This window comes from Tachyglossus aculeatus (genome assembly GCF_015852505.1).
Source record: "Tachyglossus aculeatus isolate mTacAcu1 chromosome 12 unlocalized genomic scaffold, mTacAcu1.pri SUPER_6_unloc_4, whole genome shotgun sequence".
NCBI classification, from domain to species: domain Eukaryota; kingdom Metazoa; phylum Chordata; class Mammalia; order Monotremata; family Tachyglossidae; genus Tachyglossus; species Tachyglossus aculeatus.
The window spans coordinates 7,597,105-7,669,193 of NW_024044831.1; the positions used below are offsets into that span (position 1 = coordinate 7,597,105).

Below are 72,089 nucleotides of genomic sequence, written 5' to 3' on the forward strand. Positions count from 1 at the left end.
AGCTGAGTGAAGCAGTTGGAAAACGAAATGGTTCTGTCTCCGGTGACGATGGTGACCAGGAAACTGGGAATGCAGGCGGATGTGAAGGCGATCTCCAGCAAGGAGAAGCTGCACAGGAAAAAGTACATGGGGGTGCGCAGGCGGGAGTCCAGGAAGGTGAGGGTGACGATGGTCAGGTTGCCAGTGATGCTTAATGCGTAGGTGAGGAAGAGGAGGAGGAAGATCAGAGCCTGCAGGTGGGGGTCATCTGTGAGCCCCAGGAGGATGAATTCGGTCACCCTCGTGCCATTTCCCATGGTTGATTGGTGGCATCAGCCGAACCTGTAGGAGCAAAGGGAGAGATGGGGGAGCAGAGGGCAGGTGCAGGAACAGTCTAAGACGGGGAGAAGAGCCCATGGACCAAACAACAAGCGATTCCCCCTCCCCTCGACGGTCAGTGGTTCAGGCTCCGGCTGCTGCACAACCAAACTATGTATACGTTGGCCAGAGAGGACATGGGGAAATCCCATGGATTCTGATCCAGGAGATCCATCTACCTTTCCTAGGTGCCGGTCTTTTTGCCCACGGTACGGGTGAGGCCAGCCTTCCCTGAAAGTTCACGGTTCCTCTGGCAGCGAGGATCTCTCTGGATCCCACCTCTTTCTTTATTCCTTGCTCCTTCGACTGTCTGCTTCTTCTCTTCTGTCTGCTACTGCCTGGTTGAGATAATCATATCCAGTTGCCCTGATCCATGCAGCCTAGAGGGGCCTCTTGGAAACAGGGCAAGAAATGCGGTCCACTATCTGCCTTTAACTCCCTCCAGTCTCCCCTTTCTCTGACTCCTCCTTCTCCTCAAAAATCTACATCTCCAGCCCATCTCTCTCTCTCTCTCTCTCTCTCTCTCTCTCTCTCTCTCTCTCTCTCTCTCTCTCTCTCTCTCTCTCTGCCGTCTCGTATTTTCTCCTGCCTTAAAGACATCTCTTCTTGGATGTTCTACCATCACCTCAAACCTGACATATATAAAACAGAACTCCTTATCTTCCCACCCAAACTCTGTCCTTCGCCTGACTTTCACATCACTGTAGACGGCACCACCATCCTTCCCGTCTCATTAGCCTGTAACCTTGGCGTTAGCCTTGACTCCTGTCTTTCACTCAATCCACACATTCAACACATTACTAAATCCTTTCAGTTCGACCTTCACAACATCGATAAAATCCGCCCTTTCCTCTCCATCCAAACTGCTGCCACATTAGTCCAAGCACTTATTCTATCCCGTCTTGACTACTGTATCAGCCTCCTTGATGACCTCCCTGCTTCCTCTTCCCACTCCGGTCCACACTTCACTCTGCCACCCGGATCATTTTTCTACAAAAACGTCCAGTCCGTGTTTCCCCACTCCTAAAGAACTATCAGTGGTTGCCCATCCACCGCTACATCAAACAGAATCTCCTTACCGTCAGCTTTAAAGCACTCAATCATCTTGCCCTCTCCTATCTCCCCTCATTACTTTCCTTCTACAACGAAGCCCGCTCCCTTTGCTTCTCTAATGCTGTCCTTCTCACAGTACCTTCTCATCGTCAATCTCTCGCCCACGTCTTGTCTCTGACCTAGAATGCCCTCCCTCTTCATATCTGACAAGCCATTATTCACCCCACTTTTAAAGCATTATTGAAGGTATATCTCCTCTAAGAGGCCCTCCTTTCCCCTTCTTCCACTCCCTTCTGCATTACCGACTTACTCCCTTTATTCATTTTCCCTCCCAGTCCCACAGTATTTATGTACGAATCTGTAATTTTATTCATTTATATTGTCTGTTTCCTCCTCTAGACTGTAAGCTCGTTGTGGGCAGGAAATGTATCTCATATTGTTATATTGTACTTTCCCAAATGCTTAGTACGGTGATCCACACACAGTAAGTGCTTAATAAATACGATCGACCGACTGTCTCTTCCTAATCTCATTACGACTTTTTTCTTTACCTCCTCTACCCCTTTCTTTCTCCTTCTACAGCTCTTACTCTTCTTTCTTCTCCTTTTACTTCTCGTTCTTCTCTTCCCCTTCACCTTCTTCCTCTTCCTCCCTTCTTCTGTATTCCTTATCCCCCCTCCCTCTTCTCTTTCCTCCTCCTATTCCTGGTTATACAACATCTTCTTCTTCACTTCTCTGGTGTCCTTTCCCATCGGGCGGTGGTTATACCCAATCCATGAATTATCTTGGGTAATGGATGAATCAATTACAGCATTACCAAAGCGTGCCCTGTGTGCTAAGCACCACCTGAAGTGCTGAGTTAGATTCAAGATGGTCACATCAGACCCAATGTATATCCCTCAGGGGGACTTAAAGTCTATCTTATCCTCATTTATAGAGGAGGAAGCTGAGGCTCAGGGTGGTGAAGTGTTTGCCCAAGGTTAGCCAATAAACCAGAGGGAGAGTAGGGACTAGAAGCCAGGCGGGACTCCCAGTTCCGTGCTCTTTTCATTAGGCTGTTCTGTCTCCTTCTGAAGAGTGAAGACAGTTCATCACAGACGAGAAATGAAGGCTGACCTGACTGGGCAACTCCTCTAACAGGGGGCCCGGTTCTCCAGGGTGGGGGTAAGGTCTACCCAGAAGCCACCCCTAACGCCCGTTCGGGGAGATGCCAGTGGCTTACGTTCACCTGGCTTACCCAGACCAGTGGCCTCCTTTGCTAGACTGAAAGACATAAAAGAGGCTGGGTAGTTTAGGGGTCAGAACATAGGACTGGCTTCTCATTCTAGATCTGTCCTTTGCCTGCTTTGTGACCTTAGAGAAATCCCTTCGCCTCTCTGGGCCTCTGTTTTCTCCTCTGTAAAGTGCGGATGAGATTTGAGTCCATTGTGGGACAGGGAATGTATCTGCTGTGAATGCCATTCATCTACCCACGTGCTCAGTAAGTGCCATAACAACAACACCAACAACTACAACTAGCGCAACAACAATGATAGTAATGATAATAATAAATAATATTCATAATTCATGTCCAGTGTCGCCCCTAATAACAAGAAAAATGCCTGTGAGGGTTCCAGAGCCGACGAAGTCACAAGAGTCAGCTCAAACGAGCTCCATATATGCTTTGGAGATGAAGAGAATGAAATCAGGAAGAACGGAGATGAGAGAAGGCACAGACTCACTTTCCCGTGAACAGGTTCGTGGTGGCCACCCTCAGAAGGTGAACTCGGGAGGCCTCATTCTGTCCCCCTTGAAGCAGGCCTGCTGGTACTGCACCAAAGGACAGGAGAGGAGGGACCAGGGAGCACTTTCCAACCTCGCCACATCCAGGCCTTCTCCCTCTGACCCCCGGCTCCGTCCCTGTTGCTCGACATTAAATAGACCCTCTCTTGAGGGGTCTGCCCCAGGCCAGCTGAAGGTCAGCTCCCCGCTCTTTGTCCCCACGGCGCTTCCGAGACCAGATCCGATTCAGAACCCAGAGTGACAGGGCTCATCCCAGATGAACGTACCACGCTCCTGACCATCGGGGAGTGGGAAAGACTCTTAGAGATCACAGAGAGGAGGTCCCGTCCCTCCTCCAGCACCGGAGCAAGGAGGAGCAATAGCGCCTAGCACTGCACTAAGCATTGGGAAAATAACCCAAGGAAGAATTAAACCCGGTCCCTGGAAACTTTCCTATCTAATCATTATTAAGCAGAAGGATGGCGATGTAACCATAAAGGCAATCATAAATAAAACAAGAGCAACAGGGGACGGTGGTCAGAAGAGAAGTTTCAAAGCTACTCGTGGCCCGGATTCCAACAGCCACGGCAACAGACCCGGTTCTCCGTGCGGGGAGATGGGTGACTCTGAAGGCTGTCATGGCAGGAGCCAGCCAGGTTTTTATCCGCTCTGTTTGTGATCAGCTCCCGGGACCGGGTCCCGGAGTTACAGCAGGGCCGCGGGGAGCAGCGCTTAGGAGCACTCATGGGTCTACACCGTTATCCTCGGTGGTGACCAGCGGAGACTGGAGCCCGTGTAGAACGGGGCCGGGAGGGGCTCGGAGGGCAGGTTAGGGGGCTCAGCACTTAGAGGTGATACAGGGACTGCAGGGACCCAGTATGGAGACTTTGGCTGAGTTTTTCTCCAGGAAGGGGCAGCGACTCCATCTTTAACCTTGGGGAGGGGAGAGGTTCATCCATCAGCCCGGTGCTGCCCCACCCTACATCAGGACCTTCTGTCTGGGCCCCGCTCTCTGACTCCATCAACACTGGTCCTCCACAGCGACTGCCCTCGGGGATTCACAGCCACCAGTTCTTTCCCAAGCCCTTCTAGGAGGAAAACACATACTCCCAATCCATCAACAGCACATGCGGTGTCCAGACCTCTGTGCTAAATGCTAAGAAAATAAAAATAAAAAATAGAGGCAGAAGACATGGTCTCTCCTCAAGGAGTTTACAATCTAAGAGGGAGAGAGAAACAAAATGAATTACGAATAAAATAGGAAGATATATTTATGGGAAAGTAAGGGCTTAAATAGACGATCACATACTGCAGTAGTATTAGCCATGAGGGCCTCCTGGGAGCAGTGAGCTGTACTATTTCTTATACAACCAACCGGTTAATGGTATTTACCTGGTGGTTATTGAAAGGTGCTAAATTCTTGAGAGAATATAATACAGTAAATATACATGTCCCCTGTCCTCAAGAATATTTCAATCTAACGAGGAAGGAAGGTATGAGGAGAAGAATCATTGTCGGCTAGTGGAAAGAGCACAGGCCTGGAAGTTACAGGAACCAGGTTCTGATCCCTGCTCTGCTACTTGGCTTCTGTGTAACGTTGGGCATGTCACTTAACGAATCTCTGCCTCACTTTCCTTAGCTATTCAATGGGGATTTGATATCTATTTTACCTCCAGTTTAGACTGTGATGTTAGTGTGGAACAGAAACTGCGTCTGACCTGATTTTTTTTGTACGTACTCCAGTACCTAACACAGTGTCTGGCATCCAGTAAACGATTAGCAAATACAACAACAATGATGATAATAACGAACGCAATAATAATTTACCACTAGAGTGGTCAGTTTAAATAATTGAATGTACATTTGAAAAAAGATGAATATGCAAGTGCTGAAGATGGGTTTAAATAAAGGCATATATGCTAGAGATGGCTCATCTTAAAATGCTGAGAGAGTACCTGAGAGAGACTAAATTGATATGATCAGATGTGTTATGGATAATTTGGATTGAATAAGGGCTGAGGTGGTAATTAGGAAGATGAGATCTGGGTAAAAGAAAAATAAGCGGGGAAGGACTCCTGCAGGAAGAGGGATTTCAGAAGGGCTTTAAAGTGAATAGTGGCCTGTCAGGTATGAAATGGGAGGTTATTCAAGGTAGGAGGAAGGGCATGGCGCCGGGGTCAGCGATGGGAGAGTTGAGAATGAAACACAGATATTAGGTTAATTTGGAAGGCGCGAAGAGTGAAAACGGGTGTGGTGGGAGAAGAGAATGCATAAGCAGAAGAACAGGAATACTGAGCGATAGCCTTGAAATTCATGGTCAGGAGTTTCTGCTTGATGTGGACAGGAATGGTCAACAGTCGGAAAGATTTGAGCAAAGGAGAGACCTCGTACTCCGGTACTCCCTCCTTTCCCATGTCAGACAAACCACAGCTCTTCCCACGTTGACCACCCTCCTAAAATCTCATCTCCTCCAACAAGCTTTCTCCAATTAATTTCTAACTCCCCAGAGCCATACCATTCCTTCAGCCAATTCCAGCACATATGGATTTATTTATTCCCTCCTGACTACTCATGTATATTTGTTGGAATACATATACATGTTCGATTAACATCCTCCCTGTCTCACAAGCCCATAACTTTGGTGTTATGGTGTTATCCTCGACATATCTCCTTCATTCAGTTCACGGTGCAATGTACTGTATTAACCACTTGGAAACTTCACTGGACGTGCTAGATCCAATTAATTTCTTCCCTGATTTCTCATTTCACCAACTGTCACTTTATTATTCCCAAGTCACCTAAGAATCTGTTTAAACATACTCACATCTTTATTCTCTATTACCTTTTCCTACCTGTAATCAATTGTAGTGTCTGCCTTTCCTGCTAGGGTACAAACTTCCTGAGGTCAGGAATTGTGTCTACCAATTCTGCTGTCCTCTCCCAAGAGCTCAGTATAGCGTTTAGCATCCAGTTGGTGCTCAATCAAACTATTGGTTAATTGATTGGTCGAGACATGTTTGTCGCCAACAAGGAGCTCCCACCTCACCGAGGAAGAGAGACTGGAAAGCTAATGGTGTATATGCAGGCAGGTCAGACTGGTTGCTCAGGTAGAACTTTAGGAAATGGGTATTTGGTCCCCATTTTACAGATTACAAATGAGGATGGAGTTTGGAGCCTTGATATTCTAGTTTTTCTAGCCAATGTTTGATCAAATTATTCAAACAGCAGGATTGAGGTGATTCCAATAAAAGCTTAAAATGTTTGATGTTTTATTGCAGAACCTTCGGTGTGGCCTATCCTCTTGGATCTGCACCCTTGAAGCATGTAATCATCACACCCCCTCAGCATCACTTCACTAAGGTACATATCAGTAATTTATTTCTTTATATTAATGTTATTATATTAGAGAAGCAGTGTAGCTTAGTGGAAAGAGCAAGACCTTGGGCGTCAGAGGACGTGGGTTCTAATCCAGACTTTGCCCCTTGTCGCTATGCGACCATTGGCAAGCAGTTTAACCTATCTGTGCCTCAGTTACCTCATCTGTAAAATAGAAATTAAGACTGTGTGCCCCATGGGGGACAAACTGATTACCTTGTTATCTTCCCAGCGCTTAGAACAAATCGTTTAGAATAGTGCTTGGAACATAGTAAGTGCTTATCAAATACAATTATTACTATTAATGTCTGTCTCCCCCTCTGTATTGTAAATTCCTTGTAGGCCGGGAACGTGTTTACCATCTCGTTGTACTGTACTCTCCCAAGGGCCTAACTCAGTAAGCAAGTAAGTAAGCAAGTAAGTGCTCAATAAATTCCATCAGTTGATTGACTGGAATTCTGTGGCCCCCGTGTTGCTTGACTTCTCCTTCTCACCCCGCCTCATCACACTTCCCAGAGGAAAACGCAAACCGGAGCACCTACTGTTTTGCAGGATGTAGATGAAGTGGTTGAATTAAACATCCCTGCCCCTTTGGTCAGGTCCACTCTTTCCTGGGTGGAAAGTTTTATGGACATAAATATGCAGCTGGTGTATGTTATGGAGACCACTACAATTATGGGAGAAGATGGAAAAGGCCTTTCTTCACTTTTGGACAGAGGATGGATGGAGTAGGCTAACAGTAGGGGAGACCATTTAGACCCCTGCGACTGGAGATGGACTTCTCTACCTTCTGCAGGAGCAAGAGGGGTTTTTATTCTCCTTGGTTCCCAGTGGGCACATGGGGACCAATTGTGAAACTAATGAAAGTATCTCCAGGGATGAGTCGGGAGACACTACTGAATGGTAGACGCTTTGGTGGCTCTAACTGAACGTTTAATACTCCGACTGGAGACATATCCGGAGGGATGGGGCGCAGCCACAGCCATTCTGAACGATTAATCCCTAGTCCAGGTAACCAAGAGGAGAGTAAGCAAGATGCAACAATGGGGATCTCTCTTCACCCTTCTGCTAGGTCCAGAGGTGGTGAAATATTGGGTTGAGTTTCTCTGGGCTCAGTGCTCCCTGCAACTCTCCCTGAAACTCAGCTCCCTTGTAGAACCTCCAATGTCGTATCGAGATGCTCCCGTTCATACCAAATAGGATGTCAGGTCTAGCAATTATTTACTCAACTGGCAAATAAACCATTAAATGGTATTTATTAGGCACCGACTTCTCAAAGATCTCATGGTATTTATTGAGAGCCTAGAGAGTGCAGAACAATCCATCCATCAGTCAGATGACATTTATTGAGCACATACTGAGTGCAAAGCAATCCTTCAATCAATTTGTTTGCATTTATTGACGGCATACCGAGGGCTAAGAAATTCATCAATCAATCAAATGGAATCTAGTGACTGCCCACTGACTGAATTCTAGGCACTGTATTAAGTGCTTGGGAGAGCACAACTAAAGAAAGACACCGAGTTCCTGCTATCCAGGCATTTCCAATCAAATAGGAGAGACAGAGAGAAATGATTTCCAAAGAGTGGGAGTCAAAGTAAGAATAATGATCAGGAAAGAGGCAGAACAATTAAGACAGATTGGAATGCTGCTTTTTATGGTTTTTTGGTAAGTGCTTACTATGTGCCAGACACTGTAGTAAGCGCTGGGGTACATACAAATTAATTATGTTGGACACAGTCCCTGTCCCACATGAGGCTCACAGTTTTAATCTCCATTTTACAGATGAGGTAACTGAGATACAGAGATGAGAAGTGACTTGCCCAAGGCCACACAGCATACATGTGGCGGAGCCGGGATTAAACCCAGGTCCTTCTGACTCTCAGGCTTCTGCCCTATCGACTAGGCTACACTGGTTTTCTAATGACTGCTCAAATGCCTGACCAAATAAGAATATATCACTATAATTAAATCTAATGTTTACCCATGTATGCGTGCTGAAATGAAAGGAAGTGGGAATGAGATGGAGAGAGCAAGAGGGTAGAAGTGTAAGAGCAACAGGATAGTAGCGAGAGGTGGTGAGCCTTTGGGTTCCCCTCCACCCGTGACCAGTGACATCAACTGACATCAAAGATCAAGGTGCAAGCATTCACTTAGCTAGGACACGGAAGGAGACTTAGACACACACACACACACACACACACACACACACACACACACACACACACACACATACTGCACCTGTGATACTCGAACAGCTTCGGCACCGCCCTGCAGAACAAACCTCGGAACATCTCTATCATGTGGAGGGAAAAAGCAAAATTCCCTTCTAAATGGATGAGGACAGAAGGGCTGGGGTTCCAGGGAGAACCTGGCCAAGGGAGGGATTTACAGGAGGGCGGTAGTGGGGGCGCACAGAGGGCTACAGAACGGCCAGGCCCTGTTTGTCGGGCAGCAGATGAGGCTAATGTACAGGCACCGAATCTCTGTGGTCTACCTTTTGCGACTCCTGCAGATTTTCCTGTGGTATTTTTATCACAGATGAGCCCTCACTTCCTGGAGGAAAACCCCTCTGGGTGCACCAGGGCCCTGAAGACCTGCTTGACCTGCTCGTTCCACAGAGTGTAGATGAAGGGGTTCAGCATGGGGGCAACGGAAATTTTGAGCACCGCCACCCCTTTGGTCAGTTCCACCCTGTCCTTGGCGGACAGTCTGATGTACATGAAGATGCCAAATGCCAACTGCCAAATGTCATGGAGACCACGACCATGTGTGAGGAGCAGGTGGAAAAGGCCTTTCTCCTCTGCTGAGCTGAGGGCAGTCTCAGGATGGCGCAGATCATGGCTATGTAGGACGCGGTCACCGGAACCAGGGTGACCAGGAGCGTCCTCAACGCCAGGAGGAAAGCCGTTAGCTCCACGAACCGGGTATACGAGCAGGAGAGCTGTAGCATGGGAGAAGAATCACAGATGAAGTGGTTGATGATATTGGAGGAGCAGAAATCATGATGGAGGAGAACAATGACTGGCGGAAAGACGACCAGGAACCCAGCCAGACAGTAGCAGAGGACCAGCAGATCTCAGAAGACCCGGCTGATGACTGTCGTGTAGGGCAGGGGCTGGCAGAGGTCGACGTAGCTGTCGTTGGACATGCGGCCAGGAGGAAGAACTCCTTCATCCCCAGAAAGATGATGAAGAACAGCTGAGTGAAGCAGTTGGAAAAGAAAATGGTTCTGTCTCCGGTGACGTTGGTGACCAGGAATCTGGGAATGCTGGCAGATGTGAAGGCGACCTCCAGCAAGGAGAAACTGCGCAGGAGGATGTACATGGGGGTGCGGAGGCGGGAGTCCCACAAGGTGAGGGTGACCATGGTCAGATTCCCGGTGACACTTAATGCATAGGTGAGGAAGAGAATAGAGAAGAGAGGAGCCTGCAGGTGGGGGTCATCGGTGAGCCCCACGATGATGACCTCTGTCACCCTGGTGCCGTTTCCCGTGGTTGCTTGTTCTCGTTGACTGGATCTGTTGATGCAGCAGAAGGGAGAGGGGAAGTGAGGGCTGGCACAGAAGCAGCCTGTGACCCAGGTGGAGAGACCAGGAGCAGTGAACCCCTGCTCTCTCCCTTCCTTCATTCAGTCGTTCTTTCATTCAATCGTATTTGTAAGGGCTTATTGTGTGCAGAACACCGTACTAAGCGCTTGGGAGAATGCAATATGACAATAACAATCAATCAATCAATCAATCGTATTTATTGAGTGCTTACTGTGTGCAGAGCACTGTACTAAGCGCTTGGGAAGTACAAGGTGGCAACATATAGAGACAGTCCCTACCCAACAGTCTATAACAGACATACTCCCTGCCCTTTATAAGGTTACTGTCATTCACCAACACTAGCTGCAATGCACAAGTGCTGTTTCTCCCCCGTTCTAGACTGTGAGCTCGTTGTTGGGTAGGGATTGCCTCTGTGGCCGAATTTGTAAGCGTTTAGTGCAGTGTTCTGCACACAGCAAGCGCTCAATAAATACGATTGAATGAGTGAAGTGTCCAAAGAAGAGTAGGCGGCAGTGTCTTTGAACTATCTACCCCATCAGCCTCTTTTCTTATCTTATTGTTCTTAATTTCAATCTCTCCTTTACCAACACTTTTCTCTGAATTAAACCCTCTCCCCTACAATCTCCCCCGCTAGACTGTTAACTCCGTGAGGACAGGGACTTTTTATGGTATTTCTTAAACACTTACCATAATTCAGGCACTGTGATAAGCGCTGGGTAGATACAAGGTAATCAGGTTGAATACAGTCCATGTCCCGGTGGAGCTCATAGTCTTAATCCCCATTCTACAGATGATGGACCTGAGTACATGACTTGCTCAAGGTCACACAACAAAAAATTGGCCGGGCCGTGAATGGACCCAGGTCCTTCTGACTCCGAGGTCCGGATTCTCCTAACTTTGCTTTACTCTCCCAAGAGTTCTGAATCGTACTCTGCACCAATCGGGCAGGTGTTTAGTCAATTCTATGGCTTGATTGATTAACTATTTAAGACTGGGTTCTAAATTAGTGCAATTGATTAATTAATTTACTGTTTGGCTGATGGGTGCACCGACTGAACATTCAGATCTATTACCTGCAGAACGGCAGGTGGAGGAAAGGGAAAATCTTTCTCGTGTCAAGAAAAGACTACACAATTTTCCCACTCCGATGGCTTTCTCGGGACTTTGACTCGGCATGTAGAGACAGAAGAGAATTTTGTGTTTCAGTCTAGTTCCACCTCTTGAACATACGGAAGCAGCCTCTACCTCACCCAACTAAAATCTCAGCGTGATGGTGATGGTGATGGAGGGTCGTGGGGAATACCAGAGAAACTCCCCGCCGGTTTTCCCCAAAACTCATCCAGGACCCTGCCGGCTTTTGCCTTTGGGGCCATATCAACGCTGTCGGGATCATCAGGGTGGATCATGGTTTGTCCGGATGAAGGAGTCCTACTCACTGAGCAGGGAGGTGAGAGACTCTGAAGGCCGAGGGTCAGGCTGTCTTTATCCGCTCTGTTCGCGATGGGCTCTGCGGAAAAGGGGGCGAGGAGCCACAGGTGAGCTGCGAGAAGCCGCGGGGAGTACTAATGAATCTATGCTGTTAACCACGATGGCAGACAACAGAGACTGGTGCCCTTGGGAAACAGAACGGAGAGCAGAAACAGGTGCTCATAGCATAGAGGCGAGGCGAGGGCTGCTGGGACTCAGCCTGGAGACCCCTGGCTAGTTTCTTCCCCTAGGAAGGGCAGAGACACTGGGTTTATCCTGGGGTAGGGGTGGGGAGGGACGCGCTTCCGAGAGCCCAAATTAGCCCCAGAAAAGTTTCCAGAAAAAGATGCATGTTTTCCCTCCTTTCCCTTTCCTTCCATTTGCTCTAGTGTTAAGAAGTGGTAGAAAGCTCCAGAGGGACGGTCTGATTTGGGTCAGAACTTTGGACTACAGTTAGCACTTCCTTTCTACTATACAATCTAGAGTATCACGAGAACATCCTCATATCGCTATCTAGAATATCATTGGATATTTCTGTCCCTCTGATTCCACACAATCCAGTGCTGGATCTAGAAGCAGGGGACGTGGGAATTGTCCAAGGTGCTGATATATATGGATTGAGAGTCAGGTTACACAGATGTCCACCTCTATCGAACAATCGTTTTTATTGAGCATTTACTGCGAGCAGAACACTGTACTAAGGGCTTGGGGGAGTACATCACAACAATGTAACAGACACATTCGTTGCCCACAACGAGCTTACAGTCTAGAAAGGCAGATGGACATTAATATAAATAAATTCCAGGTATATACATATGTGCTGCGCTGTGGTGCTTGGTGGGGCGTGGTGTATAAAAACAACAAGTCAGGGTAACTCAGAAGGGACGGGGGAAAAGAGGAAATGAGGGTTTAGTCAAGGAAGTCCCCTTGAAGGAGATGTGCCTTCAATAAGGCTTTGAAGGTGGGAAAAGTAATTTTCTTTCGATTATGAAAACGGATGGCGCTCCAGGCCAGAGGCAGGACATGGACGAGAGGTCAGCGGCTAGATAAGGAGAGATCAAAGTATATTGAGTACGTTGGCATTAGAGAAACGAAGTGTGTGGGCTGGGCTATAGTACGAGAGTAATGACATGAGACATACATTCTTTTCTTTCCCTTCCTCACTCCCTACTGATTTTTGCATGGCCTCCGGGTGACTGGAGAAAGAGAGATTCATCGCTGCCCAGGATCGTTCATTACATAAGATCATCTATGATCACTTCCAACAGCCCTCAAGTTTGAAGACAGGAAGGAGATCTTAAGTATATTTACAGTAATAACATTTGTTTTTTTCGAAGTTGAGTTCACTTTTCCTGTGAATGAGATCACCATTTTCTTCGCAGAGCAGTTACTCTTTCCTGTTACAGAAACGAAGAAGACAGCACTGTTCTGCTAACATCATGTGAGATTATCACTTGGCACTGATCAAGATTAACTTCTTCCCTCCAATTTAGACTTTAAACCCCATGTGGGACAGGGACATGCATCTGTCAACTTGCAACTTGCATCTGTCCCAGGGCTTAGAACAATTCTTTTTTATTTATTAATGACTCTCTCCCCCTTCAGACTGTAAACTCATATTGGGCAGGGAATGTGTCTGTTTATTGTTGTATTGTACTCCCTCAAGCGCTTAGTACAGTGCTCTGCGCACAGTAAGTGCTCTATAAATATGATTAACTGGCTGACTGACTACATCACACATACTAAGCCCTTATCAAATGCCAGAAGAAACGAGATAGATTACATTCCACGGGACCTAGAGGTTACTTAACCCCATATGCCGTTTTCTGGGATCCATCATGGTGGAGGTGGGGATTGAAAAATGGTTTGGAGGAGAAGGAGTTATCTTGTCTGCCATAGGTGGAAAAGACAGTCGATTATCTAGGTTTTTGTCCCAGCCCTGTCACTGGTCTTTTGATCACCTCGGGCAAGTCATTCAAATACGAGTCACAGTCACACTCACAAAACGTACAGGTACACGACTAAAAAAGAAATGCACAAGGTAGTGAAAGTGGCTAATGGGACATCCCAACCAGGAAAGGGAGCTATCAATCAAGGAAGGCTTCCTGAAGGAAGTAACATTTGGCTTTGAAGCAAAGTTCTGATGTGTTCTGGCTAAGGGAAGAGGACAGAGTGCTTCCTGGAGCCGGAAGGGAGTAGGATATGGAATATTGCAGAATCGCCAGCGAGGTCCGTTTGGAAGGTTTGCTTGGGAGGAGGAAAGGCCACAGTCTGGGTAGGAGGCTTGATTAGATTGGTATCGGGAAGATTGCAGGATGACAGTCCAAAAGCCAACAGAGAGGATCTCTCATTTGATGTGAGTAGAAATTGGTTGGTAAGACACATGAAACAAATTCTCAGCCCACGGGTAGGTTCCACTCTAATGGGCGAGATAGAAATAAAATATATTTAAAAATGGAGTGATCAGAACAAGTTACTGGGTGCTCAGGGAGATTTCCCGCTCAACCACTTGCCTGCTGTATGACCTTGGACAAGTCACTTCACTTCTCTGTGCCTCAGTTCCCTCATCTGTAAAATGAGGAGTAAGACTGTGAGCACCATGTGGGACAGGGACTGTGTCCAACCCGACTATCTTTTGTGTCTACCCCAGCGCTTAGAATGATGTCTGGCACAAAGTAAGCGCTTAAAAAATACTATAATAATAATTAATTAATATGCATTCATTTATTTATTCTATTACTTCTGTTATTACGTATACTGCTCCTATTACTACTATATCTACTATGACTACTTCTACCAGTGTTATTACGTCTGCTACCACTACTGCTGCTTTCCTATTATTACTTTTTTTGCTGCTACAATTATCAATCAAACACTCAGTCAATGACATTTATTGAACGCTTCATTTTCATTCATTCATTCAATCGTACTTATTGAGCGCTTACTGTATGCAGAGCACTGTACTAAGTGCTTGGGAAGTACAAGTTGACAACATATAGAGACAGTTCCTACCCAACGGCGGGCTCACAGTCTAGAAGGGGGAGACGGATAACAAAACAAAACATATTAACAAAATAAAACAAATAGAATAAATATGTACAAGTCAAATAAATAAATAGAGTAATAAATATGTACAAACATATATATATATATATATACAGGTGCTGTGCGGAGGGGAAGAAGGTAAGGTGGGGGGATGGGGAGTGGGAGGAGGGGGAGAGGAAGGAGGGGGCTCAGTTTGGGAAGGCCTCCGGCACGGTGAGGAGATTAGCGGCAGAGGAGTGGAGGGTGCGGGCTGGGCTGTAGAAGGAGAGAAGGGAGGTGAGGTAGGAGAGGGTAAGCGCTTAGTACAGTGCTCTGCACATAGTAAGCGCTCAATAAATACGATTGATTGATTGATTGAGAGGGTGAGGTGATGGAGTGCCGTGAAGGCGAGAGTGAGGAGTTTTTGCCTGATGCGTAGGTTGATTGGTAGCCACTGGAGATTTTTGAGGAGGGGAGTAATATGCCCAGAGCGTTTCTGCACAAAGACGATCCGGGAAGCGGCGTGAACTATGGATTGAAGTGGGGAGAGACAGGAGGATGGGAGATCGGAGAGGAGGCTGTTGCAGTAATCCAGTCGGGACAGGATGAGAGATTGAACCAGCAGGGTAGCGGTTTGGATGGAGAGGAAAGGGCGGATCTTGGAGATGTTGCGGAGGTGAGACCGGCAGGTTTTGGTGAAGGATTGAATGTGAGGGGTGAACGAGAGAGCGGAGTCGAGAATGACACCAAAGTTGCGGGCTTGTGAGACGGGAAGGATGGTAGTGCAGTTAACAGTGATGGGAATGTCAGGGAGAGGGCATGGTTTGGGAAGGAAGATAAGGAGTTCAGTCTTGGACATGTTGAGTTTTAGATCGCGGTCAGACATCCAGATGGAGATGTTCTGAAGGCAGGAGAAGATGCAAGCCTGGAGGGAGGGAGAGAGAGCAGGGTCAGAGATGTAGCTTTGGGTGTCATCAGCGTAGAGATGATAGTTGAAGCCGTGGGAGCGAATGAGTTCACCAAGAAGTGAGTGTAGATAGATAACAGAAGGGGACCAAGAACTGACCCTTGAGGAACCCCTACAGTAAGGGGATGGGAAGGGGAGGAGGAGCCTGCAAAAGAGACTGAGAATGAACGGCCGGAAAGATAAGAGGAGAACCAGGAGAGGACAGAATCTGTGAAGCCAAGGTTGGATAGCGTGTTGAGGAGAAGGGGCTGGTCCACAGTGTCAAAGACAGCTGAGAGGTTGAGAAGGATTAGAGAATACAGTAGGAGCCATTGGATTGGGCAAGCAGTTGGTCATTGGTGACCTGTGAGAGGGTACTTTCCGTGGAATGTAGGGGACGGAAGCCAGATTGGAGGGGGTCGTTGAGAGAGTTGGCACTGAGGAATTCGAGGCAGCGCGTTTAGACGACTCGTTCAAAGAGTTTGGAAAGGAATGATAGGAGGGAGATAGGGCGATAACTAGAAGGTGAGGTGGGGTCAAGAGAGCAAAGCACTGTACAATGCACTTGGGAGAGTACAACACAGTAGAATAGGTAGTCATGAGCCTTGCCTACAAGGATCCTACAGTTTAAAGAGGGAGACAGACGGTAAGATTAATTACAGATCGTTATGTATCCAAGTGCTTATGATGTTAGGATCCAAGTCCGTAGGTGACACAGAAGTGAGGGCTAAGTCAGGGAAGGGTTTTTGGAGGAGATATGATTTAGTAGGGCTTTGAAGGCACAACTCCTCCAGAGGCCTTCCCTGGCTAAGCCCTCCTTTCCTCTCTCCCAGTCCTTTCCAATTCGCCCTGACTTGCTCCCTTTACCCACCTCCATCGAAGACCCACAGCATTCATGGACAGATCAATAATTTATTTATTCATATCGAAGTGTGCCTCCCCCTCTAGACTGTAAACTCTTTGTGGGCAGAGAATGTGTCTGTTTATTTTTATATTGTACTCTCTCAAGACTTAATACAGTGCTCTGCACACAGTAAACTCTCATTAAATTCGATTGAATGAATGAATGAATGAAGTGGGGGTTGTGGTGGCCTGTCAGATATAAAGGGGGAGGGAATTTCAAGCCAGAAGGAGGATGTGGGTAAGAGGTCTGTGGTGACAAAGAAGGGATTGAGGTACAATGAGTAGGCTGGTATTAAAGAAGCTAAGTGTGTGGGTTTGGTTGCAGTAGGAGATGAGTGAAGTAAGGTAGAAGGGGGAGAGATGATTAGGTACCTTAAAGCCTATACTTAGATATTTCTATTTGATTCAAAGATTGATGGCCAACAGTTGGAGGTTTTGGAGGAGAGGGGAGATATGGACTGAGCCTTTTTTTAAGAAAAATGGCAGCAGAGTGAAGTATGGACTGAAGATGGGAGAGACAGAGAATCACTATTACTACTACTACTACTACTACTACTACTACTACTACTACTACTACCTATTTATTTATTTATTTATTCGTTCGTTTAATCGTATTTATTGAGCGCTTACTGTGAACAGAGAACTCTACTAAGCGCTTGGGAAAGTACTATACAACAATAAAGAGTGACAATTCCTGCCCAAAGTGAGCTCACAGTCTGAGGAGTGGGAACAATAATAATAATAATAATAATGGCATTTATTAAGCGCTTACTATCTGCAAAGCACTGTTCTAAGCGCTGGGGAGGTTACAAGGTGAAGGGGAAGACAAACAGCAATACAAATAAGAGACATCAATACAAAAAAATAAAATTGCAGATATATACATACGTGTTGTGGGGCTGGGACGGGGGGAAGAGCCAAGGGAACAAGTCATGGCGACGTAGAAGGGAATGGAAGATGAGGAAAAGTGGGACTTAGTCTGGGAAGGCCTCTTGTAGAAGATGTGTCTTCAGTAAGGTTTTGAAGAGGTTGGGGGAGAGTAACTTTCTGGCGGATTTGAGGAGGGAGGGCGTTCCAAGCCAGAGGCAGGATGTGGACTAGGACTCGGCGGCTAGACAGGCGAGATCAAGGCACAGTGAGTAGGTTAGCACTGGAGGAGCGAGGTGCATGGGCTGGATTGTGGAAAAAGAGAAGCGAGTTGAGGTAGGAGAGGGTAAGGTGTTGGAGTGCTTTAATGCCAATGGAGAGGATTTTTTGTTTGATACGGAGGTGGATTAGCAACCACTGGAGGGTTTTTTTTTTTTTGAGGAGAAGGGTTACGTGTCCAGAACGTTTTGGTAGAAAAATGATCCGGGCAGCAGAATAAAATATGGACAAGAGTGGGGAGAGATAGGAGGCTGGAGGTCAGCACGGAGAGACTGATGCAGTAATCCAGACGGGATAGGATGAGTGATTGTATTAGCGTGGTAGCAGTATGGATGTTGAGGAAAGAGCGGTTTTTAGCGATGTTGTGAAGGTGGGACCTCAGGATTTCGCGACGGATTGAATTTGTGGGTTGAATGAGAGAGATGAGTCAAGGATAACACCAAGGTAATGGGCTTGTGAGACAGGAAGGATGGTGGTGCTGTCTATAGCAATGGGAAAGTACTACTACTACTACTACTACTACTACTACTACTACTACTACTACTACTATCCTGAACCCCAAGAGCGACAGAGACTCTGTCCAACCCGATTTGCTTGTATCCACCCCAGCGCTTAGTATAGTACCTGACACATAGTAAGCACTTAACAAATACCACAATTATTATTCTACTACTCATACGATCACTAGTTCTAAAGTTGATGCCGAAAGGGATAGGGCAGGTCTAGTAAACAAAGTGATGAGCGGATCAGGCTTGGGAGTGGAAACAGAAAAAAGAGGATGAGGAAGGAAGACCTGAGCAGGAGGTCATCATCATCATCAATCGTATTTATTGAGCGCTTACTGTGTGCACAGCACTGTACAAAGCGCTTGGGAAGTACAAGTTGGCAACATATAGAGACAGTCCCTACCCAACAGTGGGATCACAGTCTAAAAGTGGGAGACAGAGACAGGTGTAAGTCCATCCTCACCAAGGAAAGCTTTGGCCATTTAATTTTGTTTTCTGTTACAGAATCACAAATTAGTACCAAAGCATCTTATTTTTTCTTTAAGAAAATCACCTTCTTGGCTAAGTCCTCGATGGCCTGCTTCACCTGCTGGTTTCGTAGGGTGTAGATAAAGGGGTTCAGCATAGGGGCCACGGAAGTGTTTAGCACCGCCACCCTCTTGTTGAAGTCTAAACCTTCCTTGGGGGATGGCTTGAAGTACATGAATATGCAGCTGTCATAAGAGAGGGAGATGAGTATCATGTGGGAGGAGCAGGTGTAAAAGGCTTTTTGTCTTTGCTGGGTGGAGGGCAGTCTCAGGATGGTGCGGATGATGGCCGTGTAGGACACAACGACTAGTGCTAGAGTGACCAGGAGTGTCCTAACTGCAAATATAAAATTCGTCTTCTCTAATAATTGCGTGTCAGTGCACGAGATTTCCAGCATGGGCGTAGTGTCACAGGTGAAATAGTTGATGACGTTCGAGTCACAGAAGTCCAGCTGGAGACGCAGGATGAGGCCTGGAAAGATGATCAGGAAGCAGACCAGCCAGGAGCAGAGGACTAGCAGGGTGCAGACTCTCCAGCTCATCAATCAATCAATCAATCAATCGTATTTATTGAGCGCTTACTATGTGCAGAGCACTGTACTAAGCGCTTGGGAAGTACAAATTGGCATCACATAGAGACAGTCCCTACCCAAAGGTGGGCTCACAGTCTAAAAGGGGGAGACAGAGAACAGAACCAAACATACCAACAAAATAAAATAAGTAGGATAGAAATGTACAAGTAAAATAAATAAATGAATAAATAGAGTAATAAATATGTACAACCATATATACATATATACAGGTGCTGTGGGGAAGGGAAGGAGGTAAGACGGGGGGATGGAGAGGGGGACGAGGGGGAGAGGAAAGAAGGTGCTCAGTCTGGGAAGGCCTCCTGGAGGAGGTGAGCTCTCAGCAGGGCCTTGAAGGGAGGAAGAGAGCTAGCTTGGCGGATTGGCAGAGGGAGGGCATTCCAGGCCCGGGGGATGACGTGGGCCGGGGGTCGATGGCGGGACAGGCGAGAGCGAGGTACAGTGAGGAGAGCGAGGTACAGTGAGGTCATGATGGTCAAGTAGTGCAGCGGCCGGCAGATGGCGACATAGCGATCGTAGGACATGGCGGCTAGGAGGAAGAACTCCGTCCCCCCCCAGGAAGATGAAGAAGAACATCTGAATGACACAAGTATTATAGGAAATGGTCCTGTCCCCGGTCGAAATACCCACCAGCAGTTTGGGAATGGTGACCGACGTAAAAGAAATTTCTAGGAAGGAGAAATTCTGGAGGAGGAATTGGGGTCCGGAGGTGGGAGTCAAGTAGGGTGAGAGTGAGGATGGTCAGGTTCCCAGTGATGCTCAACAAGTAACTGAGTAGCAGGAATAAAAAGATAACAATCTTCCAATCTGGATTGTCTGTCAATCCTAGGAGGATGAACTCGGTCACTGAGGTCTGATTTCTCATCGCTGATTCTAGATTTTCTCCGGGGTCACAACTGAGGATAAGAGAGGAAGCAGACGTGAAGTTGGTCAGGGAGGTTTTCTGTTTATTGTTATATTATTCTCTTTTAGTACAGCGCTCTGCAAAAGGTAAACGCTCAATAAATACGATTAAATGAGGAGAGAGGCTGAAAAGGGAAACTCAAAGAAACCAGTTGGAATGCTTCTCCTTTTCTCATTGGACCGAATCATTATCAGCACCCTGGCTGTCTTTATTAACCCAATCCTCATCAGCGTTTATTGGGAACTTCTTCTGTACACAACACTCTCATAGGCTCTTAGGGAAGTAAAATCAATCAGTCGGTGGTATTTATTGAGTGCCTACTGCATACAGAGCACAACAATAGACTACAGACTCCGCCTGTGGGAAGTTTACAATCTAATGGGAGAGATAGGCAATAAAAAGTAGCAATCGAGGAATCCACCCGGATTTTTGAACCCAGGTTCAGGGAAGTCATCAGTCGCATCAGCCATCTCCAGGCAGAGCTGGCGCTAGAATCCCAGGTATCCAAGAGCTGAGAATCATCAAATGGATCCCTAGCAGGGCTCCAGGCCAGGATCTGCCTGGTGAAAAGGAGACAGTTGCCAGGGACAACAGATCACCTGAGGCACGGGCCAATCCCAAACCTTCAGAGATCGTTCCAGCCAGCAAAAATACTAATCCAGCCGATTCCCTTCCAGCTGCCGCTATCTCATTCTCTGACCAAATCAGAAAGGTCAGGTATGGGACAGGAGAAACCAGCAGAGGTCAGATTTCGGGAGGACCTTGGTACTCAAGGCGAATGTGTACTTACTTTTCTTACACTCTCGAAGGTTTTGGTCAGAGTTTTCCCGCTGAAAATATGGTTCGTTCCTTTGAAAATCCGAATCGACCTTCTCCCTATTTTCAGGAAGAATTGCATTCCATTTAGACAGCCCAAATCTCTTCCCATTTTTGTGGTGCCCTGCCAGGCAGGACAGAATTTCCCTTATCCTCGTCCTTCTGCTGCTGCTACTTCCATCGGTTTGCAGAGGGGAGAGGAGTCGGGGTCCTGGGGGACACCCTTCCTGGCAGCCTACCAACGGGGATGGAGAAACGTATGTTCTAGAGGGAAGGAAAGACAGGATAACTGAGACTGGAGAAAGCAAGGTGCTTCCTAACAGTCACAGAAAGAAGATTTGACATTATTCCTTTCTCCCCCAGCCCTTATTTTACAGGGACAAAATTCAGCATTTTTATGAGTTCTTCTCAATGTAGATGGGGAGGGCTTTTTAAATGACAAAGGAGACATTCCCTGGAGATGCTTATAGCAAGGAACTAATGAACTCGGCTCTCAATCTCCCTGAGGAAAGAATTTTAATTTGCCAGGATAAGCTTCGAAGAAGGAGTGATGGGGATCTTGAAGGGTTCTTTCCTGGAGCTGGGATAGGCTTCACTCATCACCTAGTGGTCTCTGGTCCCTGGGCTACCCGCGGGGTAAAAGTGGCCACTGTACCTCTAGCCGTATTGGGGCTCTCCTGTAGCAGCTGCTGCTGTTGCTCTTTTTTATTCTCCTGCTGTTCTCAAGAAAGTGGAAAATATCCTTCCGGCCCCTAGTCCTACTTCATTCATTCAATCGTATTTCATTCGATCATATTTACTGAATACAGAGCACTGTACTAAGCGCTTGGGAGAGTACACTATACCAATAAACAGATATAGTCCCTGCCCACAGCGAGCTTAAAATCTGGAGGGGGAGAAAGACATAAATATGAATAAACGAAATTACAGATATGTACATATGTGCTGTGGGGCTGGGACGGGAGAAATGAATAAAGGAAGCAAGTCAGAGCGATGCAGAAGGGAGTGGGAGCAGAGGAAATTAGGGTTTAGTCAGGGAACGCCACCGTTTGACACACTCAGCGATGCCTGACCACATCGGGAAAGCTCAGGGGTGTCTGCAGATGATGAGATCTTGGACATCTGTAATTCATCGAACAACATATCTGTAACTTATTTATTTATACTAATGTCTTTCACCCCTTCTAGACTGTAAGCTCGTTGTGCTCAGGGAATGTGCCTGTTATATTGTTATATTGTAGTCTTCCAAGCGTTTAGGACATGCTCTGCACACAGTAAGTGCTCAATAAATGTGGTTGACTGGAGATGTTCTGTTCGGTGACTGCAAGTGGCAACTGCTCTCCCTGCCAGCTCTTTGACAATGCAGACTGCAGGACAATAGGGGCGAGGGGCCGAGGTGGGGGGAGGGGGCGTGGGACTGTGAAAGCTCAGTGCATTGCAATCACCACTGTGGCACACAGTAGCTGCTCAATTGTCTGTGATCTATAACGGGAATTGTCTTCTCTGCTATTTTATTATTATTATAATTATTATTAATATTGTATTTGTTGATCGATTACTATGTGTCTGGCACTGTACTAAATGCTAGGGTGGATACAAGCAAATTGGGTTGAACACAGTCCCTGTCCCAAGTGGGGCTCGCAGTCTCAATCCCCATTTTCCAGATGAGGGAACTGAGGCCCAGAGAAGTAAAGTGACTTGCCCAAGGTCACACAGCAAACAGATGATGGAGTTGGGATTAAAACACTTGACCCTCTGACTCCCAAGCCTGTGCCCTATTCCTTACACCATGCCTCTTCCAAGAAAGTGAGATCGTTGAGGGCAGGGAACGTTTTCATACTTATCACCCCCACTTATATCAACGCCTCTATACTCAGTGGCTTCCTGCTACCTGAAATCTTTTAGATTGTAAACTCTTTGAGGACATAGATCTCTAACCTAGCATGGTGTAGTTTAGAAAGCACGGGCCTGGGACTCAGAAGGTCATGGGTTCTAATTACGACTCTGCCACTTGTCTGCTGTATGGCCTTGGATAAATTACTTCACTCATCTGTGCCTCAGTCCCCTCATCTGGAAAATGGGGATTAAGACTGTAAGCCCCATGCAGGACAGAGACTGTGATCAACTCGATTTGCTTGCATTCACCCCAGCGTTTAGTACAGTGTCTAGCACATAGTAAGAGCTTAACAAATACCACAATTATCATTATTATTATTACTAACTCTACTGTTCTCTTCCAACTACTAAGTACTTAAACATAGTAAGTATTCAATAAATACTATTGATTGTTTGATTACTAATTCTTGAATATTCTCCCAACTGTTTAGGAGTGCTCAATAAATAATAATAATTGTTAGACAGTGAGCTACTTAAGGGCAAGTATCATCTTTACTGACTCTACTGTACTCTTCCAAGAACTAATTCAGAGCCCTGCAAACAATAAGTACACAGTCAATTCTATTGGCTGAATGATTACTTTATGGTTCTATTACTCTGATTCTGGGGGATCTAGGAAAGCTTCGTGCTTCACTGTCACACGTGGGTGTGAGAACAGGGCTGAGATCACTGCTCTCACCCTCAAAGTGTCGAAATTGAAGTATTGGAGGCAAACGTGCTACAAACACCTGGTAGGTACTAGCACTTGGTAGTTGCTTAATCAATCAATACTACTGACTGGAAAATCTGTACATTCATTCATTCATTCAATAGTATTTATTGAGCGCTTACTCTGTGCAGAGCATTGTACCCAGCGCTTGTGGCGGCCAGGAGGAAGAACTCGGTCTTCTCCCGCAGGATACAGAAGAACAGCTGTGTTACACAACTATTGTAAGAAATGGTCCTGTCCCCAGTGGTGTTTGCATCTAGGAATCTGGGAATGCAGGAGGACATGAAGATCTCCAGGAAGGAGAAAATGTGCAGGAAGAAGTACATGGGAGGTCAGAGACAGGAGTCAAGAAGAGAGAAGGTGACGATGGTCAAGTTTCTGGTGAAGTTCACTTCTGGTGAAGTTCAGAACATAGGTAAAGAGGAGAAAGTGGACCGATCAGAATACATTGCTCAGGGTCATGATCTGCTCTAAAATAATTCATTCATTCATTTAATCAATTAAATCAATCAATTGAGCTCTTACTGTGTGCAGAAGTATAGGTATAGGTTTGCAACACGTAGAGACGGTCCCTACCCAATAACGGGCTCACAGTCTAGAAGGGGGAGACAGACAACAAAACAAAACATGTAGACAGGTGTCAAAATCGTCAGAACAAATAGAATTAAGGCTATATGCACATCATTAACAAAATAAGTAGAATAATAAATATGTACAAGTAAAATAAATAGTGCAAAAGATCGATACAAATATATATATACACACAAGTGCTGTTGGGCGGGGAAGAAGGTAGGGCGGGGGGATTCATTTTCATTCAATTGTATTTATAGAGCGATTATTGTGTGCAGAGCACTGTACTAAGCACTTGGGAAGTACAAGTTGGCAACATATAGAGACGGTCCCTACCCAACAGCGGGCTCATAGTCTAGAAAGGGGAGACAGAGAACAAAACAAAACATATTAAAAACATAAAATAAATAAAATAAATATGTACAAGTAAAATAAATCAACATCTACACTCAGCTTGGTGTGCTGTCTAGAGCCCAGGCCTGGGAGCCAGAAGGACCTGGGTTCTAATCCTGCCCCATCCACTTGTCTCCTGGGTGACTCTGGGCAGGTCACTTCCCTTCTCTATGCCTCAGTTCCCTCATATGTAAAACGGGAGTTGAGACTGTGAGCCCCATGTGGTACAGGGACTGTGTCCAACCCGACTGGTTTGGATTCACAGCAGCGTTTAGTACAGTGCTCAGCACATAGTAAAAGCTTAACAAACACCATTATTATTATTATTATTATTATTATTATTATTATTATTATTATTATTATTCTCTGCCTCATTTCCCTCATCTGCAAAACGGGGGTTGAGACTGTGAGCCCCACGTGGGACAGGGACTGTGTCCAACCCAATCAATCAATCAATCGTATTTATTGAGGGCTTCCTGTGTGCAGAGCACTGTACTAAGCGCTTGGGAAGCACAAGTTGGCAACATATAGAGACGGTCCCTACCCAGCAGTGGGCTCACAGTCTAGAAAGGGGGAAACAGAGAACAAAGCAAAACATATCAACAAAATAAAATAAATAGAATAGATATGTACAAGTAAAATAAATGAATAGAGTAATAAATACGTACAAACATATATGCATATATACAGGTGCTGTGGGGAAGGGAAGGAGGTAAGGCGTTGGGTGGAGAGTGGGAGGAGGGGGAGAGGAAGTAGGAGCCTCAGTCTGGGAAGGCCTCCTAGAGGAGGTGAGCTCTCAGTAGGGCCTTGAAGGGAGGAAGAGAGTTATCTTGGTGGATGTTGGGAGGGAGGGCATTCCAGGCCAGGGGGATGACGTGGGCCTGGGGTCGACGATGGGACAGGCGAGAACGAGGCACGGTGAGGAGATTAGCGGCAGAGGAGTGGAGGGTGCAGGCTAGGCTGTAGAAGGAGAGACGGGAGGTGAGGTAGGAGGGGGCGAGGTGATGGAGAGCCTTGAAGCCAAGAGTGAGGAGTTTCTGCCTGATGCCTAGGTTGATTGGTAGCCACTGGAGATTTCTGAGGAGGGGAGTAACATGCCCAGAGCGTTTCTGGACAATGACAATCCGGGCAGCGGCGTGAATATGGTTAGACTGGCTTGTACAACCCGATTGGCTTGTATCTGCCCCAGCCCTTCGCACAATGCCTGGCACATAGTAAGCGCTTAACAAGCACAATCATTATTATCATCTTCATTATTATTATTCCCTTGCCCTCATTTCCCTCATCTTTCAAATGGGAAGAAGGAAAGAGGATTTGTACATGAGTTACAATTAATAGAGTGTGTGAGATATGGACAGAGAAGCAGCATAGCTCAATGGATAGAGCATGTGCCTGGGAGTCAGAAGGTCATAGGTTCTAGTCCTGGCTCTGCCATTTATCTTCTGTGTGACCTTGGGCAAGTCACTCAGCCTCTCTGTGCCTCAATTACCTCATCTGTAAAATGGGGAGTGAGGCTGTGAGCCCCATGTGAACAGGGACTGGGTCCAACCCAATTTGTGTCTATCCACCCCAGTACTTAGTACACTGCCTGACACCTAGTAAGTGCTTAAGAAATACCGTAATTATTATTATTATTATCACTATTATTATTATTATTATTATTACCGATAGTGAGTACCCAAATGTTTAAATGGGACAGAAGTGCTGAAATGGCAGTCATGGGGGATATAAAGTGGGCATATCAGTGATCAATCAGGAGATACGTCCTGGAGGTGATGTGATTTCAACAGGGTTTGGATGAAGGGGAGAGTAGTGGTGTGCCTGATGTGGAAAGGGAGAGTTCCAGGTAGTAGGAAGGGCGTTGGCAGCGGGAGAGATGAAGACAAAGGTGAAAGCTGTAAAAATCACAATCTTTTTCTTAAATGGAACAGCGGTATGCAGATTGTTAAACACAGGGTTCTGAACTGTGGTTTCTCATTCAATCTGTGCTGTATTCTCTCAGGAGAGCCTTATCTAGACAAACGAATCCCCCAGGGCCTGAACCTCCCCAGCCTGAGTTTACAACAGAAAATACGAATTAGGTTTGGTGAAAGCTTTTGTTCTCTCGGTAGCTTTGGGGCTCACTTAAGTATAGCTCTAGTCTCCAAGCTCCGAGGAACCTCATTCCCACCCCACCCCCACAGAGACTTATGTTCCAACTGAACTAATCATTCCCTTGGTGCCTCATTAGTCACTTCTCAAAGTTTATGTCTCAGGAGAGGACTCGATTTGCCTACCTCTGACACAACAGTAGAATGATGAACACTTCCCGAGTGGGTATGATCACTCCAGAGGGATTGCTCTTAAGAAGCAGCAAGGCCCATATCAAAGAGTGTGAGCTTCAGGGTCAGAGAACCTGGGCTTTAATCCCTTATCTGCTGGCTGACCTTGGACAAGTCACTTCACTTAACTTCTTTGTGCCTTAGTCCTTCGTCTGAAAAATGGGTATTCTATAACTGTTCTTCCCCGTATTTAGACTGTGAGCCCCATACCTTGATTACCTTGTGTCTACCCATACACTTAGTACAGTACTTGGCACATAGTAATGGCTTGACAACAATAATAATGATGATGATGGTGTTCGTTAAGCACTCACTATGTGGCAGAAATTGTACTAAGCGCTGGAGTGGATACGAGCATATCGAGTTGGACATAGTCCCTGTCCCACGTGGGGCTCACAGTCTCAACTCCCATTTTATAAATGAGGTAACTGAGGTCCGGAGAAGTAAAGTGACTTGCCCAAGGCCACACAGAAAGCAAGTGGTGTATCGAGGATTCTAACCCAGGTCCTTCTGATTCCCAGGCCCGTGCTCTATCCAGTATGCCACGCTGCTTCTCAATACCAACTACCTAATAAACAAATACCAAATAACAAATACCAGTATTGTTATTATTATTATTGTTGTTGTTATTAATAATATTTCACTGTTAGAGAGTCATAAAGAATCTGGTGCCGAGTCATTCAGAACTCTTTTACATCCAATCTCTTCTCAAGGTAGCAGCAATTTGCAATTAGTCAATCAGTTGAAAGTACTGAACACTTACTGTGTGTACAGAGATCCGTAGTGAGCCTTTGGGAGACTACAATAGAGGTTGAAGACATGGTTCCCAGCCTCAAATGGATTACAGTCTATCAAAGTATTGAATAAGTGTTTATTGTGTTTGGAACACTCTACCGCATGCTTGGGAAAATATAATAGAAAAACCACAATCCTTGCCCACAAAGAGATTACAGTCTAGCGGGGGAGATAGGCACGAAAGTATTTATAAATGTAGAAAGTGGTCTTATAGTAGAGTAGGCAATATGGTATATACTGAAGTGTAATGAGAAGAGGTGAGTACAAAAAGGCTGAAAAAGAGAGTAGGGATGATGTGACCTAGAAAAAAGAAAATTAATTGGGATAAGCATCCTTGAATTTAAATAATAATAATAGTAGTATTTGTTAAGCACTTACTCTGCACCAGGCACTGTACCAAACACAGGGGTGGATAAAAGCAAATCACGTTGTACAAAGTCCCTGTCCCAGGTGGGGCTCACAGTGTAAATCCCCATTTTACAAATGAGGTAACTGAGGCACAGAGAGGTGAAGTGATTTGCGCAAGGTCTAAGAGCAGATAAGTGGCAGAGCTGAGATTAGAACCCAGCCCCTTCTGACTCCCAAGCCCATGATCTATCCACAAAGCAATACTGCTTCTCTCAGAGGGCTTGGAATATGGGGAGAGCTGTGGACCGGTGGATTTGAAGTGAGAGGGGGTTCCAGGCAGGAGGAAGTTTCATGGGACAGAGACTGGAGACAAGAGAGTTGGGAACATATCACATGAGAAGGTGTGCCTGTGAGGGAAAGGAGAGTGTGAGCTGAATCTAGTAGGAACACGGAGTGGTTCTATAATAATAATGAAAATAATAATAACTATGGTATTCATTAAGCACTCTTATGTCAAGTACTATTTTAAGCACTAGGGTGCATGAAAATTAATCAGTTCGGACATGGTAGCTGTCCCACATAGGGTTCACAGACCAAGTATTGAACTCCTATTTTTCAGATGAAGAATCTCAAGCACAGAGAAGTTAAGTGGCTTGTCCCAGGTCTCACAGCAACAAGTGGCAGAGCTGGGTTTAGAACCCAGGTTCTCTGACTCCCAGGCACATGCTCTTTCCACTAGACCAAGCTCTGACAAGGTGTGTGTGTGTGTGTGTGTGTGTGTGTGTGTTTGTGTGTGTGTGCCTATATATGTTTATGTATGAGGAGCAAAGACCATGTTAACTTGGCAACAGAAGTGATAATAGCACTAGTATGATGTAAATGGTATTTGGTAAGTGTTTTCTAAGTACCAGGCACTGTACTAAGCACTGGGATAGGTACAAGATAATCAGGTTGGACATAGCACAGGTCCCACATGGAGCTCACAGTCTTAATCCCCATTTTACAGAAGAGGTAACTGAGGTCCGGAGAAGTGAAGTGACTTGCCCAAGGTCTCACAGGAGACAAGTGGTGGAGCCGGGATTAGAACCCAGGTCTTTGTGACTCCCAGGCCTGTGCCCTATCCACCAGGCCATACTGTTTCTCATCAGTGCTACTGCTATTACTTCTACAACTATTATTAATATAATAATAATAATAATAATAATAATAATGGCATTTTTTAAGCACCTACTATGTGTGAAACACCGTTCTAAACACTGGGGGATACAAGGTGATTAAGTTGTCCCACGTCGAGCTCACAATCTTAATCCCCATTTTCCAGGTGAGGTGACTGAGGCACAGAGAAGTTAAGTGACTTGCCCAAAGTCACACAGCAGGCATGTGGTGGAGCTGGGATTAGAACCTATGACCTCTGACTCCCAAGCCCAGGCTCTCCACTGAGCCAAGCTGTACTCCTCCTCCTCCTCCTCCTCCTGCTACTAGCACTAGATCGCCATTATTATCACTACTACTAATGTTATAGTTACTATTATAACTAGTAATACTAGCAACTGTTCTATTAATAGGAATTATAATAGTAGTAATCTAGTCGCCTGTTGGCAAGCCTATGCTCCAAGCTACCATTGCCTGCAGTGAATACCAGTTGCTGGGACAGCAACTGAGTCCAATTACTGAGACCTGGGAGAAAGAGCAGGCCCACCTGAGAGAAGAAAGGGACAGTGGACCCGCTGCTTCAGCTAGTGTATGAGTCACTGAGGTAGGACGTGAAGGGGAAGCTAGCCAGGAAAATCGAAAGTAACAGTAGAAATTAGTAGAGTTCAGACCTGAAAAAGCTATACAGAATGCACCAGGTACCCAACAAAACTGTAGACAAAGAGAAGGGCGTGGACTTCCTATATTAACACTTCCAGGCATAAGAGATAATGAAGACCCACATCATTATTATTAGTAGTAGTAATAATGATAATAATGATAGTATTTGTTAAGTGTTTCCTATGTTCCAGGCACTGTACTTAGCACTGCAGTGAGAAGAAGCATGGCGTAGTGGATAGAGTAGGGGTCTGGGAGTCAAAACGTCATGGGTTCTAATTCCATCTCTGCCATTTGTCTGCTGTTTGAAGTCACTTTACTTCTCTGGACCTCATTTACGTCATCAGACTGTGAGCCCATCTTCTAGACCGTGAGGACATTGTCTGGTAGGAACCATCTCTAGATGCTGCTGATTTGTACAGCCCAAGTGCTTAATACAGTGCTCTGCACACTGTAAGCTCTCAATAAATATGATTGAATGAATTAACGAATCTGTAAAATGGGGATTGAGACTGTGAGCCCCATGTCGGGTGGGGACAGTGTCCAAACCGATATGTTTGTCTCCACTCCAGCACTTGGTAAAGTGCCTGGCATATGGTAAGTGCTTAACAAATATGCCCATTTCACAAATGAGACAATTTAGACCCAGAGAAGTTAAGTGAGTTGCCCAAAATCACAAAGCAATGAGTGGCAGAGTCAGGATGAGCACCCAGCTCTTTCTGACTCCCAGGCCCATTCTTTATCCACAACGAAACACTGTTTCTCTTATCATTCATCAATCAATCAATCCATCAATTGTATTTATTGAGAACTTACTGTGTGCAGAGCACTGTACTACGAGCTTGGGAAGTACAAGTTGGCAACACACAGAGACGGTCCCTACCGAACAGTGGGCTCACAGTCTAGAAAGGGGGAGACAGAGAACAAAACAAAACATATCAACAAATTAAAATAAATAGAACAGATATGCACAAGTAAAATAAATAAATAAATAGATTAATAAATACGTACAAACATATATACATATATACAGATGCTGTGGGGAAGGGAAGGAGGTAAGCCGGGGGGGATGGAAAGGGGAAGGAGGGGGAGAGGAAGGAGAGAGCTCAGTCTTGGAAGGCCTCCTGGAGGAGGTGAGCTCTCAGTAGGGCCTTGAAGGGAGGAAGAGAGCTAGCTTGGTGGATGTGTGGAGGGAGGGCATTCCAGGCCAGGCGGATGACGTGGGCCGGGGTTCGACGGTGGATCAGGCGAGAACGAGGCACGGTGAGGAGATTAGCGACAGAGGAGCGGAGGGTGCGGGCTGGGCTGGAGAAGGAGAGAAGGGAGGTGAGGTAGGAGGGGGCGAGGTGATGGAGATCCTTGAAGCCGAGGGTGAGGAGTTTCTGCCTGATGCGTAGGTTGATTGGTAGCCACTGGAGATTTTTGAGGAGGGGAGTAACATGCCCAGAGCATTTCTGGGCAAAGACAATCCGGGCAGCGGCGTGAAGTATGGATTGAAGTGGGGAGAGACAAGAGGATGGGAGATAGGAGAGGTGGCTGATACATACATAGCATATGATTATGCATATGATGCATATGCATGCATATGATTCATGCATAGCATCCCTAGAACTGAGGAGGAATGGTTTATCATTTTGTTGAAAATATAAGAGGAGCCATGATCAGAGATTAGGGACAGGATAACAACACTTTCTACTGACCATTCTCCCCAACATCTGCAGCAGGAGACTTCCTTAATCCTTGGGAAAGTTAGTGACTCTGGTAGCCATTGTTGTGACTTTGGGTATGCCATGAACTCCAAATCAAAAAGAACCTGAAGTCCTGCTCCTCTAGTCACAGCTCCCTAATGTCTTTTGTTCTTTTATTTCGTTTAATGTGTATTTGTCCTTGTCTCCTATGTTGTTTTAATGTTTAATTGTTTCATTGCTCTCATTGTGTGTCTCATGTACTCTCCCCCATTTTTATTCATAGATTATGAGCCTCTCAAGGGGCAGGATCTGTGCCTAATTCCCTCTTGTGTACTCTTTCCCGGTGCTTCGTACAGTGCTCTGCTCTGCATATCATCATCATCATCATCAATCGTATTTATTGAGCGCTTACTATGTGCAGAGCACTGTACTAAGCGCTTGGGAAGTACAAATTGGCAACATATAGAGACAGTCCCTACCCAACAGTGGGCTCACAGTCTAAAAGGGGGAGACAGAGAACAACACCAAACATACTAACAAAATAAAATAAATAGAATAGATATATACAAATAAAATAAATAAATAAATAGAGTAAAAAATATGTACAAACATATATACATATATACAGGTGCTGTGGGGAAGGGAAGGAGGTAAGATGGGGGGATGGAGAGGAGGACGAGGGGGAGAGGAAGGAAGGGGCTCAGTCTGGGAAGGCCTCCTGGAGGAGGTGAGCTCTCAGTAGGGCCTTGAAGGGAGGAAGAGAGCTAGCTTGGCGGAAGGGCAGAGGGAGGGCATTCCAGGCCCGGGGGATGACCTGGGCCGGGGGTCGATGGCGGGACAGGCTAGAGCGAGGTACGGTAAGGAGATCAGCGGTGGAGGAGCGGAGGGTGCGGACTGGGCTGTAGAAGGAGAGAAGGGAGGTGAGGTAGGAGGGGGCGAGGTGATGAAGAGCCTTGAAGCCCAGGGTGAGGAGTTTCTGCCTGATGCGCAGATTGATTGGTAGCCACTGGAGATTTTTGAGGAGGGGAGTGATATGCCCAGAGCGTTTCTGGACAAAGATAATCCGGGCAGCAGCATGAAGTATGGATTTAAGTGGAGAGAGACACGAGGATGGGAGATCAGAGAGAAGGCTGATGCAGTAGTCCAGACGAGATAGATTTGGTAGATGCATATAGTAAATGCTTAATGTTATTTCTAGTACTAGTAGTAATCCAGATAATACTACTAGCAGTATTTAACTCTAAGGACTTCTTCTTTATCCCTAAACCTGTCTCAAACTAGAAGACAACATTATTCAATCAATGATAATTATTGAGCATTTACAGTGCAGAACACTGTACTAAAGCACTTTGGAGAGTACAATACAACATGGGTGGCAGAGAACTTCCCTGCTCACATTCAAACAATTAGTCAATCAATTGTATTTACTGAGTGCTTACTGTGTGCAGAGCACTGAACTAAGTGGCTGGGAGAATACAACGGAGTTGGTAGACAAGTTCCCTACCCACATTTATCAGTCGATAGTATTTATCGAGTGTTTTCTTTGTGCAGAGTACAGTACTCAGCGCTTGGGAGAGGACAATGCAACAGATTTGGTAGATGCTGTCCCTACCCACAGTGAGCTCTCAGTCTAGAGACCAGTTTAACGTATTTCTATCCCTCAGCCTATGCTCAAACCTGCCCCTTATCCTTACTTTACAGTTTGTAAATCAGTAAGATACCTACAGTATTTTATAAGCACTATAATAAGAATGGATATATTGATATATGATATAGATAATATAATAACAATAATTGTGGTATTTTTTAAGAGCGTACTATGCGTCAAGCATTATACTAAGTACTGTGGTACATACAAGATAATCAGGTCCCTTTTAGGGCCCCCAGTCTCAGTAGGAGGGAGAACTGATGTTGAATCCCCGTTTTGCTCCTACTGTATGCCAAACACTGGGATAGGTACGTTGGACACAGTGTCTGGTCTGCCTGAGGCTTACAATGTAAGAGAGAGGAAGAGCAAAAATGGAATCCTTGCCTTCGTGGAGTTTACAATATAATGGGTTATTGGATCTCTGCCCACGGTGTATGAAAGAAACCAAGGTTCCAGGTAACTTATGAGTTAAAACACAGGGAAAAATAACAATACTTTTACTATGGGCCAAACACTGGTCTAAGCTCCTGGGAATATACAAATTAATCGGGTTGGACACAGTTCCTGTCCCACATGGAGCTCACACTCTTATTCCCCATGTTGCAAATAAGGTAACTGAGGCCCAGAGAAGTGAAGTGACTTTCCCAAGGTCACACATCAGAAATATGGCACAGCCGAGATTAGAAGCCAGGTCCTTCTGACTTCCAGGCCCGTGCTCTATCCTCTAGGCTACGATGCTTGCCGAAAGCCATGGTATTTGAATATAATAATAATAATAATGGCATTTATTAAGCGCTCACTATGTGCAAAGCACTGTTCTAAGCGCTGGGGAGGTTACAAGGTAATCAGGTAGTCCTATGGGGGGCTCACAGTCTTCATCCCCATTTTACAGATGGGGTAACTGTGGCACAGAGAAGTTAAGTGACTTACCCAAAGTCACACACCTGCCAATTGGCGGAGCCGGGATTTGAACCCATGACCTCTGACTTCAAAGCCCGTGCTCTTTCCACTGAACCACGCTGCTTCTCCGAGTTACAGATGAACTACTGAGTAACGAATGAAAGTTACAGATTGATTGGTCAATCAATGATATCTATTGCACACTTACCGGATACTAGGCACCGTACTAGGCACTTAGCTGATGAGGAAACTGGTGCACAGAAAGATTAAGCGGCTTTCCCGAGACCACACAGCAGGCCAGTGGCGGAGATGGGGTGGGGGGGGGGGCGGTTCTTCTGTACTAAGCACTAGGGAGAGTATAATAATAGACACAGTCCCTCCCAAAGCGAAATTACAGTCTGGATGGGGAGACAGACATTAATATCAATAAATATATTACAGATATGTGCATATGTGTTCTGGGACTGGGTGGGTGAAACAGGTAGCAAATCAGGGTGATGCGGAAAGGGGTGGGAGAAGAGGAAATTAAGGCCTAGCTGAGGAAGGCCTCTTGAAGGAGATGTGCCTTCCATGGAGCAGTGCATTCAATGTTGAGTTGAAGATATACAGTGAGGGTGAGAATAGAATACCTCAGTGATAAAGCAACTGTAGAGGTTGTCATGACTGAAATTGTGAGTTAGGGAAGAATTCTGTAGAACAGGACCATAATAATAATATGAAGACTAATAATGGTATTTGTTAAGCACCTTAATATGTGCCAAGCACTGTTCTAAGTGCTGGGTTAGATAGAAGGTAATCAGGTTGTTCCATGTGGGGCTCACAGTCTTCATCTCAATTTTACAGATGAGGTAACTGAGGCACAGAGAAGTGAAGTGGCTTTCCCAAGGCCATACAGCAGACCAGTGGCGGAGGCGAGATTATAACCCATGTCCTCTGACTCCCAATCCCGTGCTCTTGCCACTAAACCATGGTCTCCTGACAGCTGATTGGATGTGCTTGTCTGACTCCAGCCTTGCCAAGCTAGCTATCTTCCTCCCTTCAAAGCCCTGTTGAGAACTCACCTCCTATGGAAGGCCTTCCGAGATTGAGTCCCCTTTTTTCTCTCCTCCTCCCCACCCCCCCTCCCTATCTCCTTCCCCTCCCCACAGCACCAGTATATATGTTTTTACAGATTTATTATGTTATTTATTTTACTTGTATATATTTATCATTCTATTTATTTTGTTAATAATGTGCATCTAGCTTTATTTTTATTTATTCTGATGACCTGACACCTGTCCACATGTTTTGTTGTGTTGTCTGTCTCCCCCTTCTAGACTGTGAGCCCGTTGTTGGGTAGGGACCGTCTCTACATGTTGCTAACCTGTACTTCCCAAGCGTTTAGTACAGTGCTCTGCACACAGTAAGCGCTCAATAAACACGATTGAATGAATGAATGAATGACCATGAAAGTCAGGTGCAAATTTCCCAGAGAGAGAGCTGGAAGTCAGTACCTACCTGCACTTGGAAGTCCTTAAACCTACAAAATTTCTCACGGCAACGCCGAAGGTAATGCTGTTTTACCTTGGACTAGTCACTTCACTTCTCTGTGCCTAAATTAACTGATCTGCAAAATGCAGATTAAGAGTGTGAACGCTTGGTGAGATAGGGACTGTGTCTAACCAGATTCACTTTTATCTATCCCAGCGCTAAGACCACTGCTTGGCACACAGTATGAGCTTAACAAGGACAATAATAATAATAATAATAATAATAGTAATAATAATAGCAATAATAAATGTATGCAGGAAGAGCAGAGGGGCTGGGGCAGGACAGTGAATGGAGCTGTGGGTAGGAGGGTGGGGAGAAGTGGCAGTTGACAGAAGCAGCGTAGTCTTAGAGAGGGCAGGGAAGGTAGTGAGTGGGATCAAGAGTGGGAGGGTTAAAGTGAGGTCTGGAGGAGGGAGGACAGGTACATCCAAACCATTTTAAAATGGCCGCCCCACAGCCGTGAAGCGGATGAAGCCGGTGGGTCACTGACAAAAGAACAAGATGGACACCTCATTGTCATCTCCACAGTCACTCTGGAGGTTCTCCCTGTGCGACGCACGCCAGTGTTAAGGGCCAGTGGGGTAGTCACATGGGGCAGAGACACTAACCCACTCAAGGTCACCAATATCTCCAGCAGTGCCGGAACCCCGGGGAGCCAGGCCCGAACAGGACATAATTAGGCCCCTCAGCCCAACGTGCGACCCGTCCCCCGGGGCAGTCCCGCAGGAGCCGCAGGGAGCTTATCCGGAAAGGCCTGGCTTCACCAAGTACCAGACACGCTCCAAGCAGGAAGCAAGAAGAGCCAGGACCTCGCACACCTCCCAGAGATCCTTCTGTGGCCGACGTCCGGGAGCTGAGGGGATGGTTGAAGGACAACAGAGACCAGAGTCCGCTCGATTCAGTCTGACCAGTGAGTCTGGGCGGGGGTGGGGGTGGGGGACGAACACGGATGGGTTGGGGTCTTACAGGGGAGATGGCAGTGATAGAGAACTAGAATCTCCTCACGTCTCCATGTGTAAAATGGATCTCTCCCCCTGGCATCTCCATGGCTCTCGATCCGCTGGATATACTGGGTGGGTGATGGGGATGGACAGGGATGGATTGGTGAATAACGTTCTGAGTGGCAAATAGATCATATTTCCTGAGCATTTACTTTGTGAAGAGTACCGTTCTAAGTCCTCAGGAGAGTAAATTGTACGATTGGCAGACATATTCCCTGCTCGTAAGAAGCTTGCAGTCTAGAAGGAGAGACAAACATTAATAGATATACATAAATTATGGATCTATATATAAATGCCACGGGATAGAGAGAGCGGTGAAGAAAGAGGGCAAATTCAAGTGAAGGGTGACACGGAAATGAGTGGGAGAAGAAGAAATTGGGACTTAGTCGGGGAAGGGCTCTTGGAAGAAATTTGATTTTAATAACGCTTTGAAGGTGGGGAGAGTGAATGTCTGTCGGATACGAAGAGGGAGGACATTCCAGGCAGGAGACAGGACGTGGACGAGAGGTGGTTGGCGGGAGAGATGAGGTACGATGAATAGATTGGCATTAGAGAAGCGAAGTGTGCGGGCTGGCTTGTTGTAGGAGAGTAGCGAGATAAGATAGGAGGAAGCGAGGTGATTGTGAGCTTTAACGATGATGGTGAGGAGTTTCTGCATGACGCAGAGGTGGACAGAAAACTACTGTAGGTTCCAGAGGAGTGGGGAACCATGGTCAGAGCTGGTAATATCTGCGTCTCACTGGTGTTTAATATCACCTGCTATCTGAAGAACACCGTACTCAGTTCTGAGGAAAAGAACAATTGATTAGACAGGGTCCTTTGAAAGGGCAGTCTCTGACAACTAGATGAGTGTTAAGCTCACATTGGAGATAAAAGGCTCGCCTACCCCAGATTTACCATGAAACAGGAGGCTACATCTGGTGAGAGATCATTTATTTGGTTGCGGGCAGCACAATGCTCTGCACATAGTAAGTGCTCAACATATTTGATCGCTCGATTGATTTTGGTTTCCTTCTGCCTGAAGGTTGAAGGTTAAGAGGGACAGCTTCCCATGGTCACCCAGTACACATATCTGGCTCGTCTAAAACCAACCTACTCACTGTATTTTGGTCTCATCTATCCCGCTACTGACCCCAGCCCATGCCCTTTCACTGGCCTGGAACTCCCTTCCTCTTCATATAATGATAGTAATGATTGCATTTGACAGCACTGTTCTAAGCGCTGCAGGAGATACAAGGTTTTTAGGTTGGACACAGTCCCTGTTCCACACGGGACTAATGGGCTTAATCCCCATTTTACAGATGAGGGAACTGAGGCACATAGAAGTGAAGTGATTTGCAAAACGTCACACAGCAGGCAAGAGGCAGAGCCAGGACTGGAACCCAGGTCCTTCTGACTCTCAGGCCCTTGATTTTTCCACTAGGCCTCGCTGTCTACTCTAACAGACCATCGCTCTCTCCACTTTCAGAGACTTCTTAAAATCACATTTCCTCCAAGAGGCCTTCCCCTACTGAGTCCTAATTTTCCTCTCCCTTCTGCCTTGCCCTTGCACTTGGATGTACACCTTTCATTCTCCCCACTCTCATCCCCACAGCACTTACATACATATTTGAAATTTATTTCAATGTATGCCTCCCCCTCTAGCCTGTAAACTCCTCTTCTAAAGCAAATATGTCTGTTAATTCTGCTATATTACACTCTCCCAATCGCTTGGTATAGTGCTCTGCACAAAGTAAGTGCTCAATAAATACGATTGATGGATTCATCTGACTGTCACTGTCTGTTGAGGCTCTGAAACAGCTTCCTTTTCATTGTTTTTGTAGGTGGTCTCAGTAATCCTTCGGAAATGGTTAACCTCACGGGAGTGAGGGGATTCCTGCTGCTGGGATTCTCGGAGGTCCGGGAGCTGCAGCTGTTGCACGCTGCGCTGTTCCTCCTTGTCTACCTGGCCGCCCTGACGGGGAATCTCCTCATCGTCGCCATCACCATCCTCGATCGGCGCCTCCACACCCCCATGTACTTCTTCCTCAGGAATCTGTCCGCCCTCGACCTCTGCTACATGTCCGTCACCGTCCCCCAATCTTTCCTCAACTCCCTGACCAACCATAGAGAAATCTCCTTCCTGGGTTGTTTTTTCCAGGTCTTCTTCGTGGTTCTTTTTGCCGGCACAGAGTTCTGCATGCTCACGGTGATGTCCTACGACCGATACCTGGCCATCTGCAGTGCTCTGCACTACGAGGTCATCATGGACCACAGGACCTGCTTTGAGATGGCAGTCGGGTCCTGGCTTACCGGGGCAATGTTCGGAGTCTTCATTTCAGCTGCGACATTCTCCCTGCCTTTCTGCAGGTCCCATGTGATCACACAGTTTTTCTGTGACATCCCGTCGGTAATAAAACTCTCCTGCTCTAAAACGTATACTGCCTTCAAGGTGGCTGTAGCCACTGGTGCCTGTTTCAGTGTCTTCTGCTTCGTGTCCATCGTGGTCTCATACGTGCGCATCTTCCGGGCCTTGCTGAGGATGCCAGCCTCCGAGGGCCGGGCCAAGGCCTTCTCCACCTGCCTGCCCCATATCGTTGTCGTCACCGTTTTTTTCTCCACGGCCGCCTTCGCTCACTTAAAACCGACTTCCAGCTCGTCCTTTCAGCTGGATCTGCTAGTATCCGTGTTCTACACCGTGGTGCCCCCCACCCTGAACCCCCTCATCTGCAGCTTGAGGAACAGGGACGTGAAGATGGCAATGGGGAGAGTCCTGTTTGGGACTCTTTTCACCGGAGATAGAAAATTTCACTTCACGCTCTGACCCTATTATTTCTCTCCGCAAGGACGGACTCTAGACAATCTTGGGAAGCCTGCAAAGGTCTGTGGCATATGTCGTTAGAGAATTTTCCTGGCTGCATGCTGTCTATTATCAGTGGCTTTGACTAGTTTGGTAGAAGAGTTTTTTACCAGTTGTTCTTCTCTCGTATTTAAATCTAGCTCCAATGCCTGGGAATGGATGTCTGCACTTGGATTTGCCTCCTTTATTCACCTCCAGCAGAGGGTAGAGCACGGGCCTGGGAGTCAGAAAGACCTGGGTTCTAATCCTGGCTCTGCCACTTGTCTGCTGAGTGGCCTTGGGCAACTCACTTCACTTCTAGGTTTCTTCTGTAAAATAGGGATGAATACTGTGGGCCCCATGTGGGACACGGACTGTATCTAACCTGATTACCTTGCATCCTCCCTAGTGGTTAATACAATGCCTGGTACATAGTAAGTGTTTCACAAATACCATTAAATGAAATGGAAGAGGTAGCTGGAGAAGGGTGTTTTAGGCTTAATTTTAATCCTCATATCTGCCCCAGAAACCAGGAGCAGGGGTACAGGTTGAATTTTTCCAACCACTTAATGCTCTCAGTTGTCACTCAATAAACACCATCATGATGTCTCCTGAAACTTGTGCTGTTGTCACTATTATTATTCATTGTATAATGTGCTTCAATAGTTAAGTATTAATTCAATCAATCAAATCAAATTGAAGCACAACAGAACGCCAAGGTATATTCTTTGCACACAAGGAGCTTAAACTTTTCAAAAATGTTACAGGTGCCTGTGACACACAGTCATTCAGTAGGAGAACTGGAATGAGATCTTGGGGTCCTTTTCTTTTTTTTTTTTGCCATGTCAATCTGAATACTGCATTCAACCATGACAAACCAAATGGGTTAGGGTGCCTATTCTCCGTACCATGAAATATCTCCAATCCCCAGAGTTGAAACATAAGGCTAGTATTAGTCATTGGAAAATAATGATGAGTCCGTTGAGGTTGTTCTAGGAAAGAGTCCCAGAGTGGGAACTACGTGGGACTGGGCAGTCATTCAGGTTGTGGGGGTCAGGACCACAGAGAGCCCATTATCCCGGCTTTCCGAGATTCCCAGATGGTCAGCCTTCTCAGCGGAGCCCCGGGCCCGTCCGCCCACGGGGAATCCCCCAGGAAATAACCGAGCAGTCTTCTGAGGGGACAGCACAGGAATCCGGAGAGCTGAGAGGGGGAGGGAGGATTCTGACAGCTCCCAGCCCTTACCCAGACATTCCTGTCACCCCCACCAGAGTCCAGGACCGATAGATGAAGTGAGCCTCTCTCTCAGCAGAGGTCAGCGCTCCCCATACCAGGACAGTCCATGTGACTCTGGAGAGGAGCAGGGGAAAGGTGAGGGCCAGGGAAGGGAAATTTCATTGTGAGCACAGAATAGAAGGATCAGAGTTAGAATTTCTCCTATTCTATCACGTTACTTCCCTGAGGAGAGATCAACCATTACAGCTAGTACCCTCTCCAGGGCCAGATGAGGGGACGTGGATTTTGTGAGTGAAGGGAACTCAGCCACCAAACAGTTGTCAGTGGAAAGAGCCAAGTTCTGGAATTCAGAAGACCCTCATATCCACCACTTTCCTGCTATGTGATCTAGGGAAAGCAGCTTAATATCTCTGTGCTCCAGTTTCCTCATCTGCTAAGTGCTTAGTACAGTGCCTAGTATCCGGTAAGTGCTCACCAGATATCGTTGATTCATCAATCAATCTGTAGCTTTCATTCAAGCATCGTAGCTTTCACCATCATCATCATTATCAATCGTATTTATTGAGCGCTTACTGTGTGCAGAGCACTGTACTAAGCGCTTGGGAAGTACAAATTGGCATCACATAGAGACAGTCCCTACCCAACCCTGGGCTCACAGTCTAAAAGGGGGAGACAGAGAACAAAACCAAACATACTAACAAAATAAAATAAATGGAATAGATATGTACAAGTAAATCAATAAGTAAATGAATAGAGTAATAAATATGTACAAACATATATACATATATACAGGTGCTGTGGGGAAGGGAAGGAGGTAAGATGGGGGGATGGAGAGGGAGACGAGGGGAAGAGGAAGGAAGGGGCTCAGTCTGGGAAGGCCTCCTGGAGGAGGTGAGCTCTCAGTAGGGCCTTGAAGGGAGGAAGAGAGCTAGCTTGGCGGATGGGCAGAGGGAGGGCATTCCAGGCCCGGGGGATGACGTGGGCCGGGGGTCGATGGCGGGACAGGAGAGAACGAGGTACGGTAAGGAGATTAGCGGCAGAGGAGCGGAGGGTGCGGGCTGAGCTGTAGAAGGAGAGAAGGGAGGTGAGGTAGGAGGGGGCGAGGTGATGGAGAGCCTTGAAGCTCAGGGTGAGGAATTTCTGCCTGATGCGCAGATTTATTGGTAGCCACTGGAGATTTCTTAGGAGGGGAGTAACATGCCCAGAGCGTTTCTGGACAAAGACAATCCGGGCAGCAGCATGAAATATGGATTGAAGTGGAGAAAGACACGAGGATGGGAGATCAGAGAGAAGGCTGATGCAGTAGTCCAGACGGGATAAGATGAGAGCTTGAATGAGCAGGGTAGCGGTATGGATGGAGAGGAAAGGGCGGATCTTGGAAATGTTGCGGATCTGAGACCGGCAGGTTTAGGTGATGGCTTGGATTTGAGGGGTGAATGAGAGAGCGGAGTCGAGGATGACACCAAGGTTGCGGGCTTGTGAGACGGGAAGGATGGTAGTGCCGTCAACAGAGATGGGAAAGTCAGGGAGAGGGCAGGGTTTGGGAGGGAAGACAAGGAGTTCAGTCTCTCTTTCAGCAAGCATCATGGCCTAGTGGATAGAGCACGGGCCTGGAAGTCATTAGGACCTGGCTCCTAATCTCGGCTCTGCCATGTATCTACTGTGTGACCTTGGGCAAGTCACTTCACTTATCTGTGCCTCAGTTACCTTATTTGCAAAATAGGGATTAAGAGTGTGAGCTCCATGTGGGACAGAGACTGTGTCAAACCTGATTAATGTGCAAATACCCCAGAGCTTAGATCAGTGCTTGGTCTCCAGTAATACTATCGTTACTCATAAGTTGCCTGGAACCTTGGTTTCTTTAATACACTGTGAGCAGAGATCCAACAATCCATTGTATTGTAAACTCCTCCAAGACAATGATTTCATTTTTGCTCTTCCTCTCTCTTAGACTGTAAGCCTCAGGCAGACCAGAGACTCTATCCAACGTACTTCTCCCAGTGCTTGTCGTATAGTAGGAGCTTTAGACGCCTTTCAGACTGTGAGCCCACTGTTGGGTAGGGACCGTCTCTATATGTTGCCAACTTGTACTTCCCAAGCGCTTAGTACAGTGCTCTGCACACAGTAAGCGCTCAATAAATACGATTGATAGATAGAAAATGGGGCTTCAACATCAGTTCTCCCTCATACTGAGACTGGGGCCCTAAAAGGGACCTAATTATTTTCCATGTACCCCAGGACTTGGCATAACGTTTGACATATAGTATGCACTTAACAAATGCTTTAATTATTGTTATTATATTATCTATATCATATATTAATATATCTATTCTTATTGGACTGCTTATAAAAGACTCTACGTATCTTACTGATTTGCAAATTGTAAAGTAAGGAAAAGGAACAGGTTTGAGCATAGGGTGAGGGATAGAAATAAGTTAAACTGGTCTCTAGACTGGGGGCTTTCTGTGGGTAGGGAAAAAATCTACCAATTCTGTTGTATTGTCCTCTCCCAAGCGCTGAGTACAGCTCTCTGCACACAGTAAGCGCTCAATAAATACTATCGACTGATTGAATGTGGGTAGGGAACGTGTCTACCAACTCCATTGTATTGTATTCTCCCAGCCACCTAGTTCAGTGCTCTGCACACAGTAAGCACTCAGTAAATACCATTGATTAGTTAATTGTTTGAATGTGGGCAGGGAGGTTCTCTGCCAACCCTGTTGTATTGTACTCTCCCAAGTGCTTAGTGCAGTGTTTTGCACTGTAAATGCTCAATAATTATCACTGATTGATTAATGTTGTGTTCTGGTTTGAGATGGGTTTAGGGATAAGGAAGAAGTCATAATTAAGTGTTGGCCTATCGGAAGCATAAGACCAGTAATGACACATTCCCTGCCCACAAAGAGCTTAAACTCTGATCATTCAATCAATCAATGGTATTTATTTAGCGCTGATTGGGTGTAGAGAACTGTTCTAAGCAATTGGGAGAATACAATAGAGCAGAGCTGTTAGGCATGTGCCCTGCTCACAAGCTTACAGTCAAAAGGGGGTGACAGACATTAATAAAAATAAAGGAAAGGGAAGACAGACATAGAAGTATTTTCAGAAGAGCAAACTGGAGAGGTGGCTGTGCAATGGAGTAAGCGATATACATGCCTAGGAGGAGTATCAGTCGGTCCATGATGGGTAGAGATGGTGGATGGTTTTGTCTGCCTGAGAGTTAACTGGGAAAAGCTCGTTGGAGGAGACAGGCTCTCATGTGGGAATTGGAACATGGAAGGATTGTGATCTGTCAGGAGGAGCAGCATGGTGGAGTGGGTAAACCACGAGTAGTGGAGTCAGAAGGTCATGGGTCCTAATCCCGGCTCTGCTAATTGTCTACTATGTGACCTTGGGCAAGTCACTTCACTTCTCTGGACCTTCAGTTACCTCATCTGGAAAATGGAGGTTGAGACTGTGAGCTCCACGTGGGACCTATCCGATTTGCCTGTATACGCCCCAGAGCTTAATACAGTGACTCACACATAGTAAGCGCTTAGCACATACCGTAATTATCATTTGAAGGGGTGGGAGTTCTAAGGTGGGGGAACAGCCCTAGAGAGGGGAGAGACGTGGGAGTAATGAGAGTGAGGCAGAGCTAGAACAATGGCCAGGGATGAATTAAAAGATTATGTTGGGGAATAGAAGGTGAGGCGAATAGATATGAAAGGTAGAGGAGCTATTGAATAGGCTTATAAAGATAGGAAGAGATTTAACTAGTTCATAATAATAAGAATAATTATAACAATGGTATTTGTTAAACATGTACTACGTGACAACACTGTAGTAAGTGCTGGGGTAGATACAAGTTAATCAGGTCCCTCATGGACCTCACAGTCTAAATAGGAAAGAGAACTGCTTCTTAATCGCCATTTTGCAAATGTGGGAACTGAGACCCAGAGAAGTGAAGTGACTTGCCCAAGGTCACACAGCAGGTAAATGGCGGAGCGGGGATGAAAAGCCAGGTCCTCTGATTCCCAGGACTGAGCTCTTTCCACTAGTCTGCACTGCTTCTCAAATGATGGGGAATTAAGTGACTAAAATCCTCGCAGATATTTGCAAATGGAATAGACACCTAGGAGTCAAGAATGGCTTCTGTACTGGCCTGAACAGAGGCAGGTAAACTGAGGGAGATGAACACCGTGATTAGCTTGTAGCTATCCTAGAACTTAATACAGTGCTTGATACGTAGTAAGAGTTTAACAATTACCATACAAAACCCAAAATCTAAGATTTCCCTCCAACCCCAAGATTTTCTCCTCTGTGCACTTTTTCCGGATTATTATTCTCGTCCCTATTTGAATGTACTTCCCTTTTCTAAATGTCCTTAGGCAGTCAATGTCAATTTCCAGAAAATGACCACTGTCACTGTGAAGACAGAATTCCTGCTGTTGGGATTCTCGGAAGTTCAGGAGCTGCAGCTGGTCCACGCTGCGCTCTTTCTCCTGGCGTCCCTGACAGAAAATCTCCGCATCGCCCCCGTCACCGCCCTCGACCGGCGCCCCCACACCCCCATGTTCTTCTTCCTCAGGAATCTGTCAGTTACCTCATCTGGCCTCGACTTCTGCCTCAACTCTGTCATCCTCCCCAAGTCCATCCACAACTCCCTAAGCAATCATTACTCCATCTCCTTCCCAGGATGCATCGCTCTGTTACTTCTGTGGATCTTGTTTGTGGATTCTGAGTATTTCGTCCTCATGGGGATGTCCTACGACCGCTACGCCGCCACCTGCCTCTCCCTGCGCTGCGACGTCATCATGGACCGAGGGGCCTGTGGGAAGTTGGCCACCGACTCATGGCTCAGCGGAGGATTGATTGGGGTCTTGTTCTCAGCTTCGACCTTCTCCATGTCCTTCTGCAGGTCCACCGTTTTCCCCCAGTGCTTCTATGATGTCGCCGCTCTGCTGTTGATCTGCTCCGAGGACCACGTTGTCACAGACAATAGAGCATGATCACAGGGGTGGCATTAGCCATAGTCTGCTTCGTGCCCATCGTCATCTCATACATCTACATTTTCTGGGCCGTCCTGAAAATGACAGCCACTGAGGGCCGGGCCAAAACCATCTCCACCTGCCTGCCTCACCTCACTGTCATCATTGCTTTTTTTCTCTACTGGGACTTTCATTTACCTCAAACCACCCTCAGACTCCCCCTCGACGCGGGACCTGCTGGCGTCCGCGTTGTACTTGAACCGTGGTGCCCCTCTCCCTCAGCGTCCTCATCTACACAGCCTGAAGACGCCTTCTGGTCTACCTGGTGGCCCTAACGGGGAACCTTCTCATCGGCGTCATCACCACCCACGACTGGCGCCTCCACACCCCTATGTACTTCTTCCTCAGGAACCTGTTCGCCCTCGACCTCTGCTACATCAACGTCTCGGTCCCCAAATCCACCCACAAATCCCTGACAAACACGTCATTCAACTCCCTAGAGTGCCGTGCCGTCCAGGTCTTTTCTGTGGTCTGGTTTGCCGGCTCAGAGCTGTCCGTCTTCACGGTGATGTCCTACAATCGCTACACTGTAATCTGCCTCTCTCTGAGCTACGAGATCATCATGGCTCAAAAGGCCTGTGGGAAGATGGCCACCACCTCCTGGCGCAGCGAGGGCCTGTTTGCAGCAACGTGTTCAACAGGGAGGTTCTCCCTGTCCTTCTGCGGGTCCAACACCGTCCTCCAGTTGTTCTGTGACGTCCCCCCTCTGCAGAAGATCACCTGTGCCGAGAAGCACTACGCCATCGACGCGAATGCAATTTGTACATAGCTGTCGTCTGCTTCATTTCCATCGTTGTCTCGTACGTGCTTATCTTCCGAGCTGTGCTGAGGATGCCGGTCACCGACAGCCGGGCCAAAGCCTTCTCCACCTGCCTGCCCGACCTCATCGTCATCACTGTTCTCCTCTATGAGGATGCATTTGTCTACATCAAGTCGCCCTCAGATTCCTCCTTGATCGTAGACAATCCAGTTTTGGGGAGGCATCATGGTCTAAAGGAAGGGGAGTCCCTGTAGACTGTAAACTCACTGTGGGCAGGGAATGTATTTAAGAACTCTGGTAAACTGAACTCTCCCAAGTGCTTAGTACAGTAAATCCAGTTTGGGGCGGTTCTAATCCCTACTTAGCCACTTGTCTTCTGTGTGACCTTGGGCGACCAACTTAACTTCTCTTTGCCTCAGTTACGTCATCTGTAAAACGGGGATTAAGACTGTGAACATCACATGGGACAACCTGATTACCTTGTCTACCCAACTGTGCTTAGAACAGTGCTTGGCACATAACAAATACCATAAGTTTTTTAATTTTATCATGAACTAAAGAAATGGGAATCGCTCTAGACTGTAAGCTCATTATGGGCAGGGAGTGTGTCTACCAACTCTGTTATATTTAACTTTTCCAAGTGCTTAGTACAGTTCTGGACCAAGAGTAAGTGATCAATAAATATGATTGACTGATTGATTGAGACGAGTTCTGATGCCAGCTCTGCTACTGGCCTGCTGTGTGTACTTGGGCAGTGACTTAGTATCCCTAGGATCTTACTTCCTCTTACATTTTGAGCCATTTTGAGACAGGAATTGTGTCTGTACTGATTCCTTTGTTTCTACTCGAGCAAGTGAAACAATTTAGGCACACAACCTCTTAATAAATACAGTAATGATATCATTATTAGCAATGACTATGAAAATATAATGATATGTATGCTCCCTAGCATGACTCTGGGTTTGGGTATGGAAGTTGGAAAATGGGAAGAGGTATGGGAGAAGGGAAGAAAGGATGACTGCAGCTCCATCTGTCTTTTCAAATCCAACCTCTCATTAATCCATTTTTCCTTCTTTCCATCCATCCATTCTTCCAACCGTCCATTCTTCCAACCATCCATCCATCCATCCATCCATCCATCCATCCAGAGCACGGGCTTGGGAGTCAGAGGTCGTGGGTTCTAATCTCAGTTCTGCTACTTGTCTGCCCTGTGACCTGGGGCAAGTCACTGCATTTCTCTCAGTTCCTCAGTTCCCTCATCTGCAACATCGGGATTGACACTGTGAGGCCCGTGTGGGACAGATACTTTGTCCAACCTGATAACCCTGTATCTACTCCAGCACTTAGAATAGTGCTTGGCACAGAGTTATGCGCTTAACGAAGAACATCATTATTACTATTATTATTATCAATGGTATTTATTGACCTTAGCCTGAATGGAAAGCAATGTAGTAAGCTCTCAGGAGAGGTGAAAACAGTTAAAATTACATTGTTCCTGCTCTCCAGGAGATTACGATCTAATGGGGGAGATAGACTCAGAGCAAATTACGTAAAGGAGGAAGGTGACAAGCGAAAGATAAGAAAGAAGATGAACGCTTGATTCAAGAGTATAGTTTATATAGTCAGTATGAACAGAGCTTAAACCGATTTGCAATCAATACAAATCAGAAGAAGCAGTGTTGTCTAGTGTGTAGAAGGTGGGCCTGGGATTCAAATGGACATAGGTTCTGATCCTGGTTCCACCAGATGTCTGTTGTTTGACCTTGGGCAGGGTCGCTTGAATTCTCCGTGCCTCAGTCCCCTTATCTGTAAAACGGGGTTTGAGATGTGAGCCCAACGGGGAACGTGGACTCTGTCCAATCTGATTAGCTTGTATCTACTCCAGCACTTAGTATAGTGCCTGATATTCATTCATTCAATTGCATTTGTTGAGCGCTTACTGTGTGCAGAACACTGTGCTAAGCGCTTGGTAAGTACATGTTGGCAACACACAGAGACGATCCCTACCCAACAACGGGCTCACAGTCTAGAAGGGGGAGACAGACAGACTGATATATAGTAAGCACTTGGGAAATACCATAAGAACAAGTTACAATTGGCTAATTGACAGATGGAATGCCTCAGGTTCTGAATTAGACAAAGGTGATACAAATCACAGTGGCTAAAGACTGTCGTTGACAACAAGATTCTTACTCTATTTATTTATTTATTTTACTTGTACATATCTATTCTATTTATTTTATTTTGTTAATATGTTTGGTTTTGTTCTCTGTCTCCCCCTTCTAGACTGTGAGCCACTGTTGGGTAGGGACCATCTCTATATGTTGCCACCTTGTACTTCCCAAGCGCTTAGTACAGTGCTCTGCACACAGTAAGCTCTCAATAAATACGATTGATTGATTGGGACGCTGGCATGCGGATGCCGCTGTTTCCACATGAACCCCGAGGGGCGGCACCATCGCTGTTGCTGCAGAGACCGGACCTTTGTCTCCCAGGAGCCTCAGGAACCACGTGTCCAGGGTGTGTGTGACTTGTCCAGGCCACGAGGTCCCTCGGCAGGGCCACGAGACATCCTGCCGGGATCCCCCTCGGAGCAGCTCCTGCTTTATCTACAAGGATGGGGCCCTGTCTGGGGAGCTTTTCTGGGTCTGAAGGAGAGCAGAGAGGGATCGGGGGCTCCTCTCTGTTCCTACCTGGCTGACCGAACCCAGGAATCTGAGGGGAAAGAGGGAACCAGCCTAGCCCTGCAGAGTTCAGCGACCCCGTGCCCCGTGCTGCTCCTGTGAGAGTGACCGGGGGTGAGTGGGATGGAGGGGAATGGGGGTACGCTGATGAGGGTGGAAGAGATGGAGCCAGTCTGGGGCCTAATTTGGGTTCCAAACAAGACCGCAGTCACTAGCAAGGGAGGTCGGCTTATAGGAGGAGTGGTGTTTTCCAGTTCAGTAACCACCAACCATCACACACAACTCCTCCTTCGTCCTCAAACCTTGCTAACATGCCAACCACCCACTGGGCTACGGTTTTCCTGCACAGTGTCACGGACAGTCACTTCGGCCTTCAGTGGGTCCCAGAATCCTTTGCAGAGGGTAAATGGCAAGTAGGGCTGAGAGAGTGTGACCATTTTGGACTGCCACCAGCACTATCAGAAATTCCTCATTGTAAGAGTTATTCCCAACTATTGGAAGGAGTAAAATAGTGAGAAAATTTGTAATGCCTGTCCGCAATAACTTTCCAGTCTACCGGGCTAGGTAGACAAAATATAATTTACTAACAGTCAATCAATCTTGAATCATATTTATTTAGTGTTTACTGTGTGTACTAAGCCCTTGGGAGAGTACTAATAATAATAGCAGTATTTGTGTGCTCTTACTCTGTCCCAAACATTGTCCTCAGCGCTGGGGTAGATACAAGTTAAGCACAGTCCTTGTTCTACATTGGGCTCACAGTCTTAACCCCCATTTTACAATGAGGCAACTGAAGCTCAGAGAAGTTAAATGACCTGCCCATGGTCACACAGCAGACATGAGGCAGAGCTGGAATTACAACCCATGTCCTTCTGACTCCCAGGCCCGTGCTCTAGCCACTTTAGAACACCATAAAAGACACATTTACTGACCTTTCTAGAAGGAAAGAAAGAATGGAAAGCTGAATATGCAATTGTTGCATGCCATTTTACAGAAGAGTAAACTGAGGCCCAGAGAAGTTAAGCGACTTGACCAAGGTCCCCCAGCATCAAAGGGACAGAGGAAGAATTAACACCCAAGTCCTCTGACTCCCTCTAAGCTATGCTTGGGAGAGTATAATAGAACAGAGCTGGGAGATGTTTATGCTGACTTCAAGGAGTTCACAGTGAAGAAGAGAAATCCTGGACCCATGCTTTATCCATTAAATGAGGATGGAAATGAGTTGATTCCCTCTCGAGTTAGGTGAAGTACATTTAGAGAGCTGGAAAATGAATCGGAGAAGCTGGTTGGAGGAGGGGTTATCTTAGCAGTTCTCAAAATTCGGAAAGAACTGTGCTCTCTCTGATTTTGAGTGGATAAGGGAGAGAGTTCCAGGTTAGGATGGAAAGGGAGAGTTGATCATGAGTAACAACTAGAAGGTTGCTTTGAGAGCTGAGAAGACGAATTGAACGATGGAAAGGGGGTGAGGTGCAGTCATAGGGTGGAGCGCATTCAAGTCAATTGTGAGTTTTTGTTGCTTGTGAAAAGACACAACTTGTCATGAGAGGAGGTTGAGGAGAGGAGCGATGTAGGCCGAGCGATGCTTTATGATAGGACTAGATGAATGATGAGGTATGCTTGTTTTTGTGTGACTACAAACGTGAATGCAGATACGTGAGCAAATGGAATCAGTTTGGTGTTCATTTTTGTTGTTTGTTTTACGGTATCTCTAAGGGCTTATTATATACCAGGTAGTGTACTAAGCACTGTGGTGGATACAAGCTAATCAGGTTGGATATAGTCCATGCCTAATACGGTGCTCACTGTTGTAGTCCCCAATTTAAAGACGAGGTAACTGAGGCACAGAGAAGGTAAGTGACTGGCCCCAGGTCACACAGCAGACAAGAAGAGGAGACAGGATTAAAATCCAGGTCCTTCTGTCTACCAGGCTCATTCTCTCTGTACTAAATGGATGAATGTATGTATAAAGGTATTCCTTGTTTGACTCTAAAACCACCGAAAATATTTCACAATACTCATGTACATGTCTTTATGGTCTCTGACTTCTCCTATCCACTACTCATTTTAGTTTCAGTCTCCTTAATAAAAAATAATACTCTTGATACTTATTAAGTGCTTATTACGTTCCAAGCAAAGTATTAAGTGCTGGGGGAGATTCAGGACAATCTAGTAGAACACAGTATGTGTCCCACAAGGAATTCACAGACTACGTAGGAGGGAAAACAGGAATCGAATCCTCATTTGACTATTGAGAAAACTGAGGTGCAGAGAAATTATTTGACTTTCTCATGGCTATGCAGCCGACAAGTGGTAAAGTTGAGATTAGAACCCAGGTTCTCTGACTCCGAGGCCTGGTTCTTCCCAATAGGAGCCTGTTTCTACACAGTTAAAAGCTTGGTTCTTCCAATAGAATGGAAGTTCTTTGGGGGCAGTGATCATATGTACTAATACCTTGAACTCTGTAGGTAATCAGTAAATAGAATTGACTGACTTAGTCCCATTCCTTCACCCCCAGCATCAGTGTATCTAAATAGAAGTCTTCTCTCTTTTTGTGTAGAAAATTGGACATCATTCCCCAGAAATGTTCAAGATCTCCACGGTGAACTTAAAGGTCATTTTGAATTCAATACCTATCTCCTCTCCATAGAGAGTCACCAGCAAGTGTCCTATCAATTCCTTCACTCGTGCCATCAAATGACTCTAACTTTGGCTATTTCATGATCCATTGCAGAGAGTAAATGCTGCCTCCAAAGAATGCCCAACGTCTCCACGGTGATGGAATTCCTCCTGCTGGGATTCTCAGAGGTCTTGGAGCTGCAGCTCGTCCATCCCGCGCTGTTCCTCCTGGTCTACCTGGCTGTCCTGACGGGAAATCTCCTCATCGTTGCCGTCACCGCCCTCGACCGGCGCCTCCGCACCCCCATGCACTTATTCCTCAGGCACCGGTCTGTCATCGACCTCTGCTACATCTCTGTAACCGTCCCCAAGTCTGTCGTCACCTCCCTGACCGATCGTAGATCCACCTCCCTCCTGGGCTGTGCCGCCCAGGTATTTGTGGTGATTCTATTTGCTGTTTCAGAGCTGGTTGTCCTTATGGCCATGTCCTATGATCGCTACGCCACCATCTGCCGTTCCCTGCTCTATGAGGTCATCATGAACAATGCGGCCTGTGGAAAGATGATGGTCGCCTCCTGGTTCAACGGGGTGCTGTATGGGGTCTGGTTTGCAATTTCGTCTTTCTCCCTGAGCTTCTGTCGGTCCAACGTCGTCCAGCAGTTCTTCAATAATGACGTTTGTTGAACGCATCCTGGGTGTAAAGTACTGTAGTGAATACGTCAGAGAGATCAAAATTAATTAAACCCTATCCCTGCCTTCCAAAAGCTTAAAATTCAAAAGGAGAGAAAGATACAGAATTATTTCATGAGAGGACAGAGAAGAGAATGGAAAGAATGGTAAAAAGATGACTATGTGCTTAAAGAGTACATTTTATAAAAGCCACTATGTACAAAACTATAATGGTGGGCATGAGAGGAAAAATGAAGTAGTTTAAGATGCTGATTGGTAGTTGGGAGAAGATGACTTAGGGAGAAGAAAAGTGAATCGTGTGAGACATCCTTGAAGTGGTGGGAAGACAGAGGGGCTTTGAAGATGTGGAAAGCTGTGCTGTGATGGACTGGAAGGGGGAAGGAGGAAATGTGGGCTGACAGATTATTTCTCCATTTTCTATCACTGAGATATTTTGAAAGGGGACAGGGCCATTCAGAGGAGAGAATGAAATGACCACCTCGTCTCTCGTTTGGTACAGTATCTCGGCTCTGAGATACAAGAGGACGAACCCTAGGCTACAACCTGTTCCTTCTAAAACCAGGGATTTTTCCATCGTGTCCACCCAGTCAGTATCAGTGATTCTTTCTCATCACCCCATTCTCAGAACTCCTCAGCACTTCCCAAACTGATAATAGTAATAACAACAATAATAATAATAATAGCATTTGTTAAGCACTCACTGTGTGTCAAGCATTGTTCATTCTCGCTTGTCCCGCCATCGCCCCCTGGCCCATGTCCTCCACCTGGCCTGGAATGCCCTCTCTCCACACATCCACCAAGCTAGCTCTCTTCCTCCCCTCCAAAGCCCTACTGAGAGCTCCCCTCTTCCAGGAGACCTTCCCATACTGAGCCCCCTTTTTTCTCTCCTCCTCCCCATCCCTCCCACCCTAACGTCTTCTTCTCTCAGCACCTGCATATGTTTGTACAGATTTATTACTACATTTATTTTACTTGTAAATATTTACTGTTCTATTTATTTTGTTAATGATGTACATCTGGCTTTACTTCTACTTATTCTGATGACTTGACACCTGTCTACATGTTTTGTTTTGTTGTCTGTCTCCCCCTTCTAGACTGTGAGCCCGTTGATGGGTAGGAACCGTCTCTATATGTTGCCACCTCGTACTTCCCAAGCGCCTAGTACAGTGCTCTGCACACAGTAAGCGCTCAATAAATACGACTGAATGAATGAATCAATGAATTGTTCTAAGCGCTCAGGTAGATGCAACATGATCAAGTTGTCACAACTAGGGTTCACAGTCTTATTGGTGGTGCCAAAGGAGAAATTTCTTTCAAGCAAAGAATCTCCACTTTGTTTTCCCTAGCTAAGGTGGTCTTCAGGGCCACAGAGGAGAACATTTGAGATGAAAAAGAGGAAATGTGCTCTAAGAGAATATTCTCCTGCTGCAGTTTCTGTACCTAAAGTTTACAAGGCCTGAAAAGACAATATTTGGCGCTAAAAAAGGAGACTTTTGCTTCAAGCAAAAACTCTCCTCCTTATGTTTCCACTCAAGGTCTTCAAGGCCTCAAAAGAGAGTACATGAGGTGACAAAGAAGATATCTGCTTCCCTGTACATACAACCTTTGGTCCTTTCTCCACCCCCTGCCCTTCAAGGTCTTTTAATTGAGAATGAATAAGAGAATATTTCAGGCGAAAAGGGAGAACCTTTCTGCATGTAAACGAGCTCGGCTTCTCTTTTTCTACCTGAGGATTTCGAGGCCTCCTAAAGAGGGTATTTGAGGTGAAAAAGGAGAAGGTTTGTTTCATTCACACAGTCTTCAATTTATGCTTTTCTAAGGTCTTCAAGGCCTCAAAAGAGAATCTTTCCAGGGAAAAAGGAGAAATTTGCTTTACACAAATCATTTCCTGCTTTCATTTTTCTCACCGAGTTCTTGAAGGCCTAAAAAATGCAATATGGTATTTAAAAAAATAGGAGAATTTTACTTCATGCAAAAACTTTCCTGCTTATTTTTCCACCTTAGGACTTCAAGGCCTTTGAAGGGCATGTGAGAGGTGAAAAATGATCCATTTGCCTCATGTAAACCATCTCGAGCTTTAATTCCTTTAAGGCCTTCAGGGCCTTACAAGAGAATGATTTAGGTGAAAAGCGAGAAATGTGCTTCATGTGGCAGATACGTCTCCTGTTCATTACTCCACTTCAGGCCTTCCAGGCGTTTTCACCGAGAACAAATAGAGACTATTTGAGGTTCAAAGGGAGAAATTTGTTTCATGCAAACCATATCCAGCTTTTATTTCTCCATCTGAGGTTTTCAGGGTCTCCAAAGAGAATAGGTAATGTGAAACCAGAGGAATTGGCTTCACGCAAAGCCATCTCCTGCTTCCGTTTGTCTAATTAAATCTTCAAGTCATGAAAAGAGGATATTTGAGATGAAAAAGGAGAAATGTGCTTCATGCAAAGACTTGCAGCTTAGATTTCTCTACCGAAGGTCTTCAAGGCTAGCAGAGAGAATATATGTGGAACATAAGGAGAAGTTTGCTTCATGCAAACCATCTCCAGCTCTTACCTCTCTACTGAAGGTCTTCAACGCCCGAAAAGAGAATATTTGAGGTGAGGAAGGGGAAATTTGCTTCATGCAAATCATCCCCAACTTTTATTTTTCTTGTTAAGGTCTTCAGGGTATTAAAAAAGAAAGTATTTGAGGTGAAAAAGGAGAACTCTGCTTCCTGCAAAGACCTCCAGCTTTGATTTCTCTACCCAAGGTCTTCAATGCTCAGAAAGAGAGTATCTTAGGTGTAGAAGGGAAATTTGCTTCATGTAAACCATCCCCAGCCTTTATTTCCCTACTTAAGGTCTTCAAGGCCTTAAAAAAGAGAGTGCATGAGTTCAAAAGGGAGTAATCTGCTTCCTGCAAAGACCTCCAGCTTTGATTTCTCTACCCAATGCCTTCTAGGCGAAGAGAGAGAGTATTTGAGGTGCATAAGGAGATATTTGCTTCATGCAGACCGACTCCAGCTTTACTTCTCTGTCTAAAGTCTTTGAGGCTTCAAAACCAAGTATTTTAGATGAAAAAGGGAGCATTTCCTTCTTGTAAACAGCCTCCAACTTTGCGTTCTCTATCGAGGGTCTTCAAGGCCAGAAAAGAGAATATTTGAAATGGATAAGGAGAAATATGCTAAATGCAAAGAGTCTGCAGCTTTGATTTCTTTACCAAGGGTCTTCAAGGGCCCGAAAGAGGATATTTGAGGTGACAAAGGAGAACCTTTCATGCAATCTCACAATTTGTATTTCTCCAACGTCTTCAAGCCCTCCAAAGAGAATATATCTAGTGCATAAGGAGACATTTGCTTTATGCAATTTCCTGCACTGATTTTTCTAAATCTGATCTTCAAGACCTGAAATAAAATACACAGGGTTAAAAAAGGAAACTTTTGCTTCATGAAAATACTGTCCCACTAATTCGTCCTCCTTAGGTGTTCAAGGTCTTCGAAAGAGAACATTTGAGGTGAAAAATGATCAGTTTTCGTCCTGCAAACAATCTCCAGCTGTTATTGCTTTAAGGTCTTGGGTCTTCAAGGCCTCAAAAGAGAATATTTGAGGTGGGAAAGGAGAAATTTGTATCAGGCAAAGTCTAGCTTTTATTTCTCTAAGGTCTTCAAGGCCTGAAGAAATAGTATATGGCTTTAAAAAAATAGAATTGTGTTTCCAACTCATTTGTTAACCTATGGGCTTCAAAGCCATCAAAGAGAATTTGTATGGTACAAAAGGTTACATTTGTTTCATGCGAACAATCCCCAGCTGTTATTTCTCTACCTAAGGTCTTCAAGGCCTCAAAAGTGACTATTTCAATCGAAAAGAAGAAATTTGCTTTGTGCAAACAGTTTCTTGTGCTCATCTCTAAATCAGATATTTAAGACATGAAAAAAATGATATGTGGGGCTCTAAAAGGGAAATTTTGTCTCATGAAAAAGTTGCCCTGCTCATTTGTCCACCTTAGGTCTCCAAGGCCTTTCAAAGAGAATATAATAGGTGAAGAATGATTAGTTTACTTCAGGCAAACAATCTCCAGGTGTTATTTCTGTAAGGTTTAGGTCGTCAAGGCCTCCAAAGAGAAAATATGAGATGAAAAAGGAGAAATTTGGTTTATACAAGCCAACTCTAGTTTTGATTTCTCTAAAAGACTTCAAGACCTCCAAAGAGAATATTTAAGGTGGAAAAGGAGAAATTTGCTTCATGCAAACCAACTCTAGCTTTTATTTCTCTAAGGTCGTCAACGTCTGAAGAGATAGTACATCTGGTGAAAAAGGATGAATTTGCTTCATGCAAACAATCTCCAGCTTTTATTTCTCTATATAAAGTCTTCAAGGCAGAGCTTCAAGGCAGATATACTTGCTGTGCACTACTCCACCTCAGGCCTTCAAGGCCTTGTAATTGAGAGTATTTTGAGGTGCAAAAGGGGAACTTTGCTTCATGCAAACCATCTCCAGTTTTTACGTCTCTGTCTAAGGTCGTCAAGGCCTTCAAAGAGAATATTTGAGGAGGGAAAGGAGAAACTTTGCTTCATGCAAACAACCTCCAGCTTTTATTTCTCAGTCTAAGATCTTCAAGGTCATAAAAGAGAAGAGTAAAGGTGAAAATGGAGAAATTTGGGTCATGCAATCCAACTCTACTTTAGATTAATGAAGACCTCCAAAGATAATATTTGAGGTGGGAAAGGAGAAATTTGCTTCATGAAAACAAACTCTTGATTTTATTTCTCTAAAGTCTTCAAGGCATGAAGAGATAATATATGACATTATAAAAGGTGAATTTTGCTTCATGAAAAAGATGTCCTGCTTATTTGTCAACCTAAGGGCTTCAGGGCCATCAAGGTGAATTTATGTGGTGAAAAAGGATTAATTTTGTTCACGCAAGCAATCCCCGGCTGTTATTTCTCTATAGAAGGCAGACCTTCAAGGGCAAATACCTTCCTGTGCAGTACTCCTCTTCAAAGCCTTGTACCTGAGAATGAACAGAGAATATTTGAGGTGCAAAAGCAGAAAGTTGCTTCATGTAAACCTTCTCCAGCTTTTACTGGAAAAAGGATAAAGTATCATGCAGACGTTCTCCAGTTTGTATGCCTCTAAGGCCGTCAGGGCCTCAGAGGAGAAGATTTCAAGTGAAAAGGGGGAGCTTTGCTTTTGGCAAAACCACTTCCTGCACTCATTTTTCTCAATGAGATCTTCAACGAATAAATAAACAACATATGAGGTTAAAGAAGGAGAATTTCGCTTCATGAAAAAAACTGCCTGCTCATTTGTCCACCTTAGGTCTTCAAGGCCTTTCCAGGAGAATATATGAGGTGAGAAATGCTTAGATTACTTCATGTAAACAATGTCCAGGTGTTATGTCTGTACGGTCCTAGGTCTTCAAGGCCTCCAAAGAGAATATCTGAGGTGAAAAGGGCTAAATTTGCTTCATGCAATGAAACTCTAGCTTTTATTTCTCTAAGGTCTTCAAGGTCTGAAGATATAGTGTATGGCATTAAAAAAGACTTTTGCTTTATGCAAAAAAAGTCCTGCTTACTTGACAACATAAGGTCTTCAAGGCCATTAAAGTGAATATCTGTGGTGGAAAAGGAATAATTTGCTCCGTGCAAATCATCCCCAGCTTTGATTTCTCTATACAAGGTCTTCAAGGCAGACCTTCTAGTGCAGATATACTTCTTGTGCATTCCTCCACCTCAGGCCTTCAAGGCCTTTTATTTGAGAATGAATAGAGATTATGTGGAGGTGTACAAAGGAGAATCTCCAGTATTTTCCTTCTCTAAGGTCTTCAAGAACTCAAAAGAGAATACTAGAGTGAAAACAGAAAATGGGTTTCATGCAAACCACCTCCAGCTTTTATTTCTCTATCCTAAGGCCTTTAAGTCCAGAAAAGAGAAGAATCAAGATTCGAAAGGAAAAATTTTCTTCTTGCAAGAATCGTCTCCAGCTTTTATTTCTCTGTCATAGGTCTTCAAGGCCGAAAAAGAGAATATTTAAAGTGGGAAAGGAGAAACTCTGCTTCATATAAACAACCTCCAGCCCTTGTTTCGCTACCTAAGGTCTTCAAGGCCAGAAAAGGGAATATTTGATGTGAAATTGGAGAAATATGCTTCATGCATTCAATCCCCAGCTCTTCTACCTCTAACGGTCCTCAAAGCCTGAAAAAAAGAATGTTTGATTTGAAAATGGAGAACTTTGCTTCATGCAAACCATCTCCTACTGTGATTTCTTATAATGACTGCCTTCAAGACCTGGAAAGAGAATATGTGTGTTGAGAAAGGACAAGTGTTCTTCAAATAATCTCCTGCTTTTGTTTCTCTGTATAAGGGCTGGAGAAGGTAATATATGGAATTCAAAAAGAATAAATTTCTTGATACAAAAGCTCACCTTCTAGACTGTGAGCCCACTGTTGGGTAGGGACTGTCTCTATATGTTGCCAACTTGTACTTCCCAAGCGCTTAGTACAGTGCTCCGCACACAGTAAGCGCTCAATAAATACGATTGATGATGATATTCCACTTAAGGTCTTCAAGACCTGAAGGGAAAATATACGAACTTGAAAAGGAGAAATCGGCTTCCTGCAGAAACACCTCCTGTGTTCACTTCAGGCCCTCAAGGCCTCTAAAATGAGAATGAAAAGAGTATATTGGTGGTAAAAGGGAGGAATTTGTTTCATGCAAAAAAAAATCTGCTTTGATTTCTCTCCATAAGGTCTTCAGGGCCTGAAAAGGAAATATTTGACAGGAGAAAGGAGAGGCTTGCTTCATGCAGATAAGTCTCCTGTTCATTACTACACTTGAGGCCTTCAAGGCATTTTAATGGAGATTATTTGACTCATTGGGTCACTCGGGCCCCGATCACCTCTGTTGCTGACCCATTGGGTCACCGAGCCACTGACTAGCTGTCTGAAACATTTCTTTGAGGGGCGAGCAGAGCTTCCAGCTCGAGGTAAGAGCCCAAGACACACGGAAGGAGAAGAGGAACGAGGCTTGAGCACGAAAGGGAATTGATGGAAAGGAATCCGTTCAAATAATATCTAGACGAAAGAATGACTCCAGAGAAACCTAAAATACTAGCCCAATCGTTGTACCCCCGCTCCTGGGGGAATTTGACGGGATTTGCATGATCTAATGGAAAGAGCGTGGGCTTGAGAGTCAAAGGATGTGGGGTCTAATCAAGCCTCCGCCACTTGGCTGCTGTGTGACCTTGGGCAAGTCACTTAACTTCTGTGTGCCTGTTACCTCATTTGGAAAATGGGGATTAAAACTGTGAGACCCATGTGGGGCAACCTGATTACGTTGTATCTACCCCAGCGCTTAGAACAGTGCTTGGCACATAGTAAGCACTTAACCGATACCGCGATTCTTATTATGATTATTATCATTCTTAATCCCCATTTTTCAGACGAGATACCTGAGGCCCAGAGAAGTTAAGTGGCTTTCCCAAGGTCACGTAGCAGAGAAGTGGCGGAGCTGGGATTAGAATCCATGTCCTCGGACTCACAAGCCCGGGTTCTTGCCAGTAAGCTAGGCTGTTGCTTATGCTTCTTCTCTGGGTTGAGCCACCAAGCCAGCCCGGGGGAGGGTTTTAGGATGGATTTAGAGTCATTTCTCATTTTCTCTAGATTTGCAATCAGAAGATGTCAGAGAATACAACTCATTAAATGACCGATTGATTGTTTAAATTCATGACCAAGATGTAACTCAGAGAAACAGCATGGCCTAGTCTATATACCATCGACCTGGGAATCAGAATGACCTGGTTTCTAATCTCGTCTCTGTTACCTTTATGCTACGTGACCATGGGCAAGACTCTTCACTTCTCTGGGCATCAGTTCCTTCATCGGTGAAATAGGGTTTGAGACTGTGAGCCCATGTGGGACAAGGACTTTCCTGACCCAATTTCCTTCTATCCACTTTAGCGCTTAGTACAGTGCCTCACACATAATAAACGCTTATCAATACCACAATTATTATTGTTGTTGATATTATAATTATCATTATTGTTAAGGACGGGGCGGGCGGCTTTTTACACAGGCCCAGACAGAGACAATTATGCACCCTGAGACCGGGAAGCCCAGGGAAGCAGTATAGCCCAATTGAAAGAGCATGGACTTGGGAGTCAGAGAACCTGGGTTCTAATTCCACCTCCACCACTTGTCTGCCAAGTAACCTTGGGCAAGTCATTTCCATTCTTGCCTCAACTTCCTCATCTGTAAAATGGAGATTAAGACTGGAAGTCCTATGCGGGACAGGGACTGTGTCAAACCTCACTAGCTTGTATGTACTTCAGAGCTTAGAACGGTCCCTGGAAAATAGTAAACACTTACCACGTACCATTATGAAAAAAGTAATTAGGGATGACCCCGTGGATTTAATAGTGTTTCAGGAAGGAGCTTTGAAGATGGGAAGCCCTGTGGTCAGATGGATATGAAAGGAAAGGGAATTCCAAGCGTGGGAAAGGTGGTGAGGTAGGGGTCTGAGTGGGGGCAGTTGGGAACGAGGCACAGCGAAACGGTGAGCTTGGGAGGAATGGGGAATGCAGGTAGGAATTTAGTAGAGGAAAATAATGCATATCAATTGATCGACCATCTTTAATGAGCACTTACTATGTTCAGACCTTCATCCTACGCTCTTGGGGGAGTCCGATATAACAATATAACAGGGTTGGTAGATACATTCCCTGCTCATGATGAGCTTATAGTCTAGAGGGCAATGCGGATTGCTTCAGATTTCAGATGGTCCCAAGCCCTGGCATGGGATGAAGCTCCAAACTTCAGAGCTTAACCAGAACACCATAACACTATTATTAATCAAAGAAAGGGAAGGATGATTAGTCTGTTGATGTTGTCATAGGAAGGAATCCCAGAGTGGGAACCACGTGGGACTGGACAGTCATTTAGGTTGCAGGGGCCGGGACCAGAAAGAGCCCACGACCCCGGCCTTCCGAGATTCCAGGACAGTCAGCCGTCTCAGAGAAGCCCCGGGCCCGTCCTCCACGGGGAATTCCCCAGGAAATAACCGGACCGTCATCTGAGGGGATGGCTCAGTCATCCAGAGAGCCAAGAGGGGGAGCAAGGATCCTGACAGATCTCACACCTTGCCCAGTCCTTCCTGTCACCGCCACCACAGTCCAGGTCCAATACGATGGAGTGACCCTCTCTCTGAACAAGAGGTAGATACTCTCCAGCCCAGGACAGACCAGGCAAGAGGTAGATACTCCCCAGCCCAGAACAGGCCAGGTGACTCTGGAGAGGAGCAGGAGAAAGGTGAGCGAAATTTCAATAGGGAACTGAATAACCAGGGTCAGAGTGACAATTTCTCTAAATCAAAAGCAGTGTCGTTTAGTGGACAGAGCATGGGCCCGGGAGTCAGCAGGGCCTGGATTCAAATCCTAGGTCTGCCACTTATCTGATGTGTAACATTGGGCAAGTCACTTCAGGTCTTTGGGGCCCGGTCCGGACCTCCAGATATTCCCCTCAGAGCGGTGGCTGCTTTATCTCTGGGGATGGGGTCCTTCTGCAGAAGCATCTCAGTGCCCATGGGAGAGCAGAGAGCTGAGGGCTGAGGGCTCCTCGATGTCCAACCTGGGCTGACAGAACCCAGGGGTCCGAGGGGAGCCAGGGGACCAGCCCAAACCGACAGAGGACAGCAATTCCCAGCCCCACGATGTCCTGGTGAGTGCGCCCTGTGGTGGGGATTGAGGGGTGGTGAGAGGCCAGCAGCCCGTAATAATAATAATAATAATGATGGCATTTATTAAGCGCTTACTATGTGCAAAGCACTGTTCTAAGCGCTGGGGAGAATACAAGGTGAGCAGATTGTCCCACGGGGGGCTCACCGTCTCAATCCCCATTTTACAGATGAGGTAACTGAGGCCCAGAGAAGTGAAGTGACTTGCCCAAAGTCACACAGCTGACAAGTGGCAGAGTCGGGATTTGAACCCATGACCTCTGACTCCAATGTCCGTGCTCTTTCCACTGAGCCACGCTGCTTCTCCTAGTGAATCTGTGGAGAATCGCACACTTGGCCCCCAGGTTGAAGTTCGGACCAGGGCAGCATTGCAGGCGGGTTTGCAGAAGAAGAAACCAGGCTTCAGCAGGGACGAGACAGTGGCAGGTCCCGCAGCACAAGGCACTAGTAATAATAATAGTAATAATAATAAAAATAATAATAATGGTGGTTTTTGTTAAGCGCTTACTATGTGTAAGCACTGTTCTAAGCGCTGGGGTAGATACAAGGCAATCAGGTTGTCCCACGTGGGGCTCACAGTCTTAATCCCCATTTTACAGATGAGGGAACTGAGGCACGGAGAAGTTAAGTGACTTACCCAAGTCACACAGGTGACAAAATGGCGGAGGCGGGATAAGAACCCACAACCTCTGACTTCCAAGCCCAGGCTCTTTCCACTAAGCCACGCTGCTTCTCTAATAATAATTTTGGTTTTTGTTAAGCACTTACTGTGTGCCAAGCACTGTTCTAAGCTCTTGGGGGAATACAAGGAGAGGAGGTTGTTCCACGTGGGGCTCGCAGTCTTAATCCCCATTTTACAGATGAGGGAACTGAGGCACAGAGAAGTAAAGTGACTTGCCCAAGGTCACAGAGCAGACATGTGGGGGAATCGGGATTCGAACCCATGACCTGTGACTCCCAGGCCCGCGCTCTTTCCACTGAGCCACACTGCTTCTCTATTAGAATCACTTCCTCTGTTCAGGTTCTCAGTCACATGGTCTTTGTTCCTGGACCAGCACTCATCTGCTATTTGTTCAGGACACCCCTTCTGGCCTCTCACTGACATCCCTTCATCAGCCCTTCATCAGCCCTCCATCGTCCCTCCATCACCGCTCCATCGTCCCTCCATCCTCCCTCCATCGTCCCTTCATCAATGTCCCATCATCCTTCCATCCCGCTAGACTGTCAGCTTGTTATGGGCAGGGAAAGTGTCTAACAACTATGTTGGATTGTCCTTTGCTTCTCCTTAACACTTTAGTCCAGTGCTCCGCACACAGTAAACCCTGAGTAAATGCCATCGATTAATCGTTTCTCCCAGCCCTCCTCCAAGCCCGAGGCGACGTATGTAATTGGGGTCCCACTCCAGACCCCTCCCCGTTTAGCCAGACTTCAGTCTGCAGTCCATTTTCCTCGTATAGAGACAGCTGCAGTCGGATTCCCTGGACCCAGAGCTTTGTGTGTGCGCGTGTGTGCGCGTGCTCAGGGCAGGATAGGAGAATCAGGGAACAAATCCCAGGCTTGAAGGAAGGGGGACATCTGGATAGGGAACAGTAGGGAATGTTCTCCATCACTCCCTAGGAAACAGGTATGGGGTTCAGGGAAGAGCCGAACGAGTGACTAGGTACATTTTTGGGTTTATTCGACTACCTACTTTTTTGTATTGTACTCTCCCAAGTGATTAGCGCAGTGCTCTGCACACAGTAATCACTCGATAAATGCGATTGACTCTGCGACTGTCTTTCTGTGGGAGAACCCCGGACTGTGAGTGAGCGGGGATACATGTGAGGGTATTATGTGTTTGGATGCATTTATGTTTAGCTGTTATTTTTGGTGTGAATATGAATTTGTATGCTTCAGGTTGCCCTGCAAGGTTAGTATGTCTTTGCCTTTTGTGTCCGTCCGGGGCTCGATAAATACCATTGTTACTATTATTAGTCAGCCAATCAGCTTAGTACAGCGCTCTGCACACAGTAAGTGCTCAATAAATACGATTGAATAAATGAATATTTATTGAGCTCAGAGCAGAGCTCTGTGTGTACAGCACTATACTAAGTGCTTGAGAGAGTACAATATAACCATATAAAGGAGACACTACCTACCCAGAACGAGTTTACAGTCTCTGTACATATCTGTAATTTATTTTATATTAACATCTTTATCCCCGTTTAGGTTGTAAGGTTGTTGTGGGGAGGGAACATGTCTACCAACTCTGTTACATTGTATTTGTACAGTGCTGTGTACACAGCAAATGCTCAAAAATACGATTTCTTAATTACCTGATTAATACTACAACTTCTACTAGGGCTTTTGCTGCTATTACTGCTACTATAACTCAGTCCGATTTCCCCTCTTGTATCTTTGTCATCTTTTTGTCCCCGATTGGAGAATTATGGTGTCAATCCTCCTTGGGAATTCCGTCTAGTTACGTGGAAGTCTTTTACTGAGTTTCTAGGTCATTTTTTAATTGACAACTCTCTTCCAATAGACCATAGGTTGCTCCTCCCATAGACTCACCGGCAAAACACCTGTTCATTTCTTCATCTCATCAAGATCTTTGTCCTGTGCAGTGAGTCATCATCACCTACCAATGTCTAACATCTCCACGGTGAGGGAATTCCTCCTGCTGGGATTCTCGGAGGTCTGGGAACTGCAGCTGGTCCACGCTGCCCTGCTCCTCCTGGTTTACCTGGCGGCCCTGACGGGGAATCTCCTTATCGTCGCCGTCACAGCGCCCTTGACCGACGCCTCCACACCCCCATGTACTTCTTCCTTAGGAACCTGTCCGTCCTCGACCACTGCTACATCTCCGTCACCGTCCCCAAATCCATCCACAACTCCCTGACCAACCGTAGATCCATCTCCCTCCTGGGCTGTGCCGCTCAGGTCCTCTTCGTGGTCTGGTTTCCCTGCTCAGAGCTGTTGGTCCTCACGGCCATGTCATATGACCGCTACATCGCCATCTGCCTCCCCCTGAGCTACGAGGTCGTCATGAACAGAGCAGCCTGTGGGAAGATGGCCGCCGCCTCGTGGGTCAGTGGGGGCTTGAGTGGTGCCTTGTTTTCAGTTCCGACCTTCTCCCTGTCCTTCTGTGGGTCCAACGTTGTCCAGCAGTTTTTCTGTGACGTCCCCACCCTGCTGAAGATCACCTGCTCCGAGGATCACGTTGCTGTCGATGTGAGCGTCACCGCCGGGGTGGCCTTAGGCGTCGTCTGCTTTTTTCTCATCATCGTCTCATATGTGCGCATTTTTCAGGCTGTGCTGAGGACGCCGGCCACCGAGAGCCGGGTCAAAGCCTTCTCCATCTGCCTGCCCCACTTTGTCGTCATCACTGTTTTCCTCTCTGCGGGTGCATTTGTCTACATCAAATCTCCGTTCCCGAGAGGCCCGCCCTCCCGCCCGCCCACCATCACACCGCGAGGCCTTGCTGCTCCCGGAAGGATCCTCTCCTCAGAGCGCCGCCATAGACGCCCGGGACTCCGTGCCCGAGAGGCCCGCCCGCCATCACACCGCGAGGCCTTGCTGCTCCCGGAAGGATCCTCTCCTCTGAGCGCCGCCATAGACGCCCGGGATTCCGTTCCCGAGAGGCCCGCCATCACACCACGAGACGCCCGGGACTCCGTTCCCGAGAGGCCCGCCCGCCATCACACCGCGCGGCCTTGCTGCTCCCGGAAGGTTCCTCTCCTCAGAGCGCGCCGCCATAGACGCCCGGGACTCTGTTCCCGAGAGGCCCGCCCGCCCCCATCACACCGCGCAGCCTTGCCGCTCCCGGAAGGCTCCTCTCCTCAGAGCGCCGCCATTGACGCCCGGGACTCCGTTCCCGAGAGGCCCGGCCTCCCACCCTCCCGCCATCTCAGCGCCCCCACGGACGCCCCCCCCCTGCTTCCACCCCCCCATTTAGGAGGCCTTCCGTAAAGTGGCCCTCATCCCCCCCCCCCCCTTCCCGGTCCGGTCCTGACTGACTCTCCCCCCGCCCCCAGGTAAAAAGCCCTTGTTAGCACCTTGTTAGCACCATGTTACATGTTACATTAACGACAACCTCATTCACACCTCCTCAGCCCTCCCATGCTAGTTGACTGTTCGCTCCCCTCCCCAGGTATCTCTGCTCCCTGACCCACCTTAACTGGCCCACCCTACTCCAGCTCTTAATAGTTTGTATCTGCTCTCTGTGGCATCATTGTCTGCCAATTCTATTATTGCCATAGCATATTGATTGCTCAACTACACCCTGTGATGCCATCTCCTACTTTTATCATTGCTACTGTTTTATTGCTTCTGCATCTCAATTGTTAACCCCCCGCGGTACTGTCACTCGCCCTGCTGACCTCACCATGAACTTTCAGTTCCCTTGCTCCCAACTGCCATTCCCATTCCTCACCTTCCCCTTCCCCTCTACCACCCAGCTGTTTCCCTCCCTCTCACCCACCAAGACCGCTCCCCCTCAACGCCTACCAAGGATTCCTCTGTACCAGCGCAGGTCCTCCGGTTCTCCTTCCCGGCCCCCCTCCTCCCCTTCTCCCCGCCCCCACCCCATCCCAGTTCTCCTTTCCCATCGCCACCCCCCTTCCCACTCTCCCCGCCCAGGCCCCCGCAAACTCATCCCAATCCAAACCCTCCCCACCCCTCGCACCCTTCCCCCGCCCTCCCCACCCTCGACAGCTGATGCCAAGTGTGGCCTCTGGAACCCCCGTTCCGTTTTAAGTAAGATCCCTTTCATCCTGGACCTTTTCCTTTCCAGTTCTCTACTCCTCCTCGCCCTAACTGAAACATGGCTGTCGCCGGACGACACGATCTCTTCTGCTGCTCTCTGCAGTGCAGGCCTCTGCTTCTCCCACTCCCCCAGACTCACCGGAAAAGGAGGAGGTGTCGGTTTCCTTCTCGCCCCCCAATGTCACTTTCGCACTATCCCTCCTCCCCCTTCCCTTTCCTTCCCTTCCTTTGAAGCCCACATTATTCGCCTCTACCACCCCCTCCAGATTCTTGTAGCCGTCATCTACCGCCCTCCGGGCCCCACTTCCAACTTCTTTAACGACTTTGACCCCTTCCTCACATTCCTTCTCTCCTTCTCCATGCCCACTCTGATCCTCGGAGACTTCAATATCCACATGGATATCCCTAACGACTCCTCTGCCACCCGCCTTCTATCTCTCCTTGACGCTGCCAACCTCTTCCTCCACCCCACCTCACCCACTCACCAACTTGGTCATACCCTCGACCTCATCATCTCCTACCGCTGCACTGTGTCCACCCTCACCAACTCTGTAATCCCTCTCTCCGATCATAATCTTCTCACCTGCCTCCTCACTCACACTCCTTTCCCCTGTAAATCCGTATTACTCCCTCACAGAGATCTCCGCTCTCTGGACCCCACCCATCTTTCGGAGCGCCTCACACCCCACCTCGCCGCCCTCTCCTCTCTACCCAGTCTTGATGATCAGATTACTGCTCTCAACTCTACCCTTTCTACTCAGCTAGACTCGCTCGCTCCCCTTTCCCTTCGCCGCTCTCGCACCACTAACCCACAGCCCTGGATTACTGCCACTGTCCGCCTCCTTCGCTCTTATGCTCGAGCTGCCGAACGCTGCTGGCGAAAGTCTAAACACCATGCCAACCTCGTTCACTTCAAGTTTATCCTTTCCTGCCTTAACTCAGCCCTCTCTTCTGCCAGACAAAACTATTTCTCCTCCCTTATTGACACCCATGCCCATCACCCCCGCCAGCTCTTCCGTACATTCAACTCCCTTCTCAGGCCACCGGTTCCTCCCCCTCCTCCTTCCCTCACCCCCAACGATCTGGCCTCCTACTTCATTAACAAAATTAAATCCATCAGGTCCTACCTCCCCAAAGTCTCTTCCCCCCTTTCTCCAACCCCCCGGCTCTCAACACTCTCTGCTACTCTCCCATCCTTCCCAACGGTATCCTCAGAGGAACTCCCCTCCCTCCTCTCAAGTGCTACTCCGGCCACCTGTGCTTCTGACCCCATTCCCTCTCATCTTATGAAATCTCTCGCTCCATCCCTTCTCCCCTCCTTAACTTCCATCTTCAACCGCTCACTCTCCACTGGTTCCTTCCCCTCTGCCTTCAAACATGCCCATGTCTCTCCCATCCTAAAAAAAACCCTCTCTTGACCCCACCTCACCTTCTAGTTATCGTCCCATATCCCTCCTACCATTCCTTTCCAAACTCCTTGAACGAGTTGTCTACACGCGCTGCCTAGAATTCCTCAACAACAACTCTCTCCTCGACCCCCTCCAGTCTGGCTTCCGTCCCCTTCATTCCACGGAAACTGCGCTCTCAAAGGTCACCAATGACCTCCTGCTTGCCAAATCCAACGGCTCATACTCTGTCCTAATCCTCCTCGACCTCTCAGCTGCCTTTGACACTGTGGACCACCCCCTTCTCCTCAACACGTTATCTGACCTTGGCTTCACAGACTCCGTCCTCTCCTGGTTCTCCTCTTATCTCTCCGGTCGTTCTTTCTCAGTCTCTTTTGCAGGCTCCTCCTCCCCCTCCCATCCTCTTACTGTGGGGGTTCCCCAAGGTTCAGTGCTTGGTCCCCTTCTGTTCTCAATCTACACTCACTCCCTTGGTGACCTCATTCGCTCCCACGGCTTCAACTATCATCTCTACGCTGATGACACCCAGATCTCCATCTCTGCCCCTGCTCTCTCCCCCTCCCTCCAGGCTCGCATCTCCTCCTGCCTTCAGGACATCTCCATCTGGATGTCCGCCCGCCACCTAAAGCTCAACATGTCGAAGACTGAGCTCCTTGTCTTCCCTCCCAAACCTTGTCCTCTCCCTGACTTTCCCATCTCTGTTGACGGCACTACCATCCTTCCCGTCTCACAAGCCCGCAACCTTGGTGTCATCCTCGACTCCGCTCTCTCATTCACCCCTCACATCCAAGCCGTCACCAAAACCTGCCGGTCTCAGCTCCGCAACGTTGCCAAGATCCGCCCTTTCCTCTCCATCCAAACCGCTACCCTGCTAATTCAAGCTCTCATCCTATCCCGTCTGGACTACTGCACTAGCCTTCTCTCTGATCTCCCATCCTCGTGTCTCTCTCCACTTCAATCCATACTTCATGCTGCTGCCCGGATTATCTTTGTCCAGAAGCGCTCTGGACATATTACTCCCCTCCTCAAAAACCTCCAATGGCTACCGATCAATCTGCGCATCAGGCAGAAACTCCTCACCCTGGGCTTCAAGGCTCTCCATCACCTCGCCCCCTCCTACCTCACCTCCCTTCTCTCCTTCTACTGCCCAGCCCGCACCCTCCGCTCCTCCACCACTAATCTCCTCACTTTACCTCGCTCTCGCCTGTCCCGCCATCGACCCCCGGCCCACGTCATCCCCCGGGCCTGGAATGCCCTCCCTCTGCCCATCCGCCAAGCTAGCTCTCTTCCTCCCTTCAAGGCCCTGCTGAGAGCTCATCTCCTCCAGGAGGCCTTCCCAGACTGAGCCCCTTCTTTCCTCTCCCCCTCGTCCCCCTCTCCATCCCCCCGTCTTACCTCCTTCCCTTCCCCACAGCACCTGTATATATGTATATATGGTTGTACATATTTATTACTCTATTAATTAATTTATTTATTTATTTTACTTGTACATTTCTATCCTACTTATTTTATTTTGTTGGTATGTTTGGTTCTGTTCTCTGTCTCACCCTTCTAGACTCTGAGCCCACTGTTGGGTAGGGACTGTCTCTATGTGATGCCAATTTGTACTTCCCAAGCGCTTAGTACAGTGCTGTGCACATAGTAAGCGCTCAATAAATCCGATTGATTGATTGATTGATTGATTGATTGATCAAACCTCCCTCAGACTCCTCCTTGATCATGAACCGGCTGATGTCCGTGTTCTATGCAGTGGTACCCCCTGCTCTGAACCCCTTTATCTGCAGACTGAGGAACCGCGACATGAAGGCCGTCACGAATAGGATCCTAAAAGGGTCACTCACCCGGCCCCCGCTCTGGGACAAAAAGTATCCTTCCTTGTACAAATAATATCACACCACCACTTAGCAAGGAACTGCCCTTGGACGTAGCCAGAAACTTGGCTGCCCTACTGGATTCACAGAAAATGATGGACGTTGATGAATTGTCCAAGTCTGGCAGGGAGGTGGCTAAGATTGAAATATGATCAACAATCGAGTTTTGAGGAGGCATCATGTCCTAAAATAAGGGAGTACCTGTATACTGTAAACTCACTGTGGGCAGGGAAGGTGTTTAACAACTCTGGTAACCTGAACTCTCCCATGTGCTTAGTACAGTAAATCCAGATTGGGGGCGGTTCTAATCCCTGCTCTGCCACTTGTCTTCTGTGTGACCTTGGGCCAGTCACTTAACTACTCCGTGCCTCAGTTACCTCATCTGTAAAATGGGGATTAAGACTGTGAACCCCACATGGGACACCCCGATTGCCTTGTATCTATTCCAGTGCTTAGAACAGTCACATAGTAAGTAATAACAATAATAATAATAATAATAGTAATAATTATAATAATTTTGGTATTTGTTAAGCATTTACTATGTGCCAAGCACTGTTCTAAGCGCTGGGGGAGATACAAGATAATCAGGTTGTCCCACGTGGGGCTCACACTATTAATCCCCATTTTACAGATGAGGTACCTGAGGCCCAGAGAAGTCAAGTGACTTGCCCAAAGTCACACAACTGATAAGTGGGGGAGCTGGGATTAGAACCCATGACCTCTGACTCCCAAGCCCGTGCACTTTACACTGAGCCACGCTGCTTCTCTAAGTAAGTACTTAAGTACTTAAGTATTCAACAAATACCATAATTTTTAAAAAAAGTTTATCGTGGCCTATAGGAATGGGAATCGCTCTAGACTGTAAACTCGCTGTGGGCAGGGAACGTGTCTACCAACTCTGTTATAGTGAAATTTTCCAACTGCTGGGCCCAGAATAAGTTCTCAATAAACATTATTGATTGATTGATTGAGACGAGTTCTGATTCCAGCTCTTCTACCTGCCTGCTGAGTGACCTAGGGACAGTGACTTAACAATAATGAGATCTTTATTATTAATGATTATGAAAATGTAATGATATGCTCCTTAGCAAGACTCTGGGGGTGGGAATGAAAGTTGTAAACTGGGAGGTGGTATTAGAGAAGGGAAGAAAGGGTGACTGCTGCTCCATCTGTCTTGTTAACTCCATCGTCTCTCATCAATCCATCTTTCCTTCCTTCCATCCATCCTTCTAACCATTCATCTATCCTTCCATCCACCCAGAGCACAGGCTTGGGACTCAGAGGGCGCGGGTTCTGATCCCAGTTGCGCTACTTGTCTGCCTTGTTACCTGGAGCAAGGCAGTTCACTTCTGTGCCTCAGTTACCTCATTTGTAAAATGGGGATTGAGACTTTAGCTCTATGTGGGACAGGGACTATGTCCAACATGATTACCTTATACCTCTTCCAGCACTTACAACAGTGCTTAGCACATAGTAAGCGCTTAACAAAGACCATAATTATTACTATTATTATTATCAATGTTATTTATTGACCACATCCTGGGTGCAAAACACTGTAGTAAGCTCTCAGGAGAGTTGAAAAGAGATAAAGGTACATTGTTCCTGCTTTTAGGAGATTATGATAGAATGAGGGAGATAGACACAGAGTAAATTACGTAGAGAAGGAAGAAGAGAGGGGAAAGATGAGAAAGTGGATGAACGCTTGATTCAAGAGTACAGTTCAAACAGTAGGTCTCAACAGCACTTCAGCGGATTTGCAATCAGGGCAAGTCAGAAGAAGCAGCGTTGCCTGGTGGGTCGAGCTCTGGCCTGGGATTCAAATGGACATGGGTTCCGATCCTGGTTCCACCACATGTCTGCTGTGTGACCTTGGGCAGGGTCGCTTAACTTCTCCGTGACTAGTTCCCTCATCTGTGAAATGGGGAATGAGATGTGAGCCCCACGGGGAACATAGACTCTGCCTAGTCCGATTAGATTTGTATCTACTCCAGCACTCAGTA

At 46.6% G+C, this 72,089-nt stretch overlaps 2 protein-coding genes and 1 pseudogene across 2 annotated transcripts in view; 1 reads left to right on the top strand and 2 right to left on the bottom strand.

The window, feature by feature from the left end:
• LOC119921711 (olfactory receptor 6C75-like) overlaps positions 1 to 296 on the bottom strand; it is a 939-nt gene extending 643 nt beyond the window's left edge. The window contains exon 1 of the mRNA XM_038741777.1: positions 1 to 296. This exon is cut by the window's left edge and continues 643 nt beyond it. Within this exon, the coding sequence (XP_038597705.1) occupies positions 1 to 296 (296 nt within the window).
• An 18,321-nt stretch (positions 297 to 18,617) lies between these two features.
• Positions 18,618 to 20,070, bottom strand: LOC119921631 (annotated as a pseudogene).
• Positions 20,071 to 23,896: 3,826 nt separating this feature from the next.
• Positions 23,897 to 39,222, top strand: LOC119921712 (olfactory receptor 14A2-like; the record flags this gene model as incomplete). The annotated part of the gene is made up of 5 exons (XM_038741778.1): positions 23,897 to 23,945; positions 36,251 to 36,376; positions 38,357 to 38,397; positions 38,674 to 38,721; positions 38,857 to 39,222. Coding segments are annotated over exons 1-5 (630 nt in total), but the record flags the coding sequence as incomplete, so codon positions are not given.
• Between the last annotated feature and the right edge of the window lie 32,867 nt (positions 39,223 to 72,089).